Consider the following 67,127-nt stretch of genomic DNA (forward strand, 5'->3'; position numbering starts at 1 on the left):
CAGTGATCATCTAACGCGGATTAACCAAGCATGATCACCCCTAAGTATAAATGGCCATAAGGATCGCCCAGCGCGGATTAACCAAGCACGATCCACATATAGTATGGTCCCCAATGCGGATTAACCAAGCAGAACCATTCATGTACCACTGCGACATGGTGCAGGAAATTCAACTCACAACCTACCCACAACTCAACCCCTATGGATTACAACGTAGTCACTACACCATCAACTTCTCATGGCCACCAACTAATACATCACACAATCATATAAATTCTACAAAATACTTCTAATAGGATTCTAAGATCACATAGTCATAGCATTTATCATACTTATCATTCACATTGCTAAAAAGAGATAATTAAACACACATATATCACAACCATCATCAGTACACAAGCCAAATCATGTTTCATAAATATAGGTCTATGGCTAAATACATAAAAGTCACATTTCAATAGAAATCATAGTTATAAAACCAATTCATATTCACAACGGATACTAATATAAGAATTTAAGGTAATAAACCTACCCCATATATTTAGGTCACTCTTTAACCAATGTGGGTCCACTAGACTTCACTTAGTCTCTTGTAGTACCAATTTTAGTATCCAGAACGTTTCGGAACATGTTGACCCAAAAGTCAACTCTCGATCAACGGTAGGGTTTGCAACTCCGTAATTTGAGCTGAAAGATCTGCCCATTGAACTTTAGATCCGTAACTTCTTAGGGTCCTCATTATTCTCATAGAACAACATACTAAATTCTTATCGAGATCCGATGGTCGGATCTCCGCCAATTACTAGAATTACGTGGCGGTCAACAATTTATTTTGCAAACTTAGAAATCCAATTCGGGAAGATCCGTACGTTGGATTCCTGATCCGTCAGTTCCTAACATCCTCAAATATTACGTATTATAATGTATTAAAGTTTGGTGACCATCCAACGGTCGGATTATTGATTCATATTTTGATCAAGTAATGTCTCATAGTGAAAATTAGGTTCAAACGATCAAACCACGTCATACGAATATTAAATACAAAATTAGGACATCTAATTGAACTTAGAAAGGCATCGTCAACCCACTAGCCACGCACCACAGCAAGTGGCGGTTTCCGGCGAACGGAAACCCAATTTTCCGACTAACTCCAAAAATTACCAAATTTAACAGAAATGTAGATAACAAGTTTCATATATGTGGCCAAGTCCAATTTTTCCGGAAAAAGCCCCAAATTCACTCAAACCCTCCGAAAACCCTAAGATGGGTGCTCTTTGATTCGACTTCCTCGATGTTCCAACGCCCCTACAATTGATTGGGTCTTGTTCCTGGGTCCAAGGAGAGTTGATTCAGGGTGGTGGTGGGTGGTGAAACTTGCTGGAATGGCAGAATCACCGTCAAATCTCCATGGGTCACCCGCACGGTTTTACAAGATTTTGGACTTAAATACCCTCAAATTTGGGCGGAGATGGAAGATGGGAAATCCCCTAGTGTTTTGCAGGTGTCGGATGATGGTGATTCAATGAAAAAAAATGGTGAAATTCGTCGGAATTAAACCGGGTTGATGGTGGTGCACGGGTCGATAATCGGGGGGGGGGGGGGGGATTTCCTTTCCTCATTGGTTGATCCTTTTATTTTTTATTTTTTATTTATATATTCTGATTGGTCCCTCACTCTCTTATCTCATTGGTCCCTTTCCCACAAGGTGGGAGTTTTAAAATAAATTTAAAATCTATAATTTAGTAACGACTTCAAATGTCCGTAACTATACCGTTAAAACCCGGACTCCCAAATGGCTTCCGCCTATGTGCTCGTGGTTTCGAGATCTACTCGAAAACGTTACTTGTGACCTCAAAAGGTCAATGAATCTTAAAGATTAATTACGAAAATTCAGACCCGATAACTATTCAACTTAATTCCCAAAATTTACGGAATTAAAATTAAGTAATAAAAATAACGTAAACGTGAAATACGAATTTAAATTACGAGATACATAATGAATAGTGAAATTCCGGGGACAGGATTTCACAGTAGAAGTGTAACAATATTGTTATGCATGTAGATTTATTCTCACAAATAACGAATACAAGAATTTGATGAACTTGTCACTCAAGCTCCAAGGAAAAATGAAATAAAATTCAATTGTTAAAATTAATCCTTATGTAAATGTATTCCCCACATCTATATCATTCAAGTACAACGAAATTCAATGGTTTCAACAAAAAAAAAAAATCCTGATTGACTTGAGTTCAGGACATTCAAGTACAACGTAATTGAAATCTGTGCAAGAGATTCCATGAAAACATAACATACAAACAAATCTTAATTGAAAGCAAAAGGAAAAACTTGGACATGAGAACCGATAAACACATTGTACCATAAAATGGCTCTACATGAGAGAGGGAGCGAGGGAAGAGCAAGTGTGTAGAGAGAGAGAACGCACAGAGTCATAAATCATGAAACATCCCAACGTTACAAAAGCAGTAGTACAAAATGCCTCACATAAAGATAGAAAAGCCCAACAATAAGTAAGAAAGACATTAGTTGCTCCATCTATAGCACATTTTGCAACAACAGTTGGGCTCTTGAAACTAAAAGATCATAAATACATTTATGTAAGGGTAGTCGGAACAAAAAAATGGAATTGAAAGTCGATTACGGACTACTTCGGTGTTTACCCAATATTGGGGAATCAAAAATTTGGGAGACTATGCAAATTTTGGAATCCAACTATAAAATTTGGAGGAATTGGATTCCTTACAATTTGGTGGAGGCTAAATTCCGAGTTATTGGAATGCATTTTTCCTCCCCATTATACCCTAAAAAAATATAAACAATCATTAGAGACCGAGCAGCACACACTCATAAATAAAAGATTAGCAACCTTAACTTCAAGATAAACATAATGCATACAGAAGAATAAAACTGCAACAAAAAACTTTGCACACAAACTTTTGCACTGAAGATGAGAATTAAAAGAATCACACCAGACTTACCCTTTCAAAAATAAATCCTGGACCTACAGATTCAGAAAAACCCTGTGAGCCGTTCACATATACCTGTAAAAGTGCACAACACCATTAAATGCTAGAGTTGACATCTACATGTTCATCCATAGAACAAATACAGTGAAGGAGACACAGAAAACAAACCAAGCTTCAAGTCCTGTTGTCTAATCTAAATTAGAGAACGCTCACCCAGAAGACAAAGTAATACACATTTCTTAGGAAATTGTTTTGCATTAGAGGCTATATAAGTGATCATTTCAGCAACCTGTTGCTCAACCTGTGTTTATCAAGACGCAACAAAGTAAAGCAAACAAAAAAATGCATTGTTAAATCTTCCTAACTACAAATTCATAAAATAACACCACCAAAACAAACAAAAAAACGCGTTTTTAAATCTTCCCCACTTTAAAACAAAAATTAAGGAATATCCCCACCGTAAAAAGTAACACCACAAAAAAAAAAAAAACAAAAAAAACAAAAAAGACTTCGTAAAGACAGCACTCTTGTTAAGATACCCCAACTAAATCAGTTAGCAGCAAGAGACCAACATGGCAATGGGAGTCTACAAAAAGGAAAAAGAACAGGAGATATAAAATAGTAGACAAATGGTCATAGTTATATTAATTGAAATTGTTCAGAAAAAAACAATGTTGAATACATACTTCCTTACAACAACAACAACAAAGCCTTTTCCCACTAAGTGGGGTCGGCTATATGAATCCTAGAACGCCATTGCGCTCGGTTTTGTGTCATGTCCTCCGTTAGATCCAAGTACTCTAAGTCTTTTCTTAGAGTCTCTTCCAAAGTTTTCCTAGGTCTTCCTCTACCCCTTTGGCCCTGAACCTCTGTCCCGTAGTCACATCTTCGAACCGGAGCGTCAGTCGGCCTTCTTTGCACATGTCCAAATCATCGGAGCCGATTTTCTCTCATCTTTCCTACAATTTCGGCTACTCCTACTTTACCTCGGATATCCTCATTCCCAATCTTATCCTTTCTCGTGTGCCCACACATCCCACGAAGCATCCTCATCTCCGCTACACCCATTTTGTGTACGTGTTGATGCTTCACCGCCCAACATTCTGTGCCATACAACATCGCTGGCCTTATTGCCGTCCTATAAAATTTTCCCTTGAGCTTCAGTGGCCTACGACGGTCACACAACACGCCGGATGCACTCTTACACTTCATCCATCCAGCTCGTATTCTATGGTTGAGATCTCCATCTAATTCTCCGTTCTCTTGCAAGATAGATCCTAGGTAGCGAAAACGGTCGCTTTTTGTGATCTTCGCTAGATTGCTCCGGTCATTAGTGTGGATAAGTATATAAATGGATAGAGATAGGAAAGCAAACACAAGATGTACGTGGTTCACCCAGATTGGCTACGTCCACGGAATAGAAGAGTTCTCATTAATTGTGAAGGGTTTACACAAGTACATAGGTTCAAGCTCTCCTTTAGTGAGTACAAGTGAATGATTTAGTACAAATGACATTAGGAAATATTGTGGGAGAATGATCTCGTAATCACGAAACTTCTAAGTATCGGAGTGTGGTGTCGTCTTGACTTGCCTTATCTGTCTCATAGGTAGATGTGGCATCTTCTCTGGAAGTACTCTTCCTCCATCCAGGGGTGGTATCTTTAACTGGTGGAGATGCACAAGGTAATGTATCAATTTCACTTGAAGCTTACTTGTAGTCTCAGGCTTGGTCAAGCGCGATACAAACCATGTAGTAGGAGTCCCCCAAGTCGCCGAGCTAGGGGGTCTGCTGAAAGAGGTGACAGACAAGGTAAGCAATCAGAGCTCCGACTGATTGTTCACATTCTCCCCATCTTGCAGCAGCATGAAGGATAAAGAGAAGAAAAATGAGAAGAGATGATATGAGATACTTTTGCTTTTGAAGAAGTAACTTTCCACAGGCTTATTCTTGAACTGAGCTGGAGGGTTTTCTGGTTTCCTCCAGAGTATAAGGCCGACTGAAGAATTTGAGGGTCAAAACAAGTCCATCAAATCTAGAGTACGTTCCACCCTGCTGATATGGGATACTTTTGCTTTTGACAGAGTAATGGGTGTATCGGCACGTGTGCTGTTACGCTTGTCTCCACATGCTTCCTTGTATCCTTCGCACTTGCCCTATCTGTTCCTCAAGCAGATGCGGAATCTTCCCTGGAAACATAAGATGTTGAAGATGAGTACTCGAGAGCAATGCCAGGTAAGTAATCAGGTAAGGGGTTCCAGGCAGTCAGTTCCTGGCTGGAAGCTTGATCCAAGTGCTGACTGATTGCTCTCTTTCTCCTTGTCTTGCAGGTAAAAACAAGGCCAAAGGAAAAGACAGGGAAAAAGCATGATATGGGATACTCTTGCTTTTAACCCTGATGATATGAGATATTCTTGCTCTAGTATAGCTTGTTTGCAGAGGTATTATCGGGGGGAAAGAAAGCTGAATATTTCGAAAGGCTTCGTTGGGAGTGCCCTCTCAGATATGATGAAGGGTTGAGCATTTTTGCAGGTCTGCCTGTCCATTGGGGATGGATGTCGACATATATAGGAGTCTCCCTAACAACAAGTAGTAATGCTATTCCTTTACCCTGCTTGGTCATAGCACGATAGTGGGAGCTGCCAGTTTCACATGTTTTAACTCTGTCAGAGCACTTTGAAAAAGTGGTCTGTGGTATCTGGCTCTCGAGATTCGGAGAACGATGCCTTTTCGATTTTTGAGAAAGCAATCATGCTGGGGGTCTGGCTCTCGAGATTCGTAGAGCAGTGTCTCTTCGATTTTTGAGGAAGTAATCATGTTGGGAGTCTGGCTCTCGAGATTCGGAGGGCGGTGCCTCTTCGATTTTGGAGCAAGCAATCATGTTGGGAGTGTTGTCTCGAATGTGAGTAAAGGTTGGGCATGTTTGCTAGTCTACCTTGCCACGAAGCACAAAGGTTGACACACAGAGACTTTCCAATTATCCAGCAATGGTACTGTTCCTTTACCCTCTCTTCGCTTTTGAGAAAGTAGTCATGTTGGGAGTCTGGCTCTCGAGATTCGGAGGACGGTGCCTCTTCGATTTTGGAGCAAGCAATCTTGTTGGGAGTGTTTTCTCGAAAGTGAGTAAAGGTTGGGCATGTTTGCTAGTCTACCTTGCCACGAAGCACAGAGGTTGACACACAGGGACTTTCCAATTATCCAGCAGTGGTACTGTTCCTTTACCCTTGTGGGTAATAATATGGTAGCTAGACCTTCAAAATTTATGTGTCTAAACTTTGTTAGTGCTGTTTCTTTGCTATTCTTTTACCTTTCTTGGTCAGAGCGATGTAGTGGGAGCTGCAAGCTTCACGTGCTCAACTTTGGCAGAGAACTTTGGCAAAGTTATCTGTGGTACCCATGAGCTATTGTTGCGTGTGGGAAGTGGGTGATTGAACAGTAAGATTCATGTGCTTTCTACTTCACCAGAAGTCTTCGACAGAATGCCCATAATTTCTGCAAAGCTGAGTGTGCGTGTGACAGGTGCTGACAAGGCTAGAAAAGTAGGTGCCTCTTCGATTTCTGAGATCGGCCCTCGTGGTCTCTGAGCAGCCCAGCTTTTGAGAAAGCGAGCGCCTCTTCGATTGATTCGGAGAACGATGCCTCATCGATTTTTGAGAAAGCAATCATGCTGGGGGTCTGGCTCTCGAAGATTCGGGGAGCAGTGTCTCTTCGATTTTTGAGAAAGTAATCACGTTGGGAGTCTGGCTCTCGAGATTCGGAGGGCGGTGCCTCTTCGATTTTGGAGCAAGCAATCTTGTTGGGAGTGTTTTCTCGAATGTGAGTAAAGGTTGGGCATGTTTGCTAGTCTACCTTGCCACGAAGCACAGAGGTTGACACACAGGGGCTTTCCAATTATCCAGCAATGGTACTGTTCCTTTACCCTCTCTTCGATTTTTAAGAAAGTAGTCATGTTGGGAGTCTGGCTCTCGAGATTCGGAGGACGGTGCCTCTTCGATTTTGGAGCAAGCAATCTTATTGGGAGTGTTTTCTCGAATGTGAGTAAAGGTTGGGCATGTTTGCTAGTCTACCTTGCCACGAAGCACAGAGGTTGACACACAGGGACTTTCCAATTATCCAGCAATAGTACTGTTCCTTTACCCTTGTGGGTAATAATATGGTAGCTAGACCTTCAAAATTTATGGGTCTAAACTTTGTTAGTGCTGTTTCTTTGCTATTCTTTTACCCTTCTTGGTCAGAGCGATGTAGTGGGAGCTGCAAGCTTCACGTGCTCAACTTTGGCAGAGAACTTTGGCAAAGTTATCTGTGGTACCCATGAGCTATTGTTGCGTGTGGGAAGTGGGTGATTGAACAGTAAGATTCATGTGTTTTCTACTTCCCCAGAAGTCTTCGACAGAATGCCCATAATTTCTGCAAAGCTGAGTGTGCGTGTGACGGGTGCTGACAAGGCTAGAAAAGTAGGTGCCTCTTCGATTTCTGAGATCGGCCCTCGTGGTCTCTGGGGAGCCCAGCTTTTGAGAAAGCGAGCGCCTCTTCGATTTCTGAGATCGGCCTTCGTGGTCTTTGAGAAGCCCAACTTTTGAGAAAGCAAACGCCTCTTCGATTTCTGAGATCAACCCTCGTGATCTCTAAGCAGCCCAGCTTTTTAGAAAGCAAACGCCTCTTCGATTTCTGAGCAGGCGCCTCTTCGATTTCCGAAGCTCCGTCGAGTGCAGATTTTTATAGAGGCTGACATTAAGTTCCAAAGCACACTTGAATCTCCACCAGTAGAAGCTTCATTCTTGCACTTCTAAGATCTTGATTTGTCCGACCTCTTCTCTCTTCAACACCTTTGAAAATGTCTGGCCCCTCCGACCGTCGTTTTGACTTGAACCTTGTTGAAGAGGCAGCCCCGCCTTCTCCAGACAACATATGGCGCCCATCCTTCGTCTCCCCTACTGGTCCTCTTACCGTTGGGGATTCCGTGATGAAGAATGATATGACCGCTGCGGTGGTGGCCATGAACCTTCTCACTCCCAAAGATAACAGACTACTTTCCAAACGGTCTGATGAGTTAGCTGTTAAGGATTCGTTGGCTCTCAGTGTTCAGTGTGCAGGTTCTGTGTCTAATATGGCCCAACGCCTATTTGCTCGAACCCGCCAAGTTGAATCCTTGGCGGCTGAAGTGATGAGTCTCAAACAGGAGATTAGAGGGCTCAAGCATGAGAATAAACAGTTGCACCGGCTCGCACATGACTATGCTACAAACATGAAGAGGAAGCTTGACCAGATGAAGGAAACTGATGGTCAGGTTTTACTTGATCATCAGAGATTTGTGGGTTTGTTCCAAAGGCATTTATTGCCTTCGTCTTCTGGGGCTGTACCGCGTAATGAAGCTCCGAATGATCAACCTCTGATGCCTCCTCCTTCTAGGGTTCTGTCCAGTACTGAGGCTCCAAATGATCCCCCTCCGGTGCCTTCTCTTTCTGGGGCTCTACCGACTGCTGAGACTTCTCCTAAGCAACCTTTGTGAAGGCTCCGTCTTGTGTGTTTATTTTGACTCATGTATATGTACATATTTGTAGCTGATCGGGGATATCAATAAATAAGCTTTCCTTCATTTCAACGTATTGTGTTAAATACACCAAAGCCTTCTTCGCTAAGTTCTTTGAATTTTCTTTTGTTGAAGCTTGTATGTTGAAGCTTTCTGAGTGGAGCATGTAGGTTGGGGTAGTGTTCCCTTAATTTCCCGAGTGAGGAAAACTTCTCGATTGGAGACTTGGAAAATCCAAGTCACTGAGTGGGATCGGCTATATGAATCTTAGAACGCCATTGTGCTCGATCCTGTGTCATGTCCTCCGTTAGATCCAAGTACTCTAAGTCTTTTCTTAGAGTCTCTTCCAAAGTTTTCCTAGGTCTTCCTCTACCCCTTCGGCCCTGAACCTCTGTCCCATAGTCGCATCTTCTAATCGGAGCGTCAGTAGGCCTTCTTTGCACATGTCCAAACCACCGTAACCGATTTTCTCTCATCTTTCCTTCAATTTCGGCTACTCCTACTTTACCCCGGATATCCTCATTCCTAATCTTATCCTTTCTCGTGTGCCCACACATCCAACGAAGCATCCTCATCTCCGCTACACCCATTTTGTGTACGTGTTGATGTTTCACCGCCCAACATTCTGTGCCATACAGCATCGCCGGCCTTATTGCCGTCCTATAAAATTTTCCCTTGAGCTTCAATGGCATACGGCGGTCACACAACACACCGGATGCACTCTTCCACTTCATCCATCCAGCTTGTATTCTATGGTTGAGATCTCCATCTAATTCTCCGTTCTTTTGCAAGATAGATCCTAGGTAACGAAAACGGTCGCTTTTTGGTATTTCTTGATCTCCGATCCTCACCCCTAACTCGTTTTGGCCTCCATTTGCACTGAACTTGCACTCCATATATTCTGTCTTTGATCGGCTTAGGCGAAGACCTTTAGATTCCAACACTTCTCTCCAAAGGTTAAGCTTTGCATTTACCCCTTCCTGAGTTTCATCTATCAACACTATATCGTCTGCGAAAAGCATACACCAAGGAATATCATCTTGAATATGTCCTGTTAACTCATCCATTACCAACGCAAAAAGGTAAGGACTTAAGGATGAGCCTTGATGTAATCCTACAGTTATGGGGAAGCTTTCGGTTTGTCCTTCATGAGTTCTTACGGCAGTCTTTGCTCCTTCATACATATCCTTTATAGCTTGGATATATGCTACTCGTACTCCTTTCTTCTCTAAAATCCTCCAAAGAATGTCTCTTGGGACCCTATCATACGCTTTTTCCAAATCTATAAAGACCATGTGTAAATCCTTTTTCCCATCTCTATATCTTTCCATCAATCTTCGTAAGAGATAGATTGCCTCCATGGTTGAGCGCCCTGGCATGAACCCGAATTGGTTGTCCGAAACCCGTGTCTCTTGCCTCAATCTATGCTCAATGACTCTCTCCCAGAGCTTCATTGTATGACTCATTAGCTTAATACCCCTATAGTTCATGCAATTTTGTACGTCGCCCTTGTTCTTGTAGATAGGCACCAAAGTGCTCGTTCGCCACTCATTTGGCATCTTCTTCGTTTTCAAAATCCTATTGAAAAGGTCAGTGAGCCATGTTATACCTGTCTCTCCCAAAAGTTTCCACACTTCGATTGGTATATTGTCTGGGCCTATTGCTTTTTTATGCTTCATCTTCTTCAAAGCTACAACCACTTCTTCCTTCCGGATTCGACGATAAAAAGAGTAGTTTCTACACTCTTCTGAGTTACTCAACTCCCCTAAAGAATCGCTCATTTCATGTCCTTCATTGAAAAGATTATGAAAATAACCTCTCCATCTGTCTTTAACCGCGTTCTCTGTAGCAAGAACCTTTCCATCCTCATCCTTGATGCACCTCACTTGGTTTAGATCCCTTGTCTTCTTTTCCCTTGCTCTAGATAGTTTATAGATATCCAACTCTCCTTCTTTGGTATCTAGTCGTTTATACATATCGTCGTAAGCCGCTAACTTAGCTTCTCTGACAGCTTTTTTCGCCTCTTGCTTCGCTTTTCTATACTTTTCACCATTTTCATCGGTCCTCTCCTTGTATAAGGCTTTACAACATTCCTTCTTAGCCTTCACCTTTGTTTGTACCTCCTCATTCCACCACCAAGATTCCTTTTGGTGTGGGGCAAAGCCCTTGGACTCTCCTAATACCTCTTTTGCTACTTTTCGGATACAACTAGCCATGGAATCCCACATTTGGCTAGCTTCCCCCTCTCTATCCCACACACATTGGGTGATTACCTTCTCTTTGAAAATGACTTGTTTTTCTTCTTTTAGATTCCACCATCTAGTCCTTGGGCACTTCCAAGTCTTGTTCTTTTGTCTTACTCTTTTGATATGTACATCCATCACCAACAAGCGATGTTGATTAGCCACGCTCTCTCCTGGTATAACTTTGCAATCCTTACAAGTTATACGATCCCCTTTCCTCATTAGAAGAAAATCTATTTGTGTTTTTGACGACCCACTCTTGTAGGTGATCACATGTTCTTCTCTCTTCTTAAAGAAGGTGTTGGCTAAGAAGAGATCATATGCCATTGCAAAATCCAAGATAGCTTCCCCATCCTCGTTTCTCTCCCCAAAACCATGGCCACCATGAAAACCTCCATAGTTGCCTGTCTCCCTGCCCACGTGTCCATTTAAATCTCCTCCTATAAATAACTTCTCCGTCTGAGCAATTCCTTGCACCAAGTCTCCAAGATCTTCCCAAAATTTCTCCTTCGAACTCGTATCCAACCCTACTTGAGGTGCGTACGCACTAATCACATTGATAAGTTCTTGTCCTATTACAATCTTGATTGCCATGATTCTATCTCCTACCCTCTTGACATCTACAACATCTTGTACCAAGGTCTTGTCCACGATGATGCCAACACCGTTTCTCGTTCTATTTGTGCCCGAATACCAAAGTTTAAACCCTGAGTTTTCTAGATCCTTTGCCTTACTACCAACCCACTTAGTTTCTTGTAGGCACATAATATTTATCCTTCTCCTCACCATAACTTCCACTATTTCCATAGATTTTCCCGTTAAGGTTCCTATATTCCACGTTCCTAAACGCATTTTGCTCTCTTGAACTCTACCCTTCTGTCCTAGCTTCTTCACCCTCCCCCGTCTAATAGGATCAAAGTACTTCTTTTGTGTGTCCCGGGTAAAATTGATAGGAGCATATGCTCCCAAACAACTTTGAGTGGAGTCGTTCGAAAAGAAGTTTCTATGGCCCCCTTGCTCATTTAACACTGCATCCGGGTGCCGATGGAGATGCAGCGACCCTTGCTCACTTATCACTGTGCTCAGGCCACACAGCGCGCCACTTACGGGTGACGCCCTAGCTTTAGCGCGATTTTGTTCTGGATTCATTTTCATAAGGATTCGACGTGATCATGGAGTGCCGGCTGTCGACTACCTGACGCCCTCCCCCTCCTCCTTTATCCGGGCTTGGGACCGGCCATGTAAGACATAGGCGGAGTTGAATACATACTTCCTTAGAATAAAAAAAATTGATTAATTCATTATAATGGTTTTTTGTAACCCAAGTAGAAAAGGATACAACTTATTACGTGTGGAATAAAAAGGACAAGAAGTAAGGGTTTTAGTCGAGTCTCCTTAATTTTTTGGTAGAATTTTGATACTTTGCTTTATATTTTCAATATAGGACATTCAACTTCCTCTGGAGCAAAACGTGACCAAACGGACGAATTTTGGAGTAATTCCAATTAGAGGATGTTCGTGTGCCTTTCATGATGATTGTGTCAAAATTCCAGATTTTTCTACTAAGCCGTTTGAACGTGGCGAATAAATAAAGGCCCAGCGCGCAGCTTTCCCAGATTGACGTTTCTGGACGTTTTGGGTATTTTGGAGGTCAACATGACATATTTTGAGGAAGATTCCTTTTGAAGATTTGTTGTTGACGTCTTCAGCTTTAAAAAGAGACCTTTCGAGACCAAATCGGAGTTGATTTGGTCAGTCAAAAGATGAATTTTCTGAGAAGTCCGAATTTTAGTTTAAATAGGAAACCTTTTATTTTCTGTTTTATTATTTTATTATGTTTCCTAGTTTTATTCTAAGACCTTTTAGGGTTTTATTTTGTATTAGTATAAAAAAGACTTTTTAGCCATCAGGTTAAAGAGGAGGAGGGGAGAACGCAATACTTTGGCTTTAGAGGAGCTTTTGACAATTCAAGTTTATTTTTAAGGTGTTTTCTATCCATGTCTTTAATAATATTTTGTTTTATGATTATTTGTAACTAGTTTCTTTTGCTAGGGCGAGGCCACGAGCCATAGCAAGAATATGTAGTTTCTTTTCAATTTACCTATGATATTATGCATGCAAGTTTTGAATTATTAATCACTGTGCTTTAAACTATCTAATTGTCTTGATGATTGGCCACCATTAGGGTATTTAGAAAAGTAATTTGATGCAATTTTGGCGGAGGGCTGTCCCTGAAATTGGCGCTGGCTTCTTGTGATTAATATCTGTAACTTCTTAGGATGGACGACACATCTTAAGGGTTGTATGGTTTTTCAAAAGGATTTCACAAAACTTAATGAGTCTTGCATGTTCACATTCAATTTGGACGCCACGGACGGGTTGCATGTTTGATATACGTTCTATGTTGGAGCTTCCAAGTAGGATATACTTTAGGAAAACCTAACCTACAAAATATGCATGTGTAATTCATAAGTAATTGGAAGAACTACGTAGGATTGTTAAGGTGATAGCGGAACCCTAATGCTCAAATTTATTTTCAAAACTATTTTCTTTTGTTTTCTTTACTTTCTCAATTTATTTAATTGTTTTTAATTAAATTCGTTTTTAATATTTTAGGTCATAAAACCACCTTCTTCCAAACTTTGTTTTCAAATAATTAATTAAGATTTGGTTTTAACATAAATTATTCATTCAATCTTTATGGAGATCGATCTTGCTTGAGCTGCTATACTACGATAACCTTGTACTCTTGCAAGTATTTTAAAGGGCTTTTATCCCTACTTTTGCAAGTGGTAAAATCACTATAAACATTTCCAAGAATCCTGTTCAACATTCTCGTACCAAACATATTGACATTTGTCACCACTTTATTTGTGTCTTGGTTGAAGAGAAGGTTTTAATGTTGGAGTTTATTGCCACTGAACATCAACTTGCAGACTTATTTACTAAGCCTTTAGACACTCATCGTTTTGAAACTCTTCGAAAGGCATTAGGAATCTGTCGTGTTCTTTAAATTTTTTTTTCATTTTCCATTTTTTTTACTTAGTTGTTTCTTCCTAAAAATATTGAAAACGAAGTCCATTTTTGTTTTTTTTTAGTCTGCAAAACTTTTGTCCACTACATTATTTGCTTCGTGCTAAACATAATATGTTTTGCTTTGGTGGTTGATTCTATATGTCTATTTTCTGATTAAACATGTCTACTTGCCTGTAACTCCGCCCCCTATGAGCTTTTGAGCCTCCAGTTAGTGTATGCATTTTTCATACACTTTTAAAATCGTTTCTGTGTGCTCTATCTTATGTGATTTTTAACTCTCTAGAACTTGCTTTGAGATCTCTCGAGGCTTTGTATTGCTCCTTACTCTCTTTTTTAGATGAAAATAGGAATTACGTGGTTCCATCATTATCATATACGCCAGTGTCTTATTTTTTCCCTGGTCCACATTATTGAGCCTCTCCTTCAGTATATACTATCTTCCTCACCTTTTATACTCTACTTCTCACCTCAGTTGCCCAATCCAAGCCACGGGGAGAGTCCACGATTGGTTCACCATTGAAGACTTAATATTGTGACGACAGTAACTTCCCAAGTCAAGAAACGATACTTTAAAAAAATAAAATAAAAATTCAAGATCCGTGTGTATAACACACATGGTGGTTGTTTATCTCTGAAGAAAATCAAAGGTACAGTTGTACATGAAGACCACAATATATCAAATGTGCAAAGCACTCTTTATTGCTCCAGTGGTTCTCTCTGTCTCAACATCTCTCCAGTTTTATTTCTAAAGGACTCTATAGCTTCTCGGACTTCTGTCCTCCTTATTCTCGTTTATCTTAATCCAGTGCTTACGTCCTGTTATACCTCTTCGTACGAACCTATTTCATCTCTTGAGGGTAAATTGTTGATGTGTGGAGATGAAATTGATCTGCAAGCCTATGGTAGAGTATTCGCATAATGATCTTTTTGAGTGTAAACACTTCACCCCAAACACTTTGAGTGACATTTGAGAATATTCCTTGTGAGTTTAGGGGTTGCTGTTGAGTTGGCTTGTTTAATCATATTGCATTTCTATAGTCTCGATTGTTTTGGCTTTCTCTAGTTCGTATTTTATTTTTGTGGACATTACAAAAAAATAAAAATAAAAATAACAAAAAAAATCGTTATTATCCTTATCTTTGCTATATCCTTTCAAATTTTAGATAATGTTGATTGTTTTATTTTTTTGATTATCTTTTTGGTCTTTTAGTTGTTTTGCATTTGGACTCAACTTTTGTTCTTCTCTTTTTTATTGTCATGCTTTCAATTGTTGTCCATAACATCTTTTTCATCATGGTTTCCTCACGCAAGTCTGCACGTCCCCATGCTCTAAAAGGCAAGACTCCTCTTATCACTCCTTATGTGACTCGTAAATTGTTTTCTTCCTCATCTGCTCCTTCAACTTTTCCTGCTGTTGATTTTTCCAACGAGATCTTCAAACATATTCTTGATATGCGCCAGCAATTCTCTCTGTTGGAGCATTTCATTAAGATTTCTACCGATGATCTCAGCCATCGAATTTCTCAATTGGAGCAATGTCTCCAACGCATCCCCAACCACATGCTTGTGCCTCTTATCCATCTTTCATCCTTTTTTTTTTTTTTTTTTTGGAAAACCTCGACGGTACGAGGGTAATTTTATTTATAACGAAAAAACAAGTTACACCTAGTCAGGGGGGACATAAACCTTACCCCTCCAAAAAACAGAGACAACAAAAGGGAATACACTAGAAAGAAGGGGGGACATAAACTTTACCCTTATAGAAACAAAAAATGAGAATGAAACAAAGAAAAGAGGGGGGGGACATGAAACCTAACCCCTCTAGAACCAAACATGAAGGTCTAAACCTGGATGCCAACATGCACATTAATTTGAGAAGCGGTAACCAGACAAGCCAACATAGTCAGAAAACAGAGTAGCACGAACCGCCATCGGAGGAGAATCATGTCATGTTAAAGATGGAGAAGACAAGCCCATGTTAGCAAAATTGTCCGCAACAAGATTTTCTTCTCGATATATGTGAGATGCGTAGAAAGTCATTTTCCGAATGCGATCTAAACAAATAGACCATTGCGTATGAAGAGGCCAAGGAGGATCAAAATCAGATGATTGAAGAGCAGAAATAACACTAGAACTATCAATTTCCAACCAAAGACAGTGCCAACCCCGCTGATAAGCAAACTCAATACCAATAATAATTGCTGATAACTCTGCAAAAAAAGAGTTGCAATGACCAATCCATTGACAGAAACCTCCGAGAAAAAGACCATGGCAATTCCTGAAAACACCTCCACATGGAGCAAGACCGGGATTTCCTTTAGACAAACCATCTGTATTAAGCTTAACCCAAGGAAACCAAGGAGGAGACCAAAGGACATGAAGAATAGTAGGTGCCTTGCGAGGGATAGGTTGGATCCCCAAAGAAGAAATGATCCGAGTGTCAAAACCCTGAGAATAACCAGGAATAAACTTCCCACCATGAACAATCGCCGAATTGATAGACATGCAAAGACGATGAAAATAGATTGGACGACCCTCAAAAATAAATTTATTTCGAGCCTTCCAAATAGCTGAAATAGTATAAAGACCCGCAAAAATCCATAGATTGTGCAATTGTTTGGAAAATGGCTTACGAACATATACATCCCAAAAAGCAACCAAAGAATCTGGAAGAGGTAAAGATGTACCAAATTGACATGCTAACCACCTCCAAAGTTGCCTAGATATCCGACATCCAAAGAAAAGATGAGCAGTAGATTCTTCAGAATTATGACATAAACAACAAATGGATGCTAAAGAAATACCACATCGTTGTAGCGCATCTTCTGTAGGAAGTTTATCATGAAAAAGCCTCCAAGCCAAAATATATAGTCGTGGCGGAATAAAATGTCGCCAGATAACCTTAGCCCAAGCACAATCACTATGTCTCATTCGAATAAGGTGATAACCAGAAGAAAAAGAAAACTTCCCGGTAGGTGAGGGCTCCCAAATAAATTTATCATCCTTAGCATTTAAAGGTAAAGGAAGACGTAAAATCTGTTGCACAATTGAAGGGAATAAATTTGAAAAATAATATGGCAAAGACCAACTTTGTGCTTCAATAACATCTAAAACCCGAGGAAGAACCTTAGGTGAAATGACCGAAAATAAAGAAGGGCTAATAATAGGCTCATCCAACCATTTGTCAAACCAAAAGAAAACTGACCTCCCATCACCAATAATCCAACGACTATTATTATTCAAAATAGGCAAAACACGCTTTAAACCATGCCATACAAAAGACCGTAAATAGATATTTTGATTTCTGTAAGGCGAAAGAGGAAAACGCTGACGAGCAAAAGAACCCCACAGAGAGTAAGATTGTAAAGCATCCCATCCAAAACTAAGCAAAACCGTCAAATTCAAAGAAGCTAAATCATGAAGACCAAGCCCACCTTATCTTTTAGGTCCACACACCATACTCCAATCACCTGTTACCAATTTTCGGGAAGATAAATCCCCTGACCAAATAAAATTCCTTGCGCAAGCAGAAAGATGCTTTAAAACGCAAGATGGCAATTGATAAACTGAGAAGTTGTGGAGAAATAAGCTTTGATAAACAGACTGTACCAATTGAAATCGTCCAGCCATTGAGAGAAGTTTACCTTTCCAACCCGAAAGGCGAGCTTTAGCCTTGTCTACCAAAGCTTGAAAGTGAATTCTCTTTAGCTTACCGCGAAAAATGGGTACCCCAAAATAAGTGAAAGGAACAACACCCAAACGAAAGCCAAGATGCCTGGAAACATGAGCTTTACGATGGACTGAGGAAGAGCCGAGATAAAAAGTACTCTTAGATGCATTAACAAGTTGCCCCGATGCACAACCATACTTATCCAAGAAATTTCGAAGAGAACAAAGAGATCGAACATTCCCATGACAAAAAATGAAAAGATCATCAGCATATAACACATGAGTAGGAGGGCAACAACTTCGCGGAGCTGAAATAGAAGTAATCCTTCCAGTAGAGAAAAGCAAAGATAAACCTCTACTCAAAGCTTCCTCTGCTAGACAAAAAAGAAGTGGAGAAAGAGGGTCACCCTGACGTACCCCTCGGGAGCAAGAGAAAAACCCATGCGGTGTGCCATTTACCAGAATTGAAAGGCGAGCTGACTGTAATAAAACACGCACCCAATCCACAAAGATACTAGAAAAGCCAAAACTAGAAAGCACATGGAGAAGAAAATCCCAGTTCAAAGTATCAAAAGCTTTAGCGATGTCGACTTTTATGCCTACGTTACCACCAAAAGCCTTTTTGTCCATAAAATTGAACCCTTCTGAAACTAGCCCAATGCAATCAGAAATACGTCTACCTTTCAAAAATGCCGTTTGTTGAGGAGAAATAATGCGAGTGGCAATTGGGCCGAGCCGATCAGCAAGAATCTTGAGGATAATTTTGAACAAAAAGTTAGCAAGAGCAATGGGCCGATACTGAGCAATCGTGGCAACACCTTCTACTTTAGGGATAAGCACCACAAAATTGCAATTGGCATTGGGATAAAGCCATCCACGCTTAAAAAAATCTTGTACAAAAGCAATCACATATAAACCAACAATATCCCAGCATGACTGATAAAAGGAACCAGGAAAACCATCGGGTCCCAGAGCACTCGAGGGATCCATAGAAAAGACAACACTTCTAATTTCATCTGCTGAAGGTAAACAAGAAAGAGAAAGATTTTCCTCTTCACTAACCATAGGTGGTATTACACCACAAACATCATCAATTCCAGTTGGGGTGAACGAAGAATTATATAAAGACTGATAAAAGTTTACCACATGATCAACAATAGCAGTATGTGAAGAGAGTCCATTATCACCATCTAAAAGAGTTACAATCCGGGAGGAAGAATGCCTACCTCGAGCATAAGCATGGAAAAAAGCGGTATTACGATCACCCTCAGTGAGCCATTTAACTCGAGCACGGTCATGCCAAAAAGCTTCTTGCATCTGAAGAGCATCGAGGACAGCCGTCTTAGCCACAACTTCCTCATTAAACTTCTCTTGCGAATTCCCATCAGAAGAAATACTATTTTGGATATTATGAAGTCTTTCCTTAGCAAAAGTGACATTTCTATGGACATCGCCAAAAACATTAGAGTTCCAAACTCGAAGACAACGCTTAAGGGCCTTAAGCTTTTCCAACATAACAAACATGGGACACCCATAGACAACAGTTGATTGCCAACACTTAGCAACCAAACCAGAAAATTCTGAATGTAAAGTCCACATGGACTGAAACCGAAAAGGCCGCAGACCTCCAAGGCGAATAGCAGAAGCCGAGAAAACTAGACAATTATGATCAGAAACGACCCTAGGTAAAGCACAACAACTAGTATAAGGCCAAGACTGTAACCAACGTGTGTCATAAAGAGAACGGTCAAGACGCTTCTCCATGTAACCACAGACATTCCAACCATTAGTCCAAGTGTAAAAAGCGCCAGTAGTATCCATATGAGTAAAGTCACAAAGCTCAGTAGTACTGCGAAAGTCCTCACATGAAGTTCGAGTAGGCAAATGACCACCCATTTGCTCATGCGCTCCAAGGATAGCATTAAAGTCACCAATTGCCATCCACGGAATTGTAGTATTAGAACGGATATTTAAGAGGTCACACCATAAAGCACGACGAAGAGTCGAGGTAGTAGCCGCATAAACAATAGTAAACTGAGAAAGAACACCCTCAAAAGAAGTCTGAAAAGTAACTCGTTGCCCTGAAGAAGAAATCATAGTAGGAGAACAATAGTCCGCACAATACAAAACCCAAATATTAGGCAATAAATCACCCCTGTTATTGACAATAAGTAAAGAGAGACCTAATGAATTCCAATAAGCAGAAGGAATAGAATCAAAAGTAACCATAGGTTCAGAGATGCAAACCAAGTCAGGATGATGAGAGTGGTAAACATTAGAAAGCTTCGTACGTGTATCAGAGTTACCAATACCGCGAATATTCCAATAAACTAGCTTCATTTGGAGGTAGAGATAACTTGTCTTCCTGCCCATGTAACATAGGGTTCTTCTTGCCTACATGTAACTTTTTGGGTTTTCTTTTGTTTCTTCTGCTGGGATTTACTAAGAACTAGAGTAAAGTCATTTGAATCCTTCCCTGCATCCACAACGTTGATCTCATTCCTTAAACCAAAACCAGGTGGGACATCAACATCAACATTGTGGTCGATATTAATTTCTTCCGTAGGCACATCTCTCATCTCCTCTGAAAGAGTATCCTTCAAGTTGCAAGAAGGGGAATCATTAATAATATTTGTTGGTTGTACCTCTAGAAGCTGTCTATCTGAAATTGTCTCTAAGTGACCATGAGGATCTGTTAATGCATCAATGACCTTGTCAGCCAACACACTTTGCTCATTATTCACAACAGTCATTAGTATTTGATTCGCAAAATCGTTGACTTGTTCAGTATGGCGTTGCTCAAGAGAGCTACAAAGTGGGGCCCCCATATCATTATTAAGTTCAGTAGAACGATTATTATGAATAATTTCAACTGAAGGGGAACGTTCCATGTGTATAGTATCACCTGAAGGAGAAACAGTCTTAGTCGACGGTTTTGGACGATAAACTTGACGAGTTGGTGACCGTCCGCGACGATGCGCCTCAACATCCGGATGCATCCCATCAGAATGATTACCCTTTAAATGTCGGCATTTGTTTGTATTATGGCCAATTACACCACAATGTCCACAGGTTGGTGGCAAATTCTCATAAATAATATCAACAGAAAAACCATGTTGTTCCCGCTCAACCATAATAGTCGAAGGCAAATCAGCAGAAAGATCCACATCGACCAGAATTCTAGCATAATAACCATATAACTTTTCACATGTAGCATGATCCAACTGGAGTGGGGTACCCACTCCACGAGCAATTTCCATAAGAATGCGAGGGTGCCAATACTCTTGACTTAGGCCATATATTTTGATCCATACCTGAGCATGTGTTTGGGGAAGGACATCACCAGGTTTGAAATCTGGTTGCCATTGAGACAACCTAAAAAGACCAAATTGAAGTGTACAGGTTCCACCACCCCACACACTTCTCATATCTTCTTCGCTGGAAAAGTGAAGATCAAAATAGCCCTTGCCAAGAGGTACCAGTTTCCATGAATTGTGAAGCTTCCATAAAGAAGCCAAAGCACTCTTGAGAAACTCAGTCTTCATCGGCATCGTTCCTTTTTTTAACAAAAGCCAACCAATGAGGTTTGTTCGACATGAACGTAATTGTTCTTGATAAAGGTCCTCACTGATTTTGACATAAGTCACATCTCCCCGAACAGTAGGAGAGGGAAGTTGACTTAAATTAACTGAACTTTACACACCATTTATGGCAGCAAAGGTCCGTGCTTTTGGAAGTTGTCCGGACAATTTACCAGTGGCAGTATTCAATTTGGAAGAAGTAGCAGAGAAGTCAAGAAATCCCCATGGGCATAAGGCAACGGGTGACTTGTCCATGGAAACCAAGAGATTAACCTAGAAAAAAAGGCATTCCAAAATAATAATATAAAAAATTAAATATAAAATTAGATAGTTGAACCTGTTGAAAAGTGTGTAGGTGCAACCAATTGTTGAAAATCCTTCAAAAGCAGAGTCTGTTGGTGCAGTATAGGTGCGGCAAGACCCTAAGAATTGCTGGAGATTAAAAGCCCCAATTGCGGGCTATCGCAATTCGTAAACAGCAGTCAATCTTCAACACCGAAGAGTAACCAACGCAGCGAAATAGCGAACCAAGACCAATGGATGGAGATGTGGAAGATTCAACAACGGCGCTGGGACGATGCCGCCTGGGACGACGCCGACAGAACACCGTCAAACCCTAGGGTTGTCCTATGGTTGTGACGACGACAATGACTTCGATGTATGTTACTGCGCTAACTTTCTTCCTTACGGACTCTCTCTCTTTCATCCTCTGATGACGATTCTGGATTCAATTCCGATTGTGTTACACCGCCTTCCTGTATTCCTTTTTCACCTGTTCTGGAACATACACCGCTGCCAACTCCTACTCCAGATGATAATCCTGAGGAGGATCCCGAAGAGGATCTAGAGGAAGATCTCTACTGGGTTAGCGATGAAGACTCGCCGCCTAAGCATGATTGCTTCTATGACGTCTTTGGCTTTTCCTATGACAAAAAGGGGGAGAGACTTTAGCTAGGGGGGAGATTTTAGCTAGGAGAGTTTTTTAGTTTAGTGAGAGTTTTAGCTAAGAGAGTATCTTAGTGAGAGTTTCTTTTAGTTTCTTATATATGGAGAATAAACGATGTTTGAATGATTATCTTTATTTCTTAATAAAGTCTATTTTTATTGCAACATCTATTGTTTGAATGTCACGAGTATTTTGTTTAATGTGTGCAGATTACAACCTTGCATAAGTTTTAATAATTTTTTTCTTTTCTAAAATGTTGCGAGTGAGGGTTTTGTTTAGAAATCTCCCCCTTTGGCATTTCCTAGACAAAACCCTCACTCGCAATATTTTAGAAAAGAAAGAAAATATTAAAACTTATGCACTAAAGGTTGTAATTTGCACACATTAAACAAAATACCCATGACATACAAACGATAGATGTTGCAATAAAAATAGACTTTATTAAGAAATAAAGATAATCATTCAAACATCGTTTATTCTCCAAATATAAGAAACTAAAAGAAACTCTCACTAAGATACTCTCCTAGCTAAAACTCTCACTAAACTAAAAAACTCTCCTAGCTAAAATCTCTCCCCCCTAGCTAAAGTCTCTCCCCCTTTTTGTCATAGGAAAAGCCAAAGAAGTCATAGAATCAATCATGCTTGGGCAGCGAGTCTTCATCGGTAACCCAGTAGAGATCTTCCTCTGGATCCTCTTCGGGATCCTCCTCAGGATCATCATTTGGAGTAGGAGTTGGCAGCGGTGTATGTTCCAAAACAGGTGAACAAGGAATACGGGAAGGCGGTGTAACACAATCGGGACTGAATCCAGAATCGTCATCAGAGGATGAAAGATGGATAAGAGGCACAAGCATGTGGTTGGGGATGCGTTGGAGACATTGCTCCAATTGAGAAATTGGATGGCTGAGATCATTGGTAGAAATCTTAATGAAATGCTCCAACAGAGAGAATTGCTAGCGCAGATCAAGAATATGTTTGAAGATCTCGTTGGAAAAATCAACAGCAGGAAAAGTTGAAGGAGCAGATGAGGAAGAAAACAATTTACGAGTCACAGAACGGGTACAGGGATAAGAGAATGAAGGAGTGATAAGAGGAGTCTTGCCTTTCAGAGCATGGGGACGTGCAGACTTGCGTGAGGAAACCATGATGAAAAAGATGTTATGTACAACAATTGAAAGCACGACAATAAATAAGAGAAGAACAAAAGTTGAGTCCAAATGCAAAACAACTAAAAGACCAAAAAGATAATCAAAAAATAAAACAATCAACATTATCTAAAATTTGAAAGGATATAGCAAAGATAAGGATAATGACAATTTTTTTGTTATTTTTTATTTTTATTTTATGTAATGTCCACAAAAACATAATACGAACTAGAGAAAGCCAAAACAATCGAGACCATAGGAATGCAACCCCTAAACTCAACAGCAACCCCTAAACTCACTGGAGCAATAAAACTATAGTCCTTTAGAAATAAAACTAGAGAGAGGTTGAGACAGAGAGAACCACTGGAGCAATAAAGAGTGCTTTGCACATTTGATATATTGTGGTCTTCATGTACAACTGTACCTTTGATTTTCTTCAGAGATAAACAACCACCATGTGTGTTATACACACGGATCTTTATTTATTTATTTATTTATATTTAATTATCATTTCTTGACTTGGGAAGTTACTGTCGTCACAATATTAAGTCTTCAATGGTGAACCAATCGTGGACTCTCCCCGTGGCTTGGATTGGGCAACTGAGGTGAGAAGCAGAGTATAAAAGGTAAGGAAGATAGTATATACTGAAGGAGAGGCTCAATAATATGGACCAGGGAAAAAATAAGACACTGGCGTATATGATAATGATGGAACCACGTAATTCCTATTTTCATCTCAAAAAGAGAGTAAGGAGCAATACAAAGCCTCAAGAGATCTCAAAGCAAGTTCTAGAGAGTTAAAAATCACATAAGAAAGAGCACACAGAAACGATTTTAAAAGTGTATGAAAAATGCATACACTAACTGGAGGCTCAAAAGCTCACAGGGGGCGGAGTTGCAGGCAAGTAGACATGTTTAATCAGAAAACAGACATATAGTATCAACCACCAAAGCAAAACATATTATGTTTAGCATAAAGCAAATAATGTAGTGGACAAAAGTTTTGCAGACTAAAAAAAAAACAAAAATGGACTTCGTTTTCAATATTTTTAGGAAGAAACAACTAAGTAAAAAAAATGGAAAATGAAAAAAAAAATTAAAGAACACGACAGATTCCTAATGCCTTTCGAAGAGTTTCGAAACAATGAGTGTCTAAAGGCTTAGTAAACAAGTCTGCAAGTTGATGTTTAGTGGCAATAAACTCCAACATTAAAACCTTCTCTTCAACCAAGACACTAATAAAGTGGTGACGAATGTCAATATGTTTGGTACGAGAATGTTGAACAAGATTCTTGGAAATGTTTATAGCACTAGTGTTATCACAGAAAACAGAAAAAGTGCCTTGATTAATGCCATAATCACTAATCATTTGCTTCATCCAAAGCAATTATGTACAACAGCTACCAGCATCAATGTATTCGGCTTCGGCAGTGGATAAGAAACACAGTTTTGTTTCTTACTATGCCAAGCAACAAGATTATTTCCAACATAGAAACATCCTCCTAAAGTACTTTTTCGATCATCAACATTTCCTGCCTAATCGGCATCTGAAAATCCAGCAATTTCAGAATTGGTTTCAAAGGAATAATGTAATCCAAAATCAACCGTGCTGCTCACATATCTGATCATTCTTTTGATAGTTTCCAGATGCAATTCTTTTGGATCAGCTTGATATCTTGCACAAGCACCGACACTATAAGAGATATCAGGCCTACTAGCAGTAAGGTACAATAAACTTCCAATCATACTCCTATAAAGTGTTTGATCAACATTGTTTCCATTTGGATCCTTGTGAAGTTTTGTGGTTGTTGCCATGGGATATGAGACTGGTTTTGCTGAATTTAACCCAAACTTCTTAACTAGCTCACTTGCATATTTTGTCTGAAAGAAAAAACTACCATTTTCAACTTGTTTGACTTGTAATCCCAAGAAAAAGTTCAGCTCCCCACACATGCTCATTTCGAATTCACTCTGCATAACCTCAGTAAATTCTTTTACTATGTCCAATGTTGAACCAAACACTATATCATCCACATACACCTGAGCTATCATCACATCCTTCTTGATTTTTTTAATGAACAAGGTTTTGTCAACAGCTTCTGGAGTATATCCTTTCTTTAACAAATGAGTTGAGAGTTTTTCGTACCATGCTCTAGGAGCTTGTTTCAAACCGTACAGAGCTTTCTTCAATCGATACACATGATCAGGATGTTTTGGATCAACAAACCCCTTAGGCTGCTCCACGTATACTTCTTCTTGAAGTACTCCATTTAAAAAAGCACTCTTGACATCCATTTGATATAATTTAAAACGTAGATGACATGCAAAAGCAAGTAACAAGCAAATGGACTCCAATCTCGCAATGGGAGCAAATGTCTTGCCAAAATCCAATCCTTCTACCTAAGTATATCCTTGAGCAACAAGGCGAGCTTTATTTCTCGTGATGATACCGTGTTCATCAGTTTTATTCCTAAAAACCCACTTCGTTCCAATAACATTTGTTTCTTTAGGTCTGGGAACAAGGTACCATACAGCATTTCTAACAAATTGATTTAGTTCCTCTTGCATGGCCATTATCCAATTTGTTGGAGCAATATTAGAAAATATGAAAAATAACAATATAATTCCAATAATAACAATAATAATAAAGAAATTCACAACATCAATTATATATGAGATTAATATAAACAACTAGAGTGAAAGTTAGAGAACTGACAAACTTGGAGATTGAGGCTTGCATAAATGCAATGTCCTAAAGATAGAATTTCGCCCCTACTCTTGTGCTTGTAGTTCGATAGGCGTCTATCTCCCAGGATTCAACAATCTATAATCCGAAGTCAAAGCACTTCAATCTTCGGACTCTGGCGAACTTCATATATTCCGTACTCTCAAGACACGACTCGGAGTTTGACTAAGAATGAGAGAAATAAAGTGGGGAAACCCTATTTCTCAAGAGTAAAAATTAACTCTAATTTCTCTTTATCTAATACCAATGGTTTCATGGGTTTATATAGAATCCAACTTCTACTTATTAAAGAGATGTAACTTTTCACTATAAGTATACATCACTTATTAAGGGAATATCACTTAAACAACATAACCTTTCTAAGAAATTGGTTAACACTATTTTTCATTCAATTATTAAAATTATATATTACAATATTTCATATTATAATATATAATTTCCAACAATCCCCCACATGAATGAAAAATTAGGAAGAATTTGAGAGTACAGGAGGACAAGAGATGCATCGGGAGAGGTGTCTTTTGGACTTGAACCTACCCTAGTGAATACTTATCGGATTTACTTGGTGACGCAGTGAATATAGAATCTTGAACTGTTCACCGTAGTAGTAAACCGAGACAATAAGCAACACACATCACTAATCCTAATATATTCCGGTTCATACGGTTGTGTTCATTTTGGTCCTGAACAAATCCCGGATTCATGAGAGCTTTAGAGAATTTAGCCATCTCATTCTCATAGAAGCGACCCACTTCTACTCTCACATAGGTGACCACTGATTAAGAATAGTCTGCTCTATTCCTCTTATTTATAAGATATCATTGTCATTAAGTATAAATATACAACCTAAAACTTCTGCAGACAACACACTTCTTCCACCATAGGAATGAGGTATATAGTGTGTTAATTTCTTTGAATCATGCCCAACCAGTTTGCCTATTGAACTTAGACCATGGGATCTCCAATCAACTAAGTTAGGTTTCCGCTCGGCTGATTCATTAATTATGTTGGCTTTAGCCTCATTCCTCTCGATGATCAACTTACTCTCTAGTCTAACCTTTAATAATTGGATCCACTACTAGGTTGACTATTTTTAATGGTGTGCACAATCCATCTTATGAAATTATATTTCATACGAGAGTAGTTGATTTACAATGTCAAGTCCTCAACCGTACATGTTGGGATTTTAGTTAGTAATTTGCTAATACTTGGGCATACTCCCCCACATTTAAGGTAGTTGTAAGAAGGTCTCTAACCTTGCCATACCTTAAACAATTACTCATTACAGGAGATGACATCTTAAATGTCGTTCAATTAGCAAATTACTTTTAACCAACCCCCACAATTCTTTCATAATTGTAGTTTCTTGTAATGCTATCATTAAATCGATCACATTTTCCACTTCAAGAAGTAAGGAACAATTAAGATAGACTTTATCTATCTTTTTAGGCATTCATGCCTCACTAGAAATTATGAGAAAATCACTTCTTGGCTTTCATTCTTTCCTTACTATGACCAACATGCATGACCCAATGGCCATGTCCAATCATATGCTTACTTAATAAGCATCATTATGTCGAATTCAAATCTGCGAAATGTCTTTTACATTTTCAGTATGGTTTTGTCCTTTTTTGAAAGACCCCCACACTTTCATGATTATTTCTTTATATTAATATCATTTTAAATGACACTCAATATCATCTTGAGCCTCTTATAATTTATAAATATATCACTTCGAAGAAAGCATATAAATGATTTTGTAACATTATTATCACTATATGATAATACATCCAGTCGGTATGTAGAAGTTTACATACCAGCCCATGAACACATTTGAATATGTCAATGACTAGTTGGAAATGTCATACCCTTTCACTATGAAAAGAAACACTTCAAATGGCATGCTTTTCCTTTGAATTTCATGGCAGATTTCAATTTTCAATTCCATCACATTACAAAACCATCCATTTGTTAAATAGTTGCATCTTTCTGCAACTTAACCTCCACATGGTTCAATATAAGTCTTGGACCTTGACCCCATAATTAAATAAGCATCTTTCGATATTGATAGATAACTCATCTAAAATGAGTTCAGTTTATCAATTTATTTTTGTTGCTTTTCAAAGCCAAATTCATCCACTTTCTGGGTTCTTATCATGACTGAACGCTAGACCCAATTTTGCATATGCACACATATGCCTGAGTAATTGTTCAATTTTCTTCATACGTATTCCATTTTTTCCATGAATAGACACTTACATATGAGTAGTCTGCACTCATCTTATATTTCATGATACCATGGAAGTTGGGTTCATATCTTGTACAGGAGTTTTCCAACTGTTTCAATACAAATTTAAAACAACCCCATTTTATTTGGGTATTCACTCTTCATCAAGAGCTTTCGCTAACATCTTTATGAATATAAGGGTTTTCTCAACAAAAACCTACTAATCATCCTCGTGCCCAATCAAATATTGATCTCCTTTGTCCCAAGAAAGAAATATTGCATCAGTCCATGAACTGGTACATTATGGCCCTTTTAGATTTGCAAATAATGCAAATTTTTGTATGACTATTGAAGAAAGTTGGGATTCCAACATACAACCAATTGACAATATGGAGAACAACTCAATTCCTTATAAGGTCTTGTTATGTTTTTCTTTTCACTGATGTGGAACCCCTTTTGTCTTCACATCCTCACAATCATACCATTTCACTTGGCCTTAATCGACACCCTTCTTCATATAAAGGAGACAAACACTGAACATGGATTTTAAACGGATCTGATAATAATTCCAGTACCCATATAATAAAAATTGTTATCACTGTATCTTTCTGGAAACTAGAATCTCCATCTTTTAATTTCTATGTAAAGCAGTTAAAAGAGACATATACATAAAGTAACAGCCAAGTATGAGATTTCTATATATCATAGAATTTATACACTTAACAACAACAGTGGCGGCATGCATAATTTTACCAGGCCTCAAACTTTAAAACATTTCCTGATCGCGACATGCCCAGAATGCCAAGAGAAATTAAATTCAAACTAACATTAATTTAAAAGCAGTTAGATTATAATTTCTAATAAATATATATAAGACAAATAACCTTCTATCTTAATCATCATCATCATCAATAAATCCCAAAATTCTTGTGTTGTTTTGTGTACTATATATACAACTTTCAACACATAATCAATCCCTGATCTATCTTTACAATATTTTTTCATTGCGAATCTCTAAAGCCCTAGGCTTTACTCATATTTTCTAATTGCATAGAGATATAAAATTCTATCTTTAGATTGTTGGAGCAATATTAGAAAATATGAAAAATAACAATATAATTCCAATAATAACAATAATAATAAAGAAATTCACAACATCAATTATATATGAGATTAATATAAACAACTAGAGTGAAAGTTAGAGAACTGACAAACTTGGAGATTGAGGCTTGCATAAATGCAATGTCCTAAAGATAGAATTTCGCCCCTACTCTTGTGCTTGTAGTTCGATAGGCGTCTATCTCCCAGGATTCAACAATCTATAATCCGAAGTCAAAGCACTTCAATCTTCGGACTCTGGCGAACTTCATATATTCCGTACTCTCAAGACACGACTCGGAGTTTGACTAAGAATGAGAGAAATAAAGTGGGGAAACCCTATTTCTCAAGAGTAAAAATTAACTCTAATTTCTCTTTATCTAATACCAATGGTTTCATGGGTTTATATAGAATCCAACTTCTACTTATTAAAGAGATGTAACTTTTCACTATAAGTATACATCACTTATTAAGGGAATATCACTTAAACAACATAACCTTTCTAAGAAATTGGTTAACACTATTTTTCATTCAATTATTAAAATTATATATTACAATATTTCATATTATAATATATAATTTCCAACACAATCACCATCCAAAAGAGCTTTCTTGGCATTCTTTGGCTTAATTCTTGATAGGTAGCATGTGAAGTTTACTACAACAGTAGTTTTACTTCTTGTTAACATTTGATCTTCTACGTTGCCAATGATGTCTGACTTGGAGTGGTCTTTTTGCACCTGCTTGTGTCCTTTTTTCAAAGCTCTTGTTGAGTCAACATCTTGGTTCACTTCAACCTGAGTAGTGGATGAATCATTGATTGATTTAATTTGAAAGAAGTCTTCATCTGAAAAAGGTTGTTCAATACTTAAGGAGGAGTCATTCACAACAACATTAATGGACTCCATGACATTTTTAGTTCTCTTGTTGAACACCCTGTATGCTCTACTGGTGAGAGAGTATCCTAGAAAAATTCCAATATCACTCCGTGAATCAAATTTTGCTAGCATTTCTCTATCTCTGTAAATGTAGCATATACTACCGAACACTCTCAAATGCTTGACGTTTGGTTTCTTTCCTTTCCAAATCTCATATGGTGTGCATTTTGTACTGGGTCGAAGATAGACTCTATTTGTAGTATAGCAAGCACTGCTGACTGCTTCAGCCCAAAAATGCTTAGCCAAATGAGTGCTCGTTAGCATGACATGACTCATGTCAAGCAAAACACGATTCTTTCGTTCAACAACTCCGCTGTTGAGGAGTGATTGTAGCAGAAAAATTGTGATCAATTCCTTTTTCATCACAAAACTCAGAAAATGATGTGTTTTCAAATTCAGTTCCATGATTGGTTCTCAGTTTTATCACACGATCATTTGAAGCAATTATATCATTTTGAATTTTATTCAGCAAGCCACAAAGTGCTTTGAATGCATCAGATTTCTCTCGCAAGAAAGCAACCCAAGTGAATCGTGAGAAATCATCAACCAAGACAAGTATGTATTTTTCCCCCCAATGCTTTTGGTTTGCACCAGTTCAATCAAGTCCATGTGCATCAACTCCAAGGGTCGTGAAGTTGAGATGTAGTTTGTTGACTTGTGTGAACTCTTTGTTTGCTTTCCCACTTGACATTCTCCACAAATTCCAAGTTCTCCAGTCAACATTGGTAAACCTCTCACATATTCTTTCTTGGAAAGCTTGATCATATCCTTACAATTCATGTGGCCTAATCTTTTATGCCATAAATTCAAAACATCGTTAATTGCTTTATTGCACATATTTGGCACATGTAACTCATTTGCATTCACACAATAACAATTGTCTTTGGATCTTTTTCCTTCAAAAATATCTACCCCACTAGCCACTTTTACACTACATTTCAACTTATTAAAAAATACTTCAGCATCATCATCATCACAAATTTGACTAATGCTAATTAGATTAGCTTTAAGTCCATCAACCAACATGACTTTTTTAGACATGGAATTCCTAGAGTTTTGATTTCTCCTTTTCCAACAATCCTAGCTCTTTTTCCATCTCCGAAAGTGACTGCTCCATTTTTACAATCCTCGGTGAAAGTTGTGAACCATCTTTTGTCTCCAGTCATATGCCTCAAGCAACCGCTGTCAAGATACCAAGTATCTGACTGACAAGTTGAGAGAGCAGTGAACGCCACTAACACATAAGATTGTCTTCCTCAGATGATGATGACATCTTATCTAATAAGCAATTCTTAGTCTCCTTTCTTCTCCATACTTGCTTCAAGTTTGGAATGATGGAATTAGGCATTATTTTTAAAATTCTATTCATTTCCTTCGGTTGAGCAACAAATCTCACTTTGAGATTTGATTTTTAAGAAATCCAAGGGGTGGTGTGTTTAGTTCGATTTTCCTTTCGAAGTTTGTTACACCTAGGTCTGATATGTCCTATTTTTCCACAGAAGTGGCAAATAGGAATAAAGAATTTTGACCTAATGAGATTCTTTGGATCAATGAAGGTGCTCACAGAATTTGACTTATTTGTAGTGGTATACGAATTTTCAAAACCTACATCATTACTCGCTTTCCTACTTGGTTCTTGTAAAGCTTTGACAAACTTAGTAACGGAGGAGGAAGAATTTCTAGTCATATCAAAACCTAAACCGCTTCTATCACCTGAATTCTTTCCATAGCTCAACATCTTGTCAATTTTTCTTGAGCCAATACTAAACTCTTCAACCTTCCTTTTCATGTCACTCAATTCATTTTCAAGAAATTTATTGTCTGATGCTAGCATATGTAACTTCTCCAACATTGACTCTCGTAGCTTTTCTGCATTTTCCATTTGAGATTGATGCTCAATATCAACTTCCTTCTTCTTGCTTTCAAGCTGCACAAGTTTATGTTTCAGCTTATCATTTTCTTTTTTCACTTTCATGGTGATATCATAAAGTGTAGTATATTTTTGTAAGACTTCTACAGAGTCAGGTTCTTCAACTACTGAGTCATCAGTCTCATATCCATAAAAAATTCCAATAAACGTAACCACTTCGTCATCATCTTCAGATGCTGTGTCTTTTTCTGAATCACTGTCACTCCAAGTGGAGGTTAAAGCCTTGTTCTTTTCATCCTTCAACTTTTTAAGAGTGTTTGCACATTCATGAGCATGATGTTCATACGCTTGACATTCAAAACACTTGTCTTTATCATTTGAACTTTTCTTTTCACCAAGTTTCACAAACTTAGAGGAATTTCCATGAGAGACATCTCGAGAACTAGATACTTTGGAGTTTGAATCAAAATTGTTCATGTCCCCTGGAACTTCTAAGCATAAAAAATTTCCTTGCTTGTTTGGTGAGAAGAGAAAATTCATCTTGAGTTAAGTTTTCAAATGAATCCTCATTCACTTTTTCATTATTGACTTTGAAGGCAACATTTTTTCCTTTCTTGACTTCGATGAAGTCAGATTCATACGTTTGTAGGGATCCAATCAATTGTTCCAACTTGTAAGTGTTTAAATCTTTTAATTCTTCTATAGCTGTCCTTTTCGCATGAACCTTGAAGGAATATATCTTAGAATTTTCTTAACAATCCTGTATTCTGGAATGCTGTCACCAAGATTGTGACAACCATTGACAATTACACTAAGCTTAGCATAAAAGTCAGAGAAACTCTCATCATCATCTAGCATTTTGATATTTTCAAATTTTGTGATGAGATTTTGAAGCTTGGATTCTTTGACAGTGGAGTTACCTTCATGAGTAACTTCTAGAATATCCCAAGCTTCTTTCGCTGTTGTGCATTTACCGATGTAGTCAGCAGTGAACAACGCATTCAATGCTCTTTGATTGAATGTACTGGAGCTGCGTTCATCCTCGCTCCATTCCCTTCTAGGCTTAAGCATGGAAATAATTACATAAGACTATCATTCGCCTTTGGTTTCTTTAACTGTTGGAGGTTCCTAGCCTTCTTCAACCGCAAGCCACACTTTGTCGTCAATCGCCCAGAGAAATGATTTCATCTTTGCCTTCCATGCAGCGTAGTTGTCGCCCTCAAAGTGTGGTAGATGGGATATCGACCCCATTGTACGATTCATCCTAGTGATCCCACAAATCTCACTAAATATATATAGTGACCTGCTCTGGTGCCAATTGAAAGTCCTAGGATGAGTACTAATTTAACCTAGAAATATAACTAAATTTCAACTTAAAACTAATCCAAATTATGGTTTAAACTAATCAGTTATGCAAACTAAATCCTACACGAATATTCAGAATAAATATAAAGAGTACGCACATGATGTAGGCTTTAACGAGGCAAAACCCACCACTGGGAAAATCCTCGGGCTACCAAGCCAGGAAGCACTAAGAAAGAAAGAGTACATAAAGACTTACAAAACTCATCAACTAGACTCACATACCAGTTGGCAGCTTTGTCTTCGCGCTTTGCTACTCGATCCTTCGTCAGTCTTCAAGTTGAAAAAAAACCTGTTTTCCAAAGCTGCAAATAGCAGCTTCAGTTTTTTCCTTTGATTTCAGCTTATTCTCATAGCAGCTTCCAAAATAAACCTTTTTTTTTTTTCAATTTACCAAACACCTAAAATTCTTACAGCTTTTTTTCATGGATACTTTTTTTTAAGCACCTCATTCCCAAACAATCTCTAAAAATGGAGAATTCTGCTCCTTTCACATGTCCGTCCAACGATTGTTCTGCATGAAGCCTATTTAAGGCTGATTCAAGTTCCCAACGCAGCACAACAAACAAAGCCACTCTCACCACTGACCAAGGCAGTGGTGTACACTGCACGAGGTCAGATTTCAAATTTCAATGAGTGGCAGGTATTTTCACAAAGTGGAGTATGACTTGTCCGTTATAGTTCTGAATAAAGTTCGATCTATGATTACGTGTTCTTAAAATTGAGTATTAATAAAAAAAAAGAAGCCAGATACGAGTCGAAAAGTGTGAAAGGAAATTCGAGATCCACGTAAAAGATCCACATGGCTGCTCAAAACATTTTGATAATTTCGTTACTTCTAAAAATAAACATTAAATTTGGGAACGAGACGAGAAACCTTCCCCGTATCAGATTTTTCTCTAAATTCACTCTATAAAACAAAACAAAACCCCCTTCCGTGTATCGCTGATTAAACAAACTAGCCAGCAAAGACATCCCCCATAAAACAAATAGCTATGGACTTCCGCCTGCCATCTCTTGTACCTTTTGTGGTAGCATCATTAGCCTTTTCATTGTTCCTCTACTCCATATTTTTTAAGTCAAGAAAAGCAGTCAGAAAACTACCACCGCAAGCGGGAGGTGCGTGGCCGATAATCGGTCACCTACCCTTGTTAGTACGTTCGTCTGAGCCACTACATGTGGTGATAGCTCAATTGGCGGACACATACGGACCGATCTTCACTTTCATGTTCGGAGTGAAGAGAACCCTAGTTTTGAGCAGCTCGGAAATGGCGAAAGAATGCTTAAAGACCTGCGACAAAGTGTTTGCTAGTCGTGCAAGCTCTTTAGCCTCAGAAATCTTGGGCTACAACTATGCCTTCTTTCCTTTCAGCTCTTACGGCTACTACTTTAGTCATGTACAGAAGATGATCAAAGCGGGGGTCTTATCCCCCCAACGCGTCGAGATGCTCAAACACTTTAGAGAATCTGAAGTGAGTGCATCGATGAAAGAAATATATGATCGGTGGACGAAGCACAACAAAAGTAGTGGTTCCGATAAGGTGGTGGTAGAGATGAAAGACTGGTTTGCGGACATAAACCAGAACGTGGTCTTTAGAATGATTATCGGGAAACGAATTTCAGAAGCTACAAATTACACCCATGGAGACTTGATAGGGAGAGAGGTATTCAAGGATTGGCTTCGACTGAATGCTACTTTTGTACTGTCGGATGCGCTTCCGTTCTTAAGGTGGTTGGATTTGGGTGGCCATAAGAAGACCATGAGGAAGGTAGCAAAGGAGGTAGATCAAGTGCTTCAAGGATGGTTAGAAGAGCATAAGCAGAAGAAAAGGAGGACTGTTTCTAGTGGAGTGAAAGGTGATGAGGAGGAGCGTGACTTCATGGATTTGATGCTTTCAGTTCTTGATGATGCTGAAGTTACCAATTCTTTTGAAGCTGACATTATCAACAAAGCTACCACACTGGTACGTATGTGCAGTTTAGCATTTAATTGTTTAAATTTTCATTTTTGCTTTCTTCTCTTACACATTCATCTTTATTTATGGCCATAAGATTGAGTAAATGAGTAATATTTGTTGGTATATGGTCCAGCCCATGATCAATGTTCTAGATTATTCTAGTAAGCAAGAGATGAGGCTGGAGCTTGCTAGACAATTCTAGCATGTTATTAAGTTGATGGAAGAAGCTAGAGAGTACTAGCTTCCTTGGTTGCAAATGGAAAGATCTAGAAGCTACAAGTATGTGGCTAGTCTAGATCTTTCTATGCTAGAGGTTTGAAGAATACACTAGAAACTAGTAGAATGCCAAACCCTCACCTATAAATATGGGTGTGATGTTGTAGTGAATCAAAAAATCAAGAGAAGAGTGAGTAGCAAAGGATCAAGTCCAAAGCTAGAGTTCCACTCCAAGAGTGAGAGTGAGAGTGTTCCACTACACATTGTGTGAGTGAAGTTTAGAGTGATAGAAAGTGTGTGTTATACTTTCTTGTATCCATCAAGCCTTGTCTTTGGCTTGGTAAGACTACTCTTGTTGTATTCATCTTTTTCATATAGTGAAGATTCCTTGTTTGGTGGACGTAGGCATAAATTGCCGAACCACATAAATTCTTGGCGTCCATTTTCTACTTTACCTTGTGCATTCTCTATCTTGTAGTACCGACATTCCTAACAAGTGGTATCAGAGCCCGGTTGGCTCGTACTACGAGATGGAAGGAAGTGGCACTATGATCAAACTCACCAACTCCAATTGGGTAACATGGAAGCCAAGGATGGAGGACATTCTCTATTGCAAGGATTTGCATGAGCCAATTGAAGGAGATGCCGCTAAGCCCGAGAGCATGTCCGATGCCGAGTGGAAGAAGATGAATCGCAAGGCTATTGGCACAATTAGACAATGGGTGGATGATAGTGTTTTTCACCATGTGTCTAATGAAACCAATGCTCGCGAGTTTTGGACGAAGCTTGAGTCCTTGTTCGAGAAGAAGACCCCAGCCAAGAAAGCCTTCTTGATCAAAGAGCTCATCAATGTGAAGTACAAGGATGGTTTAAGTGTAGCAGAACACTTGAACAATTTCCAGAATATCATCAACCAGTTGGCTACTATGAAAATGATGATCGAGGACGAGCTACAAGCGCTCTTGTTACTTGGATCCTTGCCAGACAGTTGGGAGACCTTTGTGGTGAGTATAAGTAACTCTGCTTCTAATGGTGTTCTTACTCTTGATAATGTTAAAAATAGCATGCTCAATGAAGAAACAAGGAGAAAGACTTCTGGCACAGATAGCAGCCAAGTATTTGTCACAGAGAACCGCGAAAGAAGCAAGAGTAGAGGGCCTAGAGGTCATGGCAGGAGTCCTAGCCGATCCAAGTCAAGGTTCAGGGGTGCATGCCACCATTGTGGCAAAGAAGGCCATATGAAGAAAAATTGTCGAGTTTGGAAGAGAGAGCAAAGGGAAGGAAACAATCAGAAGAAAGATGATACTGGCAATACCACCGCTGTCATATGTGGTGATGTACCAGAAATATTGTCTGTTGGTGAATGTCTGCATATAGGCAACTCTGACAGAGACATTGAATGGATCTTTGATAATGGAGCTTCCTTCCATGCTACGTCCAAACGGGAGTTCTTCAGTACATACAAAGAAGGTGACTTTGGCATAGTGAAGATGGGGAATGAAAGCTATTCCAAAATTCTTGGAATCGGTGATATCTGCTTAAGAACTAATCTCGGCTGCCAATTGATGTTGAAAGATGTGAGACATATTCCTGATATACGTCTCAATCTGATATCCATCGGTACCCTTGATCGACAAGGATATTATCACCATATTGGCGAAGGAAAATTGAAGCTTACTAAAGGCTTAATGGTGGTAGCAAGAGCACGACTTTGTTGTACGTTGTACCGGTCAAATGCCAAGGTTTTGAAAGGTGAGTTGAATGCTGTGGAGGACTCATCTCTAGACTTGTGGCATAAGAGGCTAGGTCACATGAGCGAGAAAGGCCTACAGGTTTTGGCAAAGAAGTCTCACATTCCCTTTGCCAAAGGTACGTCGTTAAACTCTTGTGAGCACTGTTTATTCGGAAAACAAAGAAGAGTTAGTTTTTCTGTTCCATCTACAAAGAAAGGAAACTTGTTAGATCTTGTTTATTCAGATGTGTGTGGTCCCATGGAAGTCGAGTCACTCGGAAGAAATAAATATTTTGTTACTTATATTGATGATGCTTCACGAAGGGTGTGGGTGTATTTGTTGAAATCCAAAGACCAGGTGTTTCAGACATTCCAGGAGTTCCATGCCATGGTGGAGAGGGAAACTGGGAAACCTCTCAAGTGCCTTCGTAGCGACAACGGCGGCGAGTACACATCTCACCAGTTTAGAGAGTATTGTGTAAAACATGGCATACGTCATGAGAAGACAGTTCCTGGAACTCCACAACATAACGGTGTTGCTGAAAGAATGAACCGAACCATCATGGAGAAAGTCAGGTGTATGTTGAGGACTGCAAAGTTATCTAAGCAGTTCTGGGGTGAAGCTGTAAGGACAGCCTGCTATTTGATCAACCGATCTCCATCAGTACCATTAGGTCTTGATGTTCCAGAGAGAGTATGGACTGGTAATGATGTGTCTTACTCTCATCTGAAGGTGTTTGGTTGCAAAGCTTTTGTGCATGTGCCCAAAGAGCAGAGATCGAAGTTAGACTACAAAGCTACACCGTGCATCTTTCTTGGTTATGGCGGTGAAGATTTTGGTTACAGATTATGGGACCCATACCAGAAGAAGTTTATCCGAAGTAGAGACGTGGTCTTTTATGAAGATCAAACAATTGGGGATTCGGATAAAGAGGCACAACCAGATGGCGCAGTCAGAGGAGTTGATCCATTAGCTTCAGATGAAGAAAGTCACGATGACATCCCTGAAGCAACTGCCAATGAAGTGCCTGCAGAATCAGATAATGCTGATCAAGAGGAGCCTGATCAAGATGTGCCAGACCATGAGATTGCTGATCAGGGGGAGCCTAGTCAAGAAGAGCAGATTCAAGGAAAATCCAATCAGGGGGAGCCTCTAGCCCCGCCGCAAGAGAATGAAGATCAGGTCAGAAGATCCAGCAGAAGTCGAAGACCGTCTACCAAGTATTCTTCATCAGAGTATATCATGTTGACTAATTATGGAGAGCCCGAAACTTATGAGGAGGCCAGAGCTCATAACGACAGTGATAAATGGATGAAGGCAATGGAGTCAGAGATGGATTCCTTATTAAAGAATAATACCTATGAGCTGGTGGAGCTTCCAAAGGGCAGAAAAGCATTGAAAAACAAGTGGGTGTTCAAATTGAAAAATGACGACAACATGACAAGGTACAAGGCTCGTTTGGTTGTCAAAGGTTTTGGTCAAAAGAAAGGAGTTGACTTTGATGAGATTTTCTCACCGGTGGTGAAGATGACTTCCATTCGAGTTATCCTTGGTATGGCAGCAAGCATGGATCTTGAGCTCGAGCAGTTAGACGTTAAAACTGCATTTCTCCACGGTAACTTAGAAGAGGAGATATATATGGAGCAACCCAAAGGCTTTGAAGTCAAGGGTAAAGAAACTTTGGTGTGCAAGCTCAAGAAAAGCTTATATGGTCTTAAGCAGGCTCCAAGACAGTGGAATAAGAAGTTCAACTCATTCATGGTGAGTAATGGGTACAAGAGAACTCATGCTGACTCTTGTGTCTATATCAAACAATTTTCTGGAGGTAAATTCATCATTTTGTTGCTTTATGTTGATGACATGTTGATTGTCGGTCAAGATGCTTTTATGATTAAAAAGCTCAAAGAAGAGTTATCTAAGTCCTTTGACATGAAGGACTTAGGGCCAGCCAAGCAGATTTTGGGCATGGAGATAATTCGTGACAGAAAATCCAAGAAGTTGTGGCTGTCACAAGAAAAGTATGTTGAACGGGTGCTTGAAAGGTTCAACATGAAAGCAGCCAAATCGGTAAGCTCACCTTTAGCCAATCATATCAAGTTGAGCAAAGAGTCGTGTCCAAAAACATATGAAGAAAAGGAGAAAATGGCAGTTGTTCCCTACTCTTCAGCAGTAGGAAGTATCATGTATGCAATGGTGTGCACACGGCCAGATATTGCTCATGCAGTAGGTGTGGTGAGCAGGTTTCTCTCTAATCCAGGGAAGGACCACTGGGAAGCTGTTAAGTGGATTCTCAGATATTTGAAGGGGACTTCTAAGATGTGCTTGTGCTTTGGCGGTTCCAAACCAATCTTGGAAGGATTTACAGATGCTGACATGGGAGGTGACCTGGATGGTAGAAAATCTACATCTGGGTACTTGTTCACTTTTGCCGGGGGAGCCGTGTCTTGGCAATCCAAGTTGCAAAAGTGTGTTGCTTTGTCCACAACCGAGGCTGAATACATAGCCGCTACAGAAGCATGCAAGGAGTTGTTGTGGCTGAAGCAGTTTCTCCAAGAGTTAGGTTTGAAGCAAAGTGATTATGGCATTTATTGTGATAGTCAGAGTGCTCTGGACTTGAGCAAGAACACTACATATCATTCACGCACTAAGCACATTGATATTCGTTATCACTGGATTAGAGACGCTATCGAGAACAAGTTGCTGCAGCTGAAGAAGATTCATACCGATAATAATTCTTCAGACATGTTGACAAAGGTAGTCACAAAATCAAAGTTGGAATTCTGCATTAAAGCTGCTGGGATGAACTCCAGGTAACTTGGAGTCATGATCGGAATTCCTCCCTCATGGACTGGAGGGGGAGATTGTTGGTATATGGTCCAGCCCATGATCAATGTTCTAGATTATTCTAGTAAGCAAGAGATGAGGCTGGAGCTTGCTAGACAATTCTAGCATGTTATTAAGTTGATGGAAGAAGCTAGAGAGTACTAGCTTCCTTGGTTGCAAATGGAAAGATCTAGAAGCTACAAGTATGTGGCTAGTCTAGATCTTTCTATGCTAGAGGTTTGAAGAATACACTAGAAACTAGTAGAATGCCAAACCCTCACCTATAAATATGGGTGTGATGTTGTAGTGAATAAAAAAATCAAGAGAAGAGTGAGTAGCAAAGGATCAAGTCCAAAGCTAGAGTTCCACTCCAAGAGTGAGAGTGAGAGTGTTCCACTACACATTGTGTGAGTGAAGTTTAGAGTGATAGAAAGTGTGTGTTATACTTTCTTGTATCCATCAAGCCTTGTCTTTGGCTTGGTAAGACTACTCTTGTTGTATTCATCTTTTTCATATAGTGAAGATTCCTTGTTTGGTGGACGTAGGCATAAATTGCCGAACCACATAAATTCTTGGCGTCCATTTTCTACTTTACCTTGTGCATTCTCTATCTTGTAGTACCGACATTCCTAACAATATTAAGAAGAAATAACACATTATATATATCATCTTAATATTTTTATGTGTCAACTAATGCATACAACCAATATCCAATGAGATAAACTCATTAATTAACATACGCATCATTTACAACATCAAATTGTATACAAATGTATTACAAAAAAGTAGTCTCCTCGGCATTTTCCTTACTGAATGCATCTAATAATTCTGTCGCCCTTCATCGATAAACATAGGGTTTCATTTATTATAAAGTGTGTCAGCAAGTGTGTAAATTTTGTTTGTACAAATACTATTGTTGAATTTTACATACTTCTCTTGCAGAGTCTTCTTCTAGCAAGTGTAGATGTGACGACAGGGGCATTAACATGGGCACTGTCTCTACTTCTCAACGGCCCTAAAACTCTAAAAAAGGTCCAGGAAGAGATAGACCAAAATATTGGCAGAGAGAGGGCGGTAAAAGAATCAGACGTCGACAACTTAGTCTATCTCCAAGCCGTTATTAAAGAAACGCTCCGTTTATACCCTCCCGGACCAACCTTATTGCCCCATGCATCCATTGAAGATTGCGTTCTAGCCGGCTACCATATCCCAGCAAACACTCGCGTCCTCGTCAACGTATGGAAGATTCATCGAGACCCGAAGTTCTGGCCTGATCCAAATGAGTTTCGACCTGAACGATTCTTCACAACACACAGCGACATTGATGTTAAAGGTCAGGATTTTGAGTTGATACCGTTTGGCAGTGGAAGAAGAATGTGCCCCGGAATAGCACTTGCCCTCAGGATTATGCCATTGACACTCGCTTCTTTGCTTCACGGATTTGAAATCGCAACTCCGACGGGTGAGCCAGTTGACATGCGTGAGTCGATGGAATTTACCAACCAGAGAAACTCCCAACTTGAAGTCCTTCTCACTCCGCGCCTTCCTGCTCAAGTATATGAAGAGTATGGTAAATAAGGCAAATCTGCTTTGCTGGTATTTAGGGCACAGGTTACATGCAAGTGATGGTTAGAGTATTCATAAACTCACAGGGGACATCACTACGTTTTGCATTAATTTGGTCACCTCTGGAATTATGTTACTAAATCATGTTTAAGTATTTGTTTTAAGGGGCTTCTAGATCTTAATAAATAAAAAACCTTGTGCTACTGTTAGATCTAATTCAGGTGCTTTTCTTGATGACCAAGGTACACCAACTTTGGTGTTTGTTTCTTATTATAACATGGATTTTTTTTTTTTTGGTCCATATATTTTTTAGTTTTTTTCTATGCCTGTTTTGTACCTAATTGTATGGTTATGTCATGAATAAATATCGAACTCTATGGAAAGAGGAATGCAACAGGTACTCGCTCAAAAAACGAGTCCCACAAGGTTAGAGAGTTTGGGAGACTCGTTTTCTCCTTGAGCGAGTCTCTGTAGCATTTCTTCTCATGAAAAAATGAAAATAATTTATGGAGACATATCTCTTTTTGCACACTTTATTTGTTCAATCCAAATGTCATAAATAAATAAAGATGTGATATCACTTTCTTACAAATTAAAATAAAAAATAAAAAAATAAAAACTGTATTCAGTTTTATGCATTTTTTTTCTTGAAGGTCCAAAGAGACTAACCATTTTCTTTTGCTTAGCCATTTTCACCCAAAATTCAACAAATTGTTACTCCAAACCAGTAACCAACAACTTAACTAGAGCCAAGTAACATTGTGAATAGTGGTTAGCTAAACTTGGACAAGCATTAAAATATTAAAAACTTAGCCACTTGGTGAAATATAAAATGAAATATTTAGGATTAATTAAAGTACTTAGCTGTCTTTGAGTTTTACCTAACAACAAGGATGCATGGTTGGCGATTTAATGAAAACCAGCTTTTTTGGACGCGCCTTGCACATAGGAGTGACATTTTTACATCTTGACAATCTACTCGTGGCAAATAGAGTTTTTTGTTTCCACATTTGTGCATTTGTGCATGCATAAAGACGTTTTTATTTTAGAAACATTTCGTACGTGTTCTACATGCTTTAGTTTTATATGTCTATAATTTCCCATATCAAGAGAGGGATAAACTAATTTTCATACTTTCATGAGATAGATAAATTGTTAGATTAAAGATCATAAATATAAATTCTATTGCAGAAAGATTCCACACAATAATTGCACCTTTACCTTATGAGACAACTCTCGCTAATTCCAAGAGATGCAAACACAATTGTGGAATTAATTTGATATCTCCTTTTACATTGCTTTGGCTTTTAGCATGTTTTTTTATTTTCTTTTTGTTGCAAAGGGGCTCAAAGCCCAAGCAGAACCGCAAAACAAGGAAGAGCATCAGCCCAAAAGGCTTACACAAATAGCCCAAGTCCTAACAAAAGCCCCATAAATATCGTCTAAAATTAAGCCAACGATTGAAGGAGGAGGGTCATCCAACGTAACATAGTCTAAGTTCAAAAAAAAAAACTCAATTTTGCCAAACCATCAGCCACCATATAACAAAGAAGCTAAGGGATGCAACTCATGGTCAGTACATTTGACGAGTGACACTAAAACAACAGAGTCAAATTCCACAAGAATTCTCCTAGCAACCTTATCCAAAGCCATTTTCAGACTTAAAAAAGACCCCACAGTTCAACTTCAAGGACTTCTCCTACTCTCATATTAGCTGAAACCCCCCCCCCCCCAAGAGCGATGATGATCTCTAAGTACTCCTCCCGAAGAGATAGCATGATTTTACCCTCGACGAGAACCATTAATATTTAATTTCAACCATCCCTCATTTAGATAAACGCAAGCCAACTTTTGAAGAATTCTGCGGGGCTTAGAATGCATGCATTTAGCATATGTTATTGCACTTGTTTTTCGTTCTTTTTTACCGCATACATAATTATAATCATAGTAGAGGAAACAAAATCACACAAAATGAAAACATGAAATCAGAGAAATATGTTTTTGTATCTCTAGCTTTGGTAGTTTATCCGTCATTCTACCCTTTTTTTTTAATTTGTTTTTTAAAGTTTTTTCTCAACGTATAAAAAGAATTTTAAATTTTTGTGTTTTTGACAAAATTATCCATGCGAATTTGTTTCTATTATTTGTTGCTAGGTTTGGATTTTTCTGTTTTTAGGGCTTTTATGTCCAGTGCTTAAAATTTCTTTGATATGGTCGATATTTCCGTATAAATTTCTAAAAAATTAGAGAAAGATATGGAAATAGGGGTGAAGCTTAAACTTCAACTCATACAGGACAAACTTTTAAGTTTAGGCTAAAATCGACATATATCGTAGATATTTTTTACATATGTTAAATATCGGACACTAGTACAAAAAACAGTTTGCGCGACGCATGTACTTTCAACATGCAAAGTAAAAAAAAGTTACCTAAAAATTAGCCCAACGAAACCTTCGTTGCGCAAGGGCAGTGACAATAGGGTTTGCGCAATGCAGGTACTCTCTGCATTGCGCTTTGTGAGACGTAGAACTTGTGTTGCGTAGGGTTTGCGTAATGCAGGTACTCTCTGCATTGCGCTTTGTGAGACGTAGAACTTGTGTTGCATAAAGTAACTTTGTGAGACGTAGAACTTGTGTTGCGTAAAGTAACTTTGTGCGACGGAGGTTCTCTCTTCGTCGCGCAAACCCTTGTTTTTTCTTCGTTTTTTTTTTGACAAAAATATTTTTTATTTAAATTTTTATAAATATTGTAATTAAATTCTAAACAATAATTAATAACCCAAGAAAAAGTATTTAATTATAAAATATATGAAAATGTACATACAAAATGTCTAAACAAAAAAGAAAAAAACTACAACAACTAGTCTTCTAGGTTCGATACATCAGGCTACTTGGTATCGTTCAATGCCAAGCTTTGCATAACATTACACTCAAGTCCCTGAGTAATTCCGCAGCGTGCCCGACATTTGTCTCTAATTAGAAGAATTCTACACTTCCCCTTGGTCCTCCTGGCTGCTACTCTTCAAGATATTTTACATGTAGAGGGGACAGGTAGCGTTGATAAAAAGCCACTTGTCGATGGAGGAATAGTGAAAATGGTGGGCACAAGGAAGTTACCTTAGTTCCACTCCTTCATCATAAGAAGAAAGGCAGATGCAGCACTCTTGTAAATCACAATGATCATCATTCAAATGTAACAAGAATCTCTTGACTGGTCCAAAGATTTCGTTAGTCCACACATTGCATTTGAATACAAAAAAAATCCAATTATATAACCGGTCAAGTAGAAAATGTTCCTCCTTAACTACCAGAACTCAAGGGAGTAAAAAATAGTATGAGCTAAAGGTCAAGAGCCACTTACCGCATCCTCCTGAGAAATAACATGTTCGATGGGTGAATCTGTTCCACAATCAGTCATTACTCCTCCACCTTGTACGTCACTGGCAACTTTCTCATTGGCAACTTTTCTGAATCTGAATTTTGAAAGATGTTCGATGTCTTCCTTAGATGCTCCATCCTGCTTCAATAACAGGTCAGACGAATATACAAGGGAACGAGAAAATAAGGCATCAATATTCTATATAATTCTTCCAACTACACTCCATTAAATTTATAAACAATGAGGAGGCAAATTGATAGAGTAAACAACACTTCCAAGTTTTAGTTACAACAACAAAACATCAAGCATTGTCTCATCAAATTTTTTTGTGAGGCCCATTAAATTTGATGCAACTAAAACAGAGCCAGAACAAATTAAATGAAACGAATTAGTATTACAATAATAAATCTTTCATCCCGAAGTGCTCCAAGGGAAACTACTATACATCAATTTTTCCAACCCTCTTTTAACAATAGAGATAGAACCATGTAATTCAACTATCTATCAATACTATCAAATTTGAGAGGATATAACAGATATTTCTAAGGAGATGAAAGTTTAGCAATGAATGGCAGAAGGGTACTGTTTAATTTAGCGCAGCCTATTTTACCAACACAAGAACTCGCCCATTTAGTTGAGCTCATGAAGGCTATCAACAAACTTGTATACAAAACATCACTTGCCAACCCACCCCAGATAAGGTTATGCTAAACCAAAATCAAGCCCATCTTAGTTGAGTTCCATTTTAGAGTCCAAATCCTCATACTTAAAATCTTGATACATTGATATTTTCGTTCAAACAAACAAGATTTGACTAATTTTTGCTATTATCAACTAACTGGTAAATAAAGTTTGCTATTGCAGAAACATATAGAACTTGTCAGTTTCCGGTTTCATTTTTCAACTTGTAATACATCAATATTCACCGAACCTACAGAATGGTAATGATAGAAGACATTGATAGTTATGGACATGAAAACCAACACACCCCCACACACACAAAATAGAGATTATTGGGGATGAAAACTACCTGATCTGCGACAGCATATAAAAGTGCAATAATGCACGGAAGACAGCAACAAACTGCGATACCAATCATACATGCCAGTGCAACACAGAAAAGGACAAAAAACACATCAAAACCCAAGAAAATTATACATAGCCTGCAGACAAAGCCACATTGCCATAGTTAGGAGTTTATCCTTGATTTTCAAATAAATGGATGAGAGAAAGAGATAGATAGCAAAAACCAGTAAAGCTGGGGGGAGGTGCATGCTAAAGATTGACCACTTGCCGATACCCAATAGAACCCATTGATCCACTAGAAGTTGAAGGGATGAGATTTTTAAATGAATAAAAACCCTGATTCAATCCCCATTTCAAATTTAAAACCTTAATTCCCATTCACAAATTTTTAAACCCTGAAATCCATCCCATGCCCTAGTAATTTATCCCAAATTAAAACCCTAAATTCTAAAATTCATCTCAATTCACAATCAAAATCCTTAATTTCACAATTTCATAATTTGTAATTAGACTTACTTTCAAGGAGAACCTCCGAGCATGACGAAGAGGTGGTGGCTACCCGTCGTTTAGAAAGAGAGGGAGAGAGACAACCAACAAAATAGTGGTGGTGGTTGGATTCGAGAATGGGAAGAGGAAAGAGAGGTCTGGGTTCAAGATTTGGGGTTCGAGCTTGCAAAGAAGACAGAGAGGTCTGAGTTCAAAATAAAGAAGATGAGGAGGAAGGCTACGGGAGAGGATGAGGAGATGATGAGGATGAAGGATAAAGAGGGTGGGAGAGAGAGAGCGAGATGAGCGAGAGGGAAGAGAGAGATTGAGTGAGACAGAGTTCGGGTGTGGGAAAATGGGAAAATTTTAAGATGGCGCCCATTTTTCACAATTGCACCGCCAAAATTATCAGGAATGGCGTGACCTAGGTATACATTTGGACTCCATGCAAAGTGTTTTTGCTCAATGATCACATTATGGCGTCGCGCACGGTATTTAAAAAAAAATATTATAAAATTTACTTAAATATGACTTTATTCTTTTCAAATTTAATTTTTTTTACATAAAACACACAATAATATATTTTTCTAACAAAAATTCAATCTGAATTACAATAATAAATTTAAAGCTACTTAATAAATATGCATATCATTCAATTTCTTAAGTGTTATACGTACTAAATAAATAAATTTAAAGCTACTTAATAAATATGCATATCATTCAATTTCTTAAGTGTTATACGTACTAAATAAATAAATTTAAATCTACTTAATAAATATATATACCATTGAACTTGATGGGATACACATTGTACAAAACTAATTTCAATGATCAACCGTCAAACTTGTTTGTATATACTTCGAGATCGCATACACCAAAAATCGCAAAAAATAAACATTTAGGGATGAAGTAAAGGGACAAAAAAATTCGACGGTTATAAACAAAAAATCACGATTTAATGGTAGTTTTAACTCCAATTTTGATGATTTTTTACAACTACACTCCTTGATCCAATATGAATACCATGAACTAATTCGATCGTCAATTTACAATATTTACACTATTGGATACCACAAAATCTTATGTTATACATAATAAAAGTATAAATAAACTCAGTGTTAGTGAATCTATATGCGATCTCGGAGTATATACAAAAAAGTTTGACGGTTGGATTGTTGAAATTAGTTTTGTAGAATGTGTACCCCATCAAAATACGCCAAAAATCGCAAAAAATAAACATTCAAAGATGAAGTAACGGGACAAAACTTTTTTACAGTTGTTTGTACCATACTTGACAAATCCCGAAACTATTAAGCACGGTCAACGTTATATCGTCAAGGACCCAAAAGAGTTTCCCTCCAACCAGGAGGCCAATCACAGCACGACACGTGTGGACATCAGAAGCCAATCATAGCGTGACACGTGTTAACATCAGAAGCCAATCACAACACGACACGTGTCAATGTCAAAATGAAACTAGAAACTCTCTTCTATAAATAGAGATCATTCTCTCACAATATTTCCTAATGTCATTTGTACTAAATCATTCACTAGTACTCACTAAAGAAGATCTTGAACCTATATACTTGTGTAAACCCTTCACAATTAATGAGAACTCCTCTACTCCGTGGACATAGCCAATCTGGATGAACCACGTACATCTTGTGTTTGCTTCCCTGTCCCTATCCATTTATATACTTATCCACACTAGTGACCGGAGCAATCTAGCGAAGGTCACAAACTTAACACTTTCTGTTGTACCAAAGTCCTCGCTGATTTTGTGCATAAACATTTGGCGCCGTCTGTGGGAACGACATTTATTCCCACTCTCTTCAGCTTTGCCAAGTTGGTTTCCACCATTCGTACACTCTCTTTTGACCAAGCATCCCTCTCAAACATAGGGAGAGAAGGAAGCCACAACACACAGAATGACACCCCTCTTGCACCTAGTGCAAAACAACTAAAGAAAAAAGGAAAGAGGGTTGCTCTTCAAGCTAAAGTCGATGAGCTAGAAGCTCAGAACAACAAGATAGCAATGAAGAATGAGGTCATCCAGAAGTAGTATGAGAAGCTCTTTGAGACGCTCCACGAAACTAGGCGTACTCAAACACGCGAGCTCGTTGCCCTTGTGGACATCAACCATTATCTGAGTGCCCCCCAACACGGAAGATAACCTCCCTTCGACATGGGTATCCCTGATAAGGAGCGAGTTTATCATCAAAACATTGATCAACATGAGACTTCTCTCAACCTAGATGCTTCGACCCGAAGTAGAAGAAGTGGAGGAAGACACTTCCTTACATAAGGGTTGGAAGGATCGAAAGCCGTTTACGTGACTGCCGAGACTTCCTAAAGCAACGTCGAGAGAATCCCCTCCACATATGCTCGAAGATCAATGACCCAAGGGTTTCTGAAAGACTCAGCCCCCTCATACGACCCAGACCAGCTGCCAATCTAGGAAAGGAACAACAGGTCCCAGAGGAACATGAAGGTACGGGGGACTCTGAAGTATTCCGCCAGACTCACCCTAGAAGTCAGTACGGCGAGTCCAAGAAAAAACCACACGCCCTTGCTCAAACTTTCCTACTTCCAAGAGGCGATGGAGACTTACGAAAGAAAATTCCAGTGGTACATGACTCCACTCAGGACCCCATTGTCCTACAGCTCATTGAGGAAGTAAACAAGTTGAAGGCCGAACGTCAGGCCGAGATACCTAACTGGAACCAACCCAGGCTTGGCCCTCTCACAAGAAGGATCATCGACACCCCCTTCAAGCGAAGACAAAACAAACTCTTGGTTTACAACTCTATACAGGAAGGGAGAACCCAATTGAACACTTTAACCTCTTTGAGTCCACCATGGCATATTAGATACACACCGATGAAAAGTGATGTCTTCTCTTCCCCTCCACCCTCTTTGGCGGAGCTCTAAACTGGTATTGCGGTCTTCCACCTGAGACAGTAGACTCATTTGAGGAATTAAGGAAATTGTTTCTCTTTCAACACATCTTCCAGACCGATCACTTGTATTCTGCAGATGACTTGTACATTATTCACCAGAAGCCGGACGAGTCACTACGAGAGTATGCCGATTGCTTCAGCCATGAGTATTCTCGCTGCGCTGTAGCAGATGACAAGACCACCCTCAAAGCCTTCACGGCAGGCCTACGTGGTTGTTTCTTCAAGTACATGATCAATGCCAACACTTGGAAGACTTACTTTGAGGTGATGACACAAGCTTACAACCACGCCTCCGCCGAAGCAAGGTCATACCAAAGGAACCCCCATATGGTTAACCCTTATCAACAAATGGGAAGTAGAAGTCAAGTTCTACCGAATGATGAGATATTGGCAATTCAGACACCCATTACATCATCTCATGCCTCATTTAGCTACTCGCTAAGTCACCAAACGTATCTGTCTCTTGGTAAGAGGAAGGATTTTTACTCGCAGTAAGCCTATTACAACAAGAAGGATAAAAGTTCGTATCAAGACAACCAGGGGTGAACGTACCATCAACTATTATGACTATAGGACTAAGCCTCACTCTTTCAAAGTTGAGGACTAGGTACTGAAGGAAATGCTATTATAAGAAAGCATACACATTACAAATGTTTTGACTCTCAATCGCTTGAGATCTTTTGTCATACAAGCCATTCGGCAAATATTTAAAGAAGAGGAAATTCAGACAACTCCTTCTGAGTCTTTTGCGTTCCTAGCACTGGAACACTTGGTCTACGCTGACCTACCCTTATACTCCAACTCAGAGCTTCAACATGCGTACTTTGACACAAAGTATGTGATACTAAATGTTACAACCAACATGGTTCACATATCAAAAGCATGGATCCCTTCATGCATAGCAAAATATTCATAAGCATCACTCATATCAATCAACATAAACACTATACATTCCAACACATTCATACATAAACATTATACATTTCAACACATTCATACATAAACATCATAAATTCCAACACATCCATACATAAGCCAAATGTGCTTCGAAAGGGTTCAACATACTTTGTGTCTTCGACACTTGTTACAATGTGCCTCGACACCTTGTCCTTATTCTCACTAACCAGGTGATGAAATGTAAAGAATGAACTCATCTTCATGTCAACAACCAAGTGATGAAATGTACAACCCGTACTTTCCTTCATGCCACCAACCAGGTGATGAAATGTACAACCCGTATTCTAATATCAATTGGCAACTTATCACTCATGCCACCAACCAGGTGAAGAATGAACTCATCTTCATGCCACCAATCAGGTGATGAAATGTACAACCCGTACTTTCCTTCATGCCATCAACTAGATGATAAAATGTACAACCAGTACTTTAATATCATTTGGTAACTTGCCATTCATGCCACCAACCAGGTGATGAAATGTACAACCCGTACTCTTCTTCATGCCATCAACCAGGGGATGAAATGTACAACCCGTACTCTAATATCATTTGGCAACTTGCCATTCATGCCACCAACCAGGTGAAGAAGGAACTCATCCTCGTGCCACCAACCAGGTGATAAAATGTGATGAAAGGTGATGAAGGAACTCACATTCGTACCACTAACCAAGTGATGAAAGCAACTCACCATTCATTCCACCTACCAGAAGACGAGTGGTACAACTTGTACATGTGAACTCCTATCATTCACAAATAATAAAAAACCCTCAAGCTTGACAACTCAACTAGGGGAGCACTTATGCCCAACATGAGTTATAGTCACCAACAAAGTCTTATTGCAAGCCAACAACAACTTCAGTGCATGGCATACGAAGATCAAGCTATTCAGCCCTCTTACATCTGCTTCAGACATTTCCCCTCTGTAACAATGCAAACACTACAACTTGTAGAAAGCTTCACACTCTTGATCAAGACAGTGTGAAGCAAAACCAATTTATGGTGCCAACAAGAGCTTCATCAAAGGAGTTCAACCACAATTCTCAAAAGTTTCACACATTCTTGATCAAGACAGTATGAAGCAAAACCAATTTATAGTGCCAACAAGAGCTTCATCAATGAAGGGCATCCATAATTCTCAAAAACTTCACACACTCTTGATCAAGACAGTGTGAAGCAAAACCAATTTATGGTGCCAACAAGAGCTTCATCAATGGAGGGCAACCACAATTCTCAAAAGCTTCACACACTCTTGATCAAGACAGTGTGAAGCAAAACCAATTTATGGTGCTAACAAAAGCTTCATCAAAGGAGTTCAACCACAATTCTCAAAAGTTTCACACACTCTTGATCAAGATAGTGTGAAGCAAAACCAATTTATAGTGCCAACAAAAGTTTTATCAATGGAGGGCAACCAAAATTCTCAAAAGCTTCACACACTCTTGATCAAAACAGTGTGAAGCAAAACCAATTTATAGTGCCAACAAAAGCTTCATCAATTAAGGGCAACTACAATTCTCAAACCTTTGAGGCAAATTCAAGACTGTTCGAAGCAAATTCAATTTATATGGTTCATCCAAACCTTCAACTACTACAAGGTGTGGCTTGCATCACAATCTCTTGCTCAACAGTGTGGAAGCAAAATTTGTATATGTTGTCTCTCCCACATTTTCAAATTTCTAGTTTCCCAAACAAAAAAAAAAGGAAATTCAACAAAGCTTCATCAATGAATGACAACTACAAATTCTCAAAAGCTTCACACTATCTTGATCAAGATAGTGTGAAGCAAAATCAATTCGTGGTACCCAACAAAGCTTCACCACAAAAGCTTCATCAATTGAGGACAACTACAAATTCTCAAAACCTTCACACTATCTTAATCAAGATAGTGTGAAGTGATAGGAGCATATTTATGCGACTTAGTTAGCTTGTTCTTGTGCATTTACGTTGTATTTCCTTAGTTATTTTAGTGTTTAAAGTTATTTTTGTGTGTTTTCAGACTCTAAGTACAAAGTAGGCAAGAAGATGCATTTTGGAAGCCTTTGGAGCATGTTTCGGGCTTGGAATGGATAGCAAATGCATGGGCCAAAGTGGATGGACGAATTTGAGAACTAAAGAGGCCAAGAATATGAAGAATTATGGTCCAAAAGATGAAGAAAACAGCCCAAAAATCTGTCACCCCAACTTGCATTCCTTGCCATGCAAACCACATAGAATTCCCTTTGGATTCCATGCCATGCTTGATCACTCTTGTCCCCTACATAATTTCTAATTTCATGCTTCAATTCATTTAATTATTACACTCAATTGCTTGATACCTCTTGTTCCCTTCACTCATTAGATTTTAGACAACATTTACATCCATTACATGCACCAATTGATGCTCCATCATTCACATTTGGAATCCAATGCCATGTGCAACACATGTTGTTGCACATTTGACCCATTTGTTGACACATTTCACCTCCCTTTCCATCTCTATGCAATGTACACAATCATTCATGCTCCCTAGCTACAACACCACTCCATTTTACCCTTCACACTATGCATCATTACTTCATTTTCACCCTTGGACCATTGAACACCACACACACAAATTGCCATGCATTTCATCCTTAACCTAACCTGATTTTCTAAGGTTTTTGGGGCCTATAAATACATGTTTACACCCCTTAGCCAAAGGACAATCCCCCATATTCACCATTCATCACAGAAATTCGTCCATACTCACCCTAGGTAGCAAAACACCCCAAAAACACCATTCTAGTGCCTAGAAAACATAACAGCCACTCCACCTTCTTCCACCCTCTTTGCCTAGTTCTCCACCACCCTCCAACCATCAAACACTCCTCCACACTCACCCTAAACCCTTCCATACCATTCCCCATCCATTCTACATCATAAAACTACCCAAAATCTGTCCATAACCCAATCTGCCGCAAGCAAGGGAAATGAGGAATCTTGGATGCACTTGCTACCAAGTTGGAGCATTTTAGGTGTTTTCTTTCCTTTGATTTTAATGTCTAATTTTATGTATCTTTGCTTTGTGAGTATGAGGAACTAAACCCCTCTTAGTTAGGGGGTGATTCGAAACTATGTTCATACTTGCAATATGATTTGATTACATCCAGTTGTGATTCATAAGTTGTGAATTCAATTTACTTATCCGTTCATATAAAAACTAATTTGTGTATGTTGGTTAAGAGTGCACGCTTAATTTTCATGTATGAATTTGACGCTAGAATATAAGGGAGTTTCACCTAATCGTTATAAACTTATATTCACAAGTAGTGAAGGTTGCTAGTCACAATCACGTTAAGTAAACTCTTGGCATAAGTTTCATGCAAATCATAGTAACGAGTGCCTCGTCAATGCTTATGTTTTTCATAGAACTTAATGATTCTTGCTTGTATCTCTATTATGCAATTCATGTAGGGAACTTGTAGGGAATGTTTTGGGTTGTCGTATGCAATCATCCAACCTAATAACTTGTGGAAAAAATTGAGGGTTAATTAGTGCAATTCACGGTTAATTTGGGGCGTTGAGTATTCATAGCTTATCGAAAAGCAACTGGAAATCGTTTTGTATGCAAGTGTGACATATGTGGAGAAGAACCTCCTAGCTAATCTTCCATCCATAAGTTTCATTCAAATTCACTTACAATCTGTTTTGTTTTACAAAGTTTGTTTTGTTTTCAAATTCATTAAAACCAAAATCCCCCTTTTACTTTATTGTTTCAAAGTGTTTAATTTCTGTTTTGGTTGTGTGTTAGAGTGTTTTGATTCACCCAAATTTGTCTAAGAATTTGTTTACTTTGTTCTTGTCTTAATTTAATTATTTTCGTCGAAAATCAACCCCATCTTATTTCTTTGAGTCATATTAATTAGAACTTGTCTTAGATTATGTTTTTTTAAGTGTTTTAGTTCATTAGAAAACCAAAATTTGTCCAAGTTTGTGTGAGAGTCCCAAAATTGCCCAGATTGTGTTTTTAAGGTAGTTTTGAGTGCTTAGGGGCTGTTTTGAGTCTTTTGGTTTGTTTTAGTGTTTTAAAGTATAGTTTTGCATTCTTTGAGTCTAGTTAGTGTTTTAAACTTTGTTTTTACGTTTTCAAGTCAGTTTCCAAGTGATTTAGCAATCCCTCCTAATCCCCGGCCTAGAACGATCCCTACTTACATACTTTACTACAATTGATAAAAAGAGGGTTTAATTTGTGTGCTTATATATTTCGCATCAAATTTTGGCGCCGTTGCTGGGGATTAGCAACTTTGCTAATCTCTTGGATTGTTTTCTTTCGAATTATTGTATTTTGTTTAAGTTTCTGTTTAAGTTGCTGATTTGTTTTGTTTTCTTTGTTTTTAGGTACTAGTTTATGACCCGTAGCTCACAACCTGTTCGTGAGCATATCTCCGACTTTGACGGTGATTTTGAGAGGACTTTGAGAAGGAAAAAGAAATTGCAAGAGTCTAATCCTCCTAGTCCCGAGCCTGAATTAGAAGAGCAAGAAGTTGAGGTTGAAGAGAAGGCCACGGCACAAGTGGGTGGAGAAGAGCAAGGTATAGCCATGGACAACCGTACGCTCAAGGAGCTTGCCGCCTCGGGTTTGGATAATGCCGCACCATTGTGTATCCAATATCCCATGGCTGCTCAAGGTAAAACCGAAGAGTTCGAGTTAAAATCAAGTTTGCTCCACCACATTCCAAAGTTCCATGGGTTGTCCATGGAGGATCCGAACAAACATTTGAAAGAATTTGAAGTGGTGTGCTCAAGTATGACTCCGGTTACCGTTGACGGAAGTATTTTAAAGATGAAGGCTTTTCCATTCTCTTTAATGGACAAAGCCAAGGATTGGTTATACGAGTTGGCTCCCGGTACAGTTACATCTTGGGAGAGTATGAAGAGGGCGTTTCTGGAGAAGTTTATCCCAACTTCTCGTATCATTCTTCTTCGTAAAAAAATAAGTGGAATTCAACAAGATGAAGGTGAGTCTTTTCCTACATATTATGAACGATTTAAATCACTTGTTGCTTCTTGTCCACAGCATCAGATGAAGGAGGAATTGCTTTTGCAATACTTCTACGAAGGGCTCCTACCACTAGAACGTCAAATGCTCGATGCCTCGGCGGGTGGAGCATTGGTAGACAAAACGCTCATGGCTGCAAAAATCTTGATTGCTAATCGAGCATTGAACGCTCAACAGTACGAGGGTGTAGGCCAAAGAGGACCCACACGGCAACAAGTGCATGAGGTAAGTTCCACTTCCAATATTCAATCTCAGTTAGCTTCTTACTTCTCTTGTTTCACAGATGGCCGAGGGAATGAAGATTCAAGGACCCATGGTGTGTGGCGTATGTTCTATCCAAGGACATGCATCCGAAAAGTGTCCTCAACTCATTGAGAATGGTGGATGAGAGAGCGCTAATGCCATTGGGTTTCAAAGCCAAAATCAGCCAAGACATGATCCATATTCCAACACGTATAATCCGGGGTGGAGAGACCATCCAAACTTCAAATGGAGAGAGCCACAACAAGCCCAACCACAAGGAGGCTTTAGGCAACAACCCCCGGGCTTCTACAACAAACCATATGCACCCCCTCAAGTCCATCCACAATCTGCCCCAAATAATTCAGGTAATGCTTTGGATAATGAAACACTTGTTAAGTTACTAACCACTTTGACTAATGGGCAGGAAAATCAAAACAAGAGAGTGGACCAACTAGAGAAACAAATGGGTCAGATTGCCGACGTTGTTGGGCAGATTAGAGACCAAGGAAGGCTCCCTAGTTCTACCATTCCAAATCCAAAAGGAGGTTTCGAAACCGCTAAGGCCATCATGTTGAGAAGTGGTAAACAGGTTGGAACAGACTCAAATACATCCAAATCAAGTCAAGACGAGGAGGATAAGTTGCTGCAAGAAGAAGCAAAGGGAGCAAAGCCCACGGCCAAGGATGACCAAACCTTGCCGAATTCATCTAGTCCTCCTAAGCTGTCCCAAACCACCAAGGTAAGTCCCAATTCGACTTTTTCTAGTTCTATTCCACTAAATGTGCCCTTTCCTGGCAGGTTTAGGCAATCAAAGAAGGAAGAAGCCGAGAAGGACATTCTAGAGACCTTTCGGAAAGTTCAAGTCAATATCCCACTCCTTGATGCAATTAAGCAAGTCCCGAGGTATGCTAAGTTTTTAAAAGAACTTTGTACAACAAGGAGAAGGATTTCGAACCAAGAGGTGGTTCAAGTAAGTGAAAATGTCTCTGCTGTGTTACAAAGGAAATTACCCCCTAAATGCAAAGATCCGGGTAGTTTTACAATTCCGTGCGTTATTGGTAATACTAAGTTTGAACAATGCATGTTAGACTTAGGGGCTTCGATTAATGTTATGTCATACTCTATTTATGCATCTATGAACTTAGGTGAGCTTAAAAATGATGGTGTGATAATTCAATTAGCCGATCGTTCTAATGCATATCCAAAGGGTGTTTCGGAAGATGTTTTGGTGCAGGTTGGTAACTTGATTTTTCCAGCGGATTTCTACGTGCTTGACATGGAGGATTCACCCCATTCCACCCCATTGCCGATTCTATTAGGGAGGCCCTTCATGAAAACAGCCCGCACCAAGATAGATGTGTTTAAAGGAACTTTAACGATGGAATTTGATGGGGAAGTCATTGATTTCAATCTTTCTGAAAGTATTAAATTTCCTAAGGACGATCATTCTTGTTTTTCTATTGATATAATTGATGATTTGGCGCAGGATTTTCTCGATTCTTTGGAGAGGGATACACTTGAAACAACAATTGCACAAGGAATTGGGCAAAAATCTGGTTTTGCCGTGCCTAGAAGTGTGGAGGAGGCCGAGATAGTGGCTGCCCTTGAGTCACTACCTCAACACCATGGTAAGCCTTCTAACCCAATTTCAATTTCCACTAATAAGTTGTTACCCTCAGTGATTCAGGCACCCGTACTTGAGCTTAAACCGTTGCCCGATCATTTAAAGTATGTCTTTCTGGGAAACAACGAGACATTGCCCGTCATTGTCTCCCCATCACTCACAGCTATAGAGGAGGAGAAGTTGATCCGAGTGTTGAAAGAGCACAAGACGGCCATTGGGTGGACTTTGGCCGATATTAGGGGAATTAGCCCGACTACGTGCATGCATCGCATACTTCTAGATGAAGGGGCTAAACCAACTCGAGAAGCTCAGCGCCGTCTCAACCCTCCAATGATGGAAGTTGTGAAAAATGAGATTATCAAACTTCTTGATTGTGGAGTGATTTATCCGATCTCTGATAGTCGTTGGGTGTCACCGGTGCAATGTGTTCCAAAGAAGTCCGGAGTGACAGTGGTGAAGAATGCCGAGAATGAGCTTGTGCCAACCCGTATCCAAACAGGTTGGCAAGTGTGCATTGATTATAGGAAGCTCAACGCCACCACAAGGAATGACCACTTCCCTTTGCCGTTCATTGATCAAATGCTTGAAAGGTTAGCCGGTCATTCTTTTTATTGTTTCCTTGATGGTTATTCTGGATATAATCAGATTGTCATAGCGCCATATGACCAAGAAAAGACAACTTTCACATGCCCCTTTGGTACTTTTGCTTATCGTCGCATGCCTTTTGGTTTATGCAATGCTCCGGCCACGTTTCAAAGGTGTATGGTAAGTATCTTTTCAGATTTTGTGGAAAAGATTATTGAGGTATTTATGGATGATTTCAGTGTGGTTGGTGATTCATTTGATGGTTGTTTGGAAAATCTCACGATAATTTTGAAACGATGTGTAGAAACTAACCTTGTGCTTAATTGGGAAAAATGTCACTTTATGGTTAGACAAGGCATAGTTCTAGGGCATATTGTTTCAAAAAGAGGAATTGAAGTGGATAAATCGAAAATAGATCTTGTACGCTACTTACCCTCTCCTACTTCAGTTCGAGAGGTTCGTTCGTTTCTTGGTCATGCAGGATTTTATAGGCGATTTATCAAGGACTTCTCCAAGATCTCAAACCCTCTTTGCCGTCTCCTCCAGAAAGATGTGGCGTTTGACTTCAACGAGGAGTGTGAGAAGGCGTTCAATCACCTCAAAGAAATGCTAACTTCGGCCCCTATCATAGTTCCACCGGATTGGAGCCTTCCTTTTGAGCTTATGTGCGATGCTTCCGATTATGCATTAGGAGCTATTTTGGGGCAAAGGAAGGAAAAGAGGCCGCATGTTATCTATTATGCCTCTCGGACTTTAAATGATGCACAATTGAATTATTCTACCACTGAAAAAGAACTTCTTGCTGTTGTATTTGCTTTAGATAAATTCCGTTCTTATTTGCTTGGTACTAAAGTTATTATTTATACTGACCATGCAGCATTGAAGTATTTGTTCACCAAGAAGGAGGCCAAACCACGACTCATTCGTTGGATACTTCTTCTCCAAGAGTTCGATATCGAAATCCGGGACAAGAAGGGAAGTGAAAACGTGGTGGCTGACCACTTGAGCCGTATGGTGCATGAGGAGGATGCCGTGCCTATCATAGAGACATTCCCATATGAGCAACTGATGTCCGTCAAGGTAAGTGAACCGTGGTATGCTGATTTGGTGAATTATTTGGTGTCTAAACATGTTCCTAGTGAATTACTTAAACACCAATGTGATAAATTGAAGAAAGAGGCACGGTTTTATGTGTGGGATGACCCGTATTTATGGAAATATTGCCCTGACCAAGTTATACGTAGGTGTGTGCATAATTCTGAATTTCATTCCATTCTAAGCTTTTGTCATACATATACATGTGGTGGACACTTTGGCACACAAAGAACAGCCCTTAAAGTATTACAATGTGGATTCTATTGGCCTACCATCTTTAAGGATGCTCGAACTTTCTGTTTAACATGTGATAAATGTCAAAGAACCGGAAATATTAGTGCAAATGACCAAATGCCGCAAGTTTCTATCCTTAATGTTGAAATTTTTGATGTTTGGGGTATTGATTTTATGGGTCCTTTTCCTTCTTCGTATGGTTTCATGTATATTTTGCTTGCGGTTGATTATGTGTCGAAATGGGTGGAAGCAAAGCCCACCCGGACTAATGACTCTAAAGTGGTTGCAGATTTTATTAGAATGAACATTTTTGCAAGGTTTGGCATGCCACGGGTAATCATTAGTGATGGAGGGTCACACTTTTGCAACCGGACCATTAAGGCGTTATTGAGGAAATACAATGTCACCCACAAGGTTTCTACACCTTACCATCCTCAAACGAATGGCCAAGCTGAGGTTTCCAACCGAGAGATCAAACAAATTCTAGAGAAGACCGTTGGGCCTACAAGGAAGGATTGGAGCTTACGGTTAGATGATGCACTATGGGCCTATCGTACGGCGTACAAGACACCCATTGGAATGTCTCCATTTCGGCTCATCTATGGCAAGCCGTGCCATCTTCCCGTTGAGTTGGAGCACAAAGCTCATTGGGCCATCAAGAAGTTTAACATGAACCTAGATGAAGCGGGAACTCATAGAAAATTCCAATTGAATGAGCTTGATGAGATGAGGCATGAAGCATACGAGAATGCCAGCATTTACAAGGAGAAGACCAAAGCTTTCCATGATAAGATGATTCGAGGCAAAACATTCTCCGTAGGGCAGAAAATGCTATTGTTCAATTCCCGTCTACGGTTATTTCCCGGTAAGTTACGTTCTAAGTGGATTGGACCGTTTATTATTACTAATGTTTTTGTTCATGGTGCAGTCCAAATCCAAAACTTGAAAACGGGACATGAATTCAAGGTGAATGGGCATCGATTGAAGCCCTATTACGAGCATTTTGAGGAGCATGCCGTGGAAGACATTCCCTTGCATGCCGTGGGCTCCAGTGGGGAGTAATTGTGTTCATCGTCTGGCTGGAAGACGTTAAAGCAAGCGCTTTAAGGGAGGCAACCCATTTATTCTGCTTGATTGTCAATTTTATTACTTGTTTAATTATTTTTGGTTGTGATTTTCTATTTTGAAACATTAACAAATATGCAAAGGATTTTAACATTAAACTTCGTGGAAATGAACAGCAAACTGGGAAATAAAGAAACATAGCATAATACAAGAGGGAGCCTTCACAAAGGCTGCTTGGGAGAGGTCGCAGTAGTTGGCGGAGTTGCAGTAGTCGGCGGAGTCTCAGCAGTCGGTGGGGCCACGGAAGGAGGAGGTATCGGAGGTTGATCAGTTGGAGCTTCACTACGCGGTGCCGCCCCAGAAGACGAAGGCAGATGCTGTTGGAACAAACCCACAAACCTCCGGTGATCAAGTAAAATCTGATCATCAGTTTCCTGCAGCTGGTCAATTTTCCTCTTCATGTTTGTGGCATAATTGTGTGCAAGCTTGTGCAATTGTTTATTTTCATGCTTGAGTCCTCTAATCTCCTCTTTGAGACTCTGTATTTCAGCCACCAACGATTCAACGTGACGGGTTCGAGCAAATAGGCGTTGGGCCATGTTGGACACAGAACCCGCACACTGCACGCTAAGAGCCAGAGACTCTTTAACCGCCAATTCATCAGACCGTCTAGCGAGCAGTCTGTTATCTCTGGGGGTGACAAGGTTCCGGGCCACCACCGCAGCGGTCATGTCATTTTTCATCACCGAATCCCTAACAGTAAGAGGACCAGTAGGGGATATGAAGGACGGACGCCATATGTTGTCTGGAGAAGGAGGGGCTGCTCCTTCACTAAGGTTCAAGTCAAAACGACGGTCGGAAGGGCCAGACATTTTTCAGAGGTGTTAAAGAAAGAGGAGATCGGACAAGTCAAGATCGTAAAAGTGCAAAACGGGAGTTTTTACAGACAGAAATTCAAGTGTGCTTTGAACGTCCTGCATACCTCTATAAAAATTAGCACGCGATGGGATTTCAGATATCGAAGAGGTGAGCTCAGAAATCGAAGAAGCCATTCGGAGATCGAAGAGGCGCCAGCTTTCTCAAAAGTTGGGCTTGCTCACAAACCACCAATTCCAGATACCGAAAAGCGTCAACTGGCTCAGCCTCGTCAGCACCCATCACACGCAACTCAGCTTTGCGAAAATCACGGGCAGTCTGTCGAAGCACCGATTCCAACCATCTGTCTCTCTCAGCCTCGTCAGCACTTGTCACATGCAATCTCTGCCCTCAACGAAGCTCAAAAATCGAAGCGTAAATTCCGGATATTAAAGAGACCTCTGCTTTATTGAGACGTGTCAGCATCTGTCAATTTGCACATCTGCATTGCGTAAATCACGCGCAATCTGTCGAAATTTTTTTGGAGAAGCGGAATGCACGTGGAAACTACTGTTAAATTATCCCAGGCTTGCCGACACGAGTAATGGAACAATGCCTTCCCAGCCATTAAGAAAATTCTATAAATGTTGAACTTCAAAGTGAAGCAGTCTCACCCAACTTTCAGCCTCACTTAACCCTTCATCCTCTCTGAAATGGCTTTCCAACAAACCCTCTCGAGTCACTCTGTATTTTTCATCCCCTGGGATACCCCTGCAAACAACCCATCCAGAGCACAAGTATTTCATATCATAAAGGTTGAGAGCACGAGTATCTCATATCATACTTTCTCCCTGTCCTTTCTCCAGCCAGCTCTTGCTCTCGAGTACTCATCATCTTATGCTTTCGCTTTGTCTCTCACTTATAAGGGAAGTGAAGATGATACCTCGAAGCATGTGGAGACAACGTGCTGATTCATCCTCAACTAAGGACAAGGAGAAAGAAAGCAAGAGGTGGGCACTTGGAAAGATTGAAGAAAGAAACAGACCAATACCTCTCCCTCGTGCCTGCCCGTCGTGCAGAAGAAACAAGCAGAGAAGAATGCAGCTTGCACAATCATCCCAACAGAAGTAGTCTGAGATGAAGAACTAGAGAAGCTGCCACATCTGCTTGGAGAACAAATAAAGAACTGCAACATCACCAAAGAGCAAAGCTTCGCCGTACAATTCCAATCCAGTTCAAGTTCAAAGCTGTGGAAAGTCAACAAGATCAACTATCTCCACAACCAGATTTGCGTTCTTAAACTCTACTCTGTCTGGTTTTTACTTTGCCATATTTGTCATGTTTATTTGTCGTTTGTTATTTGCTTGTTTTTGGTGTGAGTATATGCTTGAAACATTGAGGACAATGTTTGATTTAAGTGTGGGGGGGTAACCATTGTTTTGCATGAAATTCGTAGAAATTTATCACCCATTACTTCTAGTGTTGTTCCTTGTTGTTTTAAGTATTTTTTAAGCCGTTTTGGAGTGTTTCAGTGTGTTTTGACATAAAAATCTGAAAATTCATAAAAATTTGAAAAATTGTTTTTGAAAATCCAAAAAAGAGTTGTTTTTGTGCGCTTATTTGTGTCTTAGGGTACCTTCCAACACAATGATGAGGATTCGGTTTGTAATTGCATGACTGTTAAAGAGAGTTATAAACATGGATGAAAGTTTGATTTACTCTTTATTTATGCGTGGTTGTGGTTATAACTTATGAAATCACATGTAATCATAAAAGAAAAAAAAATTAGTTTTTGTAACATGCTTGAAGGAAAGAACTCAAACTAACGCTACAACCTTGTAAGACTTGAGCTTAAACGTTTATTTGGAGAGTTAAAATCTGTGCATTCTTGTTTTCTAAAGTCGTTGCATGATCTCATTATTCTTTGCTTGGTTATTACTTAGAAGGCGTTTCATCATTTAGTTCCAAATGCTAGAACTCATGCCTATTTCATTCAAAGCATGCTATTGATTTGCATAAAACATATTCAAGATGAAGTTGTGTAGTTACCACCACCAAAGCCAAACTGCCATGTATCCCATATCGTTATATGTTTAAGTTAACCCCATTGAGCCTTGATAGCCTACATTCTTTGTTAAACCACATTATCCTTACCTAGCCTAGTTTAGGACCATCCATACCCTTGTTCTTGAAGCATAATAAAACATGATTCAAATTGAATTTCTTTTGATTAATGTATGGCAGAAAACAAGTGTGGGGGAAGTGTGAGTTATTATGCTTGTTGAAAAGAAAAGAAGAGTTGAAAAAAAAAAAAAAAAAAAAGTTGAAAAATCTGCGAAAAAGAGTTTTAAAGTGCTGCTTGTTGAAGAAAGGGTCCAAAACATAGAATTCGGCCCTAATTATTGCTTGAATTTTCCCTTCGTGTCTAAAAGCTGATTTCTGCAATCTAAGTGAATTCTAAGTTTCAATTTCATTACTTTACTTGCTATTGCTTTAAGAATGATTGTTATCCTTATCCTTCATTTGTTAGCCATCACCCCAAGCCCCGTTACAACCCTTAACTTCATCTTGAGTGTCATTCATTTCAATATGTGGAGTTTGAATTTGGTATGAGCATATGGTGTCACTGGTTCTCGCATCTAAGTAGTAGCATTCCATTCATGAGATCATATCTAAACTTGCTTATTAACTCCAGAAATTGCTTTCTTTGTGATACATATATGTGAGCGTTCGTTTTCATATCTACATCAATCTTCTCACATATAACTAGTATAGGGTGTGTAGTTAGAAAATCTGAGTGAAAATTGAGTGCATACTTTGAAAGGAATTGAGTAAATTCTCTAAGGCATGTTACTACATCAAAAACATTGTTTTAATCGATTAATTGTGAACAAGTAAGTAGTGACTATGATTAAGTACGTGTTTAAGTGTGAAGATGATTCAAATCTGTGGGGATAATGATTTTTAACATGTCATATGCATTGGAATCCCTGAGGCAAATGTTGGAAGGTTTAGGTTGTATTTTATTTGTTTTGTTTCGTTTTATTTCTTTGTTTGCTCGAGGACTAGCAAAAGCTAAGTGTGGGGGAATTTGATAGGAGCATATTTATGCGACTTAGTTAGCTTGTTCTTGTGCATTTACGTTGTATTTCCTTAGTTATTTTAGTGTTTAAAGTTATTTTTGTGTGTTTTCAGACTCTAAGTACAAAGTAGGCAAGAAGATGCATTTTGGAGGCCTTTGGAGCATGTTTCGGGCTTGGAATGGATAGCAAATGCATGGGCCAAAGTGGATGGACGAATTTGAGAACTAAAGAGGCCAAGAATATGAAGAATTATGGTCCAAAAGATGAAGAAAACAGCCAAAAAATCTGTCACCCCAACTTGCATTCCTTGCCATGCAAACCACATAGAATTCCCTTTGGATTCCATGCCATGCTTGATCACTCTTGCCCCTAGATAATTTCTAATTTCATGCTTCAATTCATTTAATTATTACACTCAATTGCTTGATACCTCTTGTTCCCTTCACTCATTAGATTTTAGACAACATTTACATCCATTACATGCACCAATTGATGCTCCATCATTCACATTTGGAATCCAATGCCATGTGCAACACATGTTGTTGCACATTTGACCCATTTGTTGACACATTTCACCTCCCTTTCCATCTCTATGCAATGTACACAATCATTCATGCTCCCTAGCTACAACACCACTCCATTTTACCCTTCACACTTTGCATCATTACTTCATTTTCACCCTTGGACCATTGCACACCACACACATAAATTGCCATGCATTTCATCCTTAACCTAACCTGATTTTCTAAGGTTTTTGGGGCCTATAAATACATGTTTACACCCCTTGGCCAAAGGACAATCCCCCATATTCACCATTCATCACAGAAATTCGTCCATACTCACCCTAGGTAGCAAAACACCCCAAAAACACCATTCTAGTGCCTAGAAAACATAACAGCCACTCCACCTTCTTCCACCCTCTTTGCCTAGTTCTCCACCACCCTCCAACCATCAAACACTCCTCCACACTCACCCTAAACCCTTCCATACCATTCCCCATCCATTCTACATCATAAAACTACCCAAAATCTGTCCATAACCCAATCTGCCGCAAGCAAGGGAAATGAGGAATCTTGGATGCACTTGCTACCAAGTTGGAGCATTTTAGGTGTTTTCTTTCCTTTGATTTTAATGTCTAATTTTATGTATCTTTGCTTTGTGAGTATGAGGAACTAAACCCCTCTTAGTTAGGGGGTGATTCGAAACTATATTCATACTTGCAATATGATTTGATTACATCCAGTTGTGATTCATAAGTTGTGAATTCAATTTACTTATCCGTTCATATAAAAACTAATTTGTGTATGTTGGTTAAGAGTGCACGCTTAATTTTCATGCATGAATTTGACGCTAGAATATAAGGGAGTTTCACCTAATCGTTATAAACTTATATTCACAAGTAGTGAAGGTTGCTAGTCACAATCACGTTAAGTAAACTCTTGGCATAAGTTTCATGCAAATCATAGTAACGAGTGCCTCGTCAATGCTTATGTTTTTCATAGAACTTAATGATTCTTGCTTGTATCTCTATTATGCAATTCATGTAGGGAACTTGTAGGGAATGTTTTGGGTTGTCGTATGCAATCATCCAACCTAATAACTTGTGGAAAAAATTGAGGGTTAATTAGTGCAATTCACGGTTAATTTGGGGCGTTGAGTATTCATAGCTTATCGAAAAGCAACTGGAAATCGTTTTGTATGCAAGTGTGACATATGTGGAGAAGAACCTCCTAGCTAATCTTCCATCCATAAGTTTCATTCAAATTCACTTACAATCTGTTTTGTTTTACAAAGTTTGTTTTGTTTTCAAATTCATTAAAACCAAAATCCCCCTTTTACTTTATTGTTTCAAAGTGTTTAATTTCTGTTTTGGTTGTGTGTTAGAGTGTTTTGATTCACCCAAATTTGTCTAAGAATTTGTTTACTTTGTTCTTGTCTTAATTTAATTATTTTCGTCGAAAATCAACCCCATCTTATTTCTTTGAGTCATATTAATTAGAACTTGTCTTAGATTATGTTTTTTTAAGTGTTTTAGTTCATTAGAAAACCAAAATTTGTCCAAGTTTGTGTGAGAGTCCCAAAATTGCCCAGATTGTGTTTTTAAGGTAGTTTTGAGTGCTTAGGGGCTGTTTTGAGTCTTTTGGTTTGTTTTAGTGTTTTAAAGTATAGTTTTGCATTCTTTGAGTCTAGTTAGTGTTTTAAACTTTGTTTTTACGTTTTCAAGTCAGTTTCCAAGTGATTTAGCAATCCCTCCTAATCCCCGGCCTAGAACGATCCCTACTTACATACTTTACTACAATTGATAAAAAGAGGGTTTAATTTGTGTGCTTATATATTTCGCATCATGAAGCAAAATCAATTCATGGTACCCAACAAAAGCTTCAACTCCAAAGCTTCACCTACAAAGCTTCAACTCCAAAGCTTCATCAACAAAAGCTTCATCAATGGATGACAACTACAAATTCTCAAAAGCTTCACACTATCTTGATCAAGATAGTGTGAAGCAAAATCAATTCATGGTACCCAACAAAAGCTTCAACTCCAAAGCTTCACCTACAAAAGCTTCATCATTGGAGGACAACTACAAATTCTCAAAAGCTTCACATTATCTTGATCAAGATAGTGTGAAGCAAAATCAATTCATGGTACCCAACAAAAGCTTCAACTCCAAAGCTTCACCTACAAAAGCTTAATCATTGGAGGACAACTACAAATTCTCAAAAGCTTCACACTATCTTGATCAAGATAGTGTGAAGCAAAATCAATTCATGGTACCCAACAAAAGCTTCAACTCCAAAGCTTCACCTACAAAGCTTCAACTCTAAAGCTTCACCTACAAAAGCTTCACCC

The 67,127-nt window shown here is 39.1% G+C and overlaps 3 protein-coding genes and 1 pseudogene across 3 annotated transcripts; 1 reads left to right on the forward strand and 3 right to left on the reverse strand.

The window, feature by feature from the left end:
• Nucleotides 1-19,909: 19,909 nt before the first annotated feature.
• LOC139194943 (uncharacterized) lies at nucleotides 19,910-21,011 on the reverse strand. Its single transcript, XM_070820105.1, has 2 exons — nucleotides 20,106-21,011; nucleotides 19,910-19,936 (listed from the first exon to the last, which is right to left on the reverse strand). Exons 1-2 carry the CDS (start codon nucleotides 21,009-21,011, stop codon nucleotides 19,910-19,912), a joined length of 933 nt encoding a protein of 310 aa, XP_070676206.1.
• Nucleotides 21,012-32,710: 11,699 nt separating this feature from the next.
• Nucleotides 32,711-33,262, reverse strand: LOC139194944 (uncharacterized). The gene is made up of 2 exons (XM_070820106.1): nucleotides 33,155-33,262; nucleotides 32,711-33,073 (listed from the first exon to the last, which is right to left on the reverse strand). Exons 1-2 carry the CDS (start codon nucleotides 33,260-33,262, stop codon nucleotides 32,711-32,713), a joined length of 471 nt encoding a protein of 156 aa, XP_070676207.1.
• A 1,069-nt stretch (nucleotides 33,263-34,331) lies between these two features.
• LOC103408209 (cytochrome P450 CYP82D47-like) lies at nucleotides 34,332-41,910 on the forward strand. Its single transcript, XM_029100918.2, has 2 exons — nucleotides 34,332-35,337; nucleotides 41,046-41,910. Exons 1-2 carry the CDS (start codon nucleotides 34,369-34,371, stop codon nucleotides 41,679-41,681), a joined length of 1,605 nt encoding a protein of 534 aa, XP_028956751.2. The 5' UTR covers nucleotides 34,332-34,368; the 3' UTR covers nucleotides 41,682-41,910.
• A 2,745-nt stretch (nucleotides 41,911-44,655) lies between these two features.
• On the reverse strand, nucleotides 44,656-46,479 carry LOC103432692 (E3 ubiquitin-protein ligase At1g63170-like; annotated as a pseudogene).
• Between the last annotated feature and the right edge of the window lie 20,648 nt (nucleotides 46,480-67,127).

This window comes from Malus domestica, chromosome 04 (genome assembly GCF_042453785.1).
Source record: "Malus domestica chromosome 04, GDT2T_hap1".
Lineage (NCBI taxonomy): Eukaryota > Viridiplantae > Streptophyta > Magnoliopsida > Rosales > Rosaceae > Malus > Malus domestica.

What these genes read in the sequence shown, in the direction of transcription:
- LOC139194943 (XM_070820105.1), bottom strand. Translation starts at nt 21,011, where the DNA reads ATGCCGATGAAGACTGAGTTTCTCAAGAGTGCTTTGGCTTCTTTATGG. An exon ending in CAGATAGACAGCTTCTAGAG is followed by an intron (nt 19,937 to 20,105) that starts GTACAACCAACA and finishes TTGTGGATGCAG; the next exon opens with GGAAGGATTCAAATGACTTT.
- LOC139194944 (XM_070820106.1), bottom strand. Translation starts at nt 33,262, where the DNA reads ATGGGGTCGATATCCCATCTACCACACTTTGAGGGCGACAACTACGCT. An exon ending in ACGACAAAGTGTGGCTTGCG is followed by an intron (nt 33,074 to 33,154) that starts GTTGAAGAAGGC and finishes TCCATGCTTAAG; the next exon opens with CCTAGAAGGGAATGGAGCGA.
- LOC103408209 (XM_029100918.2), top strand. Translation starts at nt 34,369, where the DNA reads ATGGACTTCCGCCTGCCATCTCTTGTACCTTTTGTGGTAGCATCATTA. An exon ending in TCAACAAAGCTACCACACTG is followed by an intron (nt 35,338 to 41,045) that starts GTACGTATGTGC and finishes CTTCTCTTGCAG; the next exon opens with AGTCTTCTTCTAGCAAGTGT.